Source organism: Carcharodon carcharias, chromosome 30, assembly GCF_017639515.1.
Source record: "Carcharodon carcharias isolate sCarCar2 chromosome 30, sCarCar2.pri, whole genome shotgun sequence".
Taxonomy (NCBI): domain Eukaryota; kingdom Metazoa; phylum Chordata; class Chondrichthyes; order Lamniformes; family Lamnidae; genus Carcharodon; species Carcharodon carcharias.
In genome coordinates this window covers 15,704,259-15,776,347 of record NC_054496.1, presented here as the reverse complement: position 1 = coordinate 15,776,347, position 72,089 = coordinate 15,704,259, and the positions used below count along the sequence as shown (strand labels likewise).

General features: G+C 45.9%; 1 long non-coding RNA gene across 1 annotated transcript; it reads right to left on the bottom strand.

Annotated features, from left to right (window-relative positions):
- Nucleotides 1-24,498: 24,498 nt before the first annotated feature.
- Nucleotides 24,499-66,580, bottom strand: LOC121271427. The gene is made up of 3 exons (XR_005941715.1): nt 66,491-66,580; nt 63,511-63,590; nt 24,499-24,596 (listed from the first exon to the last, which is right to left on the bottom strand). It is a non-coding gene; the product is annotated as an uncharacterized LOC121271427 (long non-coding RNA).
- Nucleotides 66,581-72,089: the final 5,509 nt, after the last annotated feature.

Sequence of the window (72,089 nt, the reverse complement as noted above, 5' to 3'; positions counted from 1 at the left end):
AAGCAAACCATTTTTACTGCGGTACTTTGTAGGAGCAGGCACCATAGAACTTTCTGGATTCTGATCGAGCTGATCCATTCAGATCATTGAACATGTCTAACTTAATAACGTCGCTACCTCTGTGCACTGGGAACGTGTTGGCTCTTTCTCCTTTGTGGTAACTCTTATATCTGTATCAGCTGGATCAGTCGGCGGTTAGGACACTCCAGTGCGGTACTGACAGAGTGCTGCACTGCCAAACATCTTTGTGACATGACCATCAAATGTGACGTGAGAAAAAACTTTTCCACACAGCCAGCGGGGCTGGAATACGCTGCCTGGAAGTGTGCTGGAGGCAGGTTCAATCGAGGCATTCAAGAGGGCATTGGATGATTATTTGAATAGAAACAATGCGCAGGGGTACAGGGAAGAGGCAGAGCAAGAGCACTAGGTCATGATGCTCATTTGGAGAGCTGGTGCAGACATGATGGGCCGAATGGCCTCCTTCTGTGCTGTTAAAATTCTGTGCTTTGGATGAGATCTTAAACAGATGCCTCAACTGCCCTCTCACGTGAGCATGAACGATTGCAAGATATTATTTCACAGAAGGACCAGGGAGCTCTTCCTCCAATCCTGACCAATAACTATCCCTAAAGCAGCATTAGTAAAACAGATGTGGCGGGCGAGTCACACTGAGTCCCGACTCCCAGCTCCGAGCATCAGTGCGGGGCTAATCGCAGGACCACATCTTCTGCAGGGCATTCCACATGGTGCTGAGGAACTGCTGGTCGGGCCTTTGAGGGGGTTGTGGGATTGGGAGGGGGGGTGGGTGGGGGAGTGGTGAGGGTGTTGGGGGGTTGGGTGCGTGGTGTCCATAGAGGGTGGGGACAGTCGCCCTGAACGTGGGGGGAAGGGAGGATGCGGTGGAGTCAGAAGCTACAAGGAGAGGAAGAGAGCGGCAGCGACAGGTGGAAGACACAGGAGCATTCAAATAGTGAGCTGCTGTACACCAGGAGCAACGGCCACAAAGCAAACAGCCCAAATCCTTTGTTGGTGCCTAGAGAACCAATGAGGGGAATGTGAGCAGGTATACAGCTGCTCGAGGACTGTCTGGACAGCACAGAGTGCCCCCGAGTCTGAGAAGCCCCAAGTTGAGGAAGATGCGCTTTGTGGTCTGGATAATCTGGCTTGTGTAGGCAAGAGGAAATGGCAATAGGAGAGCCTCGAACGCAGTGGCTCCCAACATTGTTTCTTTGCTGAAATCAAGAACTGTCGATTCTGCTGGACACAGAGAGAACCCCTGCTGGACACAGAGAGAGACCCTGCTGGACACAGAGAGAGACCCTGCTGGACGCAGAGAGAACCCCTGCTGGACACAGAGAGAGACCCTGCTGGACACAGAGAGAGCCCCTGCTGGATGCAGAGAGAGCTCCTACTGGACACAGAGAGAGACCCTGCTGGATGCAGAGAGAGACCCTGCTGGACACAGAGAGAGCCCCTGCTGGATGCAGAGAGAACCCCTGCTGGACACAGAGAGAGCTCCTGCTGGATGCAGAGAGAGCTCCTACTGGACACAGAGAGAACCCCTGCTGGACACAGAGAGAGCTCCTACTGGACACAGAGAGAGACCCTGCTGGATGCAGAGAGAGACCCTGCTGGACACAGAGAGAGCCCCTGCTGGACACAGAGAGAACCCCTGCTGGACACAGAGAGAACCCCTGCTGGATGCAGAGAGAGACCCTGCTGGACACAGAGAGAGACCCTGCTGGACACAGAGAGAGCTCCTACTGGACACAGAGAGAGCCCCTGCTGGACACAGAGAGAGACCCTGCTGGACACAGAGAGAGACCCTGCTGGACACAGAGAGAGACCCTGCTGGATGCAGAGAGAGACCCTGCTGGACACAGAGAGAGCCCCTGCTGGATGCAGAGAGAGCTCCTACTGGACACAGAGAGAGCTCCTGCTGGACACAGAGAGAGCTCCTACTGGACACAGAGAGAGCCCCTGCTGGACACAGAGAGAGCCCCTGCTGGACACAGAGAGAGCTCCTACTGGACACAGAGAGAGCCCCTGCTGGACACAGAGAGAGACCCTGCTGGACACAGAGAGAGACCCTGCTGGATGCAGAGAGAGACCCTGCTGGACACAGAGAGAGCCCCTGCTGGATGCAGAGAGAGCTCCTGCTGGACACAGAGAGAACCCCTGCTGGATGCAGAGAGAGCTCCTACTGGACACAGAGAGAGCCCCTGCTGGACACAGAGAGAGCTCCTACTGGACACAGAGAGAGCCCCTGCTGGACACAGAGAGAGCCCCTGCTGGACACAGAGAGAGCTCCTGCTGGACACAGAGAGAGACCCTGCTGGACACAGAGAGAGCCCCTGCTGGATGCAGAGAGAGCCCCTGCTGGATGCAGAGAGAGCTCCTACTGGACACAGAGAGAGACCCTGCTGGACACAGAGAGAGCTCCTACTGGACACAGAGAGAGCTCCTACTGGACACAGAGAGAGACCCTGCTGGACACAGAGAGAGCCCCTGCTGGATGCAGAGAGAGACCCTGCTGGACACAGAGAGAGACCCTGCTGGACACAGAGAGAGACCCTGCTGGACACAGAGAGAGACCCTGCTGGACACAGAGAGAACCCCTGCTGGATGCAGAGAGAGCTCCTGCTGGACACAGAGAGAGCCCCTGCTGGACACAGAGAGAGACCCTGCTGGACACAGAGAGAGCTCCTGCTGGACACAGAGAGAGCTCCTACTGGACACAGAGAGAACCCCTGCTGGACACAGAGAGAGCTCCTACTGGACACAGAGAGAGCTCCTACTGGACACAGAGAGAGCCCCTGCTGGATGCAGAGAGAGACCCTGCTGGACACAGAGAGAGACCCTGCTGGACACAGAGAGAGCCCCTGCTGGACACAGAGAGAGACCCTGCTGGACACAGAGAGAACCCCTGCTGGATGCAGAGAGAGCTCCTACTGGACACAGAGAGAGCCCCTGCTGGACACAGAGAGAGCTCCTACTGGACACAGAGAGAGCCCCTGCTGGACACAGAGAGAGCCCCTGCTGGACACAGAGAGAGCCCCTGCTGGACACAGAGAGAGCTCCTACTGGACACAGAGAGAACCCCTACTGGACACAGAGAGAGCCCCTGCTGGACACAGAGACCCTGCTGGACACAGAGAGAGCCCCTGCTGGACACAGAGAGAACCCCTGCTGGACACAGAGAGAGCCCCTGCTGGATGCAGAGAGAACCCCTGCTGGACACAGAGAGAGCCCCTGCTGGACACAGAGAGAGCCCCTGCTGGACACAGAGAGAGCTCCTACTGGACACAGAGAGAGCCCCTGCTGGACACAGAGAGAGACCCTACTGGACACAGAGAGAGCCCCTGCTGGATGCAGAGAGAGCCCCTGCTGGATGCAGAGAGAGCTCCTGCTGGACACAGAGAGAGCCCCTGCTGGACACAGAGAGAGCCCCTGCTGGACACAGAGAGAGACCCTGCTGGACACAGAGAGAGCCCCTGCTGGATGCAGAGAGAGCTCCTACTGGACACAGAGAGAGCCCCTGCTGGACACAGAGAGAGCCCCTGCTGGACACAAAGAGAGACCCTGCTGGACACAGAGAGAACCCCTGCTGGACACAGAGAGAGCTCCTACTGGACACAGAGAGAGCCCCTGCTGGACACAGAGAGAGCCCCTGCTGGACACAGAGAGAGACCCTGCTGGACACAGAGAGAGCCCCTGCTGGACACAGAGAGAGACCCTGCTGGACACAGAGAGAGCCCCTGCTGGATGCAGAGAGAGCTCCTACTGGACACAGAGAGAGACCCTGCTGGACACAGAGAGAGCTCCTGCTGGACACAGAGAGAGCCCCTGCTGGACACAGAGAGAGCCCCTGCTGGACACAGAGAGAGCTCCTACTGGACACAGAGAGAGCCCCTGCTGGACACAGAGAGAGCTCCTACTGGACACAGAGAGAGCTCCTGCTGGACACAGAGAGAACCCCTGCTGGATGCAGAGAGAGCTCCTACTGGACACAGAGAGAGACCCTGCTGGACACAGAGAGAGACCCTGCTGGATGCAGAGAGAGCCCCTGCTGGATGCAGAGAGAGCCCCTACTGGACACAGAGAGAGCCCCTGCTGGACACAGAGAGAGACCCTGCTGGACACAGAGAGAGCTCCTACTGGACACAGAGAGAGCCCCTGCTGGACACAGAGAGAGCTCCTACTGGACACAGAGAGAGACCCTGCTGGACACAGAGAGAGCCCCTGCTGGATGCAGAGAGAGCTCCTACTGGACACAGAGAGAGCCCCTGCTGGACACAGAGAGAGCTCCTACTGGACACAGAGAGAGACCCTGCTGGATGCAGAGAGAGCTCCTACTGGACACAGAGAGAGACCCTGCTGGACACAGAGAGAGCTCCTACTGGACACAGAGAGAGCCCCTGCTGGACACAGAGAGAGCCCCTGCTGGATGCAGAGAGAGCCCCTGCTGGACACAGAGAGAGCCCCTGCTGGATGCAGAGAGAGACCCTGCTGGACACAGAGAGAGCCCCTGCTGGACACAGAGAGAGACCCTACTGGACACAGAGAGAACCCCTGCTGGACACAGAGAGAACCCCTGCTGGACACAGAGAGAGCCCCTGCTGGATGCAGAGAGAGCCCCTACTGGACACAGAGAGAGCCCCTGCTGGACACAGAGAGAGACCCTGCTGGACACAGAGAGAGCTCCTACTGGACACAGAGAGAGCCCCTGCTGGATGCAGAGAGAGACCCTGCTGGACACAGAGAGAACACCTGCTGGATGCAGAGAGAGACCCTGCTGGACACAGAGAGAACCCCTGCTGGACACAGAGAGAGCTCCTACTGGACACAGAGAGAGACCCTGCTGGATGCAGAGAGAGACCCTGCTGGACACAGAGAGAGCTCCTACTGGACACAGAGAGAACACCTGCTGGACACAGAGAGAGCCCCTGCTGGACACAGAGAGAGACCCTGCTGGACACAGAGAGAGCCCCTGCTGGATGCAGAGAGAGACCCTGCTGGACACAGAGAGAGCTCCTACTGGACACAGAGAGAGCCCCTGCTGGACACAGAGAGAGCCCCTGCTGGATGCAGAGAGAGACCCTGCTGGACACAGAGAGAGCCCCTGCTGGACACAGAGAGAGCCCCTGCTGGACACAGAGAGAGCCCCTGCTGGATGCAGAGAGAGACCCTGCTGGACACAGAGAGAGCCCCTGCTGGATGCAGAGAGAGACCCTGCTGGACACAGAGAGAACCCCTGCTGGACACAGAGAGAGCTCCTACTGGACACAGAGAGAGACCCTGCTGGACACAGAGAGAGCCCCTGCTGGATGCAGAGAGAGACCCTGCTGGACACAGAGAGAGCCCCTGCTGGATGCAGAGAGAGACCCTGCTGGACACAGAGAGAGCCCCTGCTGGACACAGAGAGAGCTCCTACTGGACACAGAGAGAGCCCCTGCTGGATGCAGAGAGAGACCCTGCTGGATGCAGAGAGAGCTCCTGCTGGACACAGAGAGAGCTCCTACTGGACACAGAGAGAGCCCCTGCTGGACACAGAGAGAGCCCCTGCTGGACACAGAGAGAGACCCTGCTGGATGCAGAGAGAACCCCTGCTGGACACAGAGAGAGCCCCTGCTGGACACAGAGAGAGCTCCTACTGGACACAGAGAGAGCCCCTACTGGACACAGAGAGAACCCCTGCTGGACACAGAGAGAGCTCCTGCTGGACACAGAGAGAGCTCCTACTGGACACAGAGAGAGCCCCTGCTGGATGCAGAGAGAGACCCTGCTGGACACAGAGAGAGCCCCTGCTGGATGCAGAGAGAGACCCTGCTGGACACAGAGAGAGCTCCTGCTGGACACAGAGAGAGCTCCTACTGGACACAGAGAGAGCCCCTGCTGGACACAGAGAGAGCCCCTGCTGGACACAGAGAGAGCTCCTACTGGACACAGAGAGAGCCCCTGCTGGATGCAGAGAGAGACCCTGCTGGACACAGAGAGAGCCCCTGCTGGATGCAGAGAGAGACCCTGCTGGACACAGAGAGAGCCCCTGCTGGATGCAGAGAGAGCTCCTGCTGGACACAGAGAGAACCCCTGCTGGATGCAGAGAGAGCTCCTGCTGGACACAGAGAGAACCCCTGCTGGATGCAGAGAGAGCCCCTGCTGGACACAGAGAGAGCTCCTACTGGACACAGAGAGAACCCCTGCTGGACACAGAGAGAGCCCCTGCTGGATGCAGAGAGAGCTCCTGCTGGACACAGAGAGAACCCCTGCTGGATGCAGAGAGAGCTCCTGCTGGACACAGAGAGAACCCCTGCTGGATGCAGAGAGAGCCCCTGCTGGACACAGAGAGAGCTCCTACTGGACACAGAGAGAACCCCTGCTGGACACAGAGAGAGACCCTGCTGGACACAGAGACCCTGCTGGACGCAGGGAGAACCCCTGCTGGACACAGAGAGAGCTCCTACTGGACGCAGGGAGAGCCCCTGCTGGACGCAGAGAGAGCCCCTGCTGGACACAGAGAGAGCCCCTGCTGGACACAGAGAGAGACCCTGCTGGACACAGAGACAGCCCCTGCTGGATGGAGAGAGAGCCCCTGCTCCCACTGTTCTATAACTCTGTGTCTGGAAGTGTCAGGCATGGTCATCATTGTAAAAAGTTCATTTATTTAACCCATATGTACCCGTATGCTTGATGCTGGTGGAATAAAAGATCACTATGCTGGAACTTTCATGCATTGTGTGTGCTTGAACCCTGAATTACGCAGGTTATCAGCTCACCATCTCATTACTGTTTGTGGGAGTTTGCCGTATATGAAAGTGCAAATTGCATTTCATTTGGCAATGCTGAGCACTGTCATTATTTCATGGGTGTGAGTAATTATTTTCTCGCTCGCGTTTGCTGTTATTTCACAAGAACGCACACTGTAGTGGTCCAGCTGTGCCTCAGTTGGTAGCACTCTTGCCTCTGAGTTGCAAGGTCCTAGGTTCAGGTCCCATTCCATGGTTTGAGCAGAAAAATCAAGGCTGAGACTCCAGTGCAGTACTGAGGGACTACTGCATTGTCAGTAGTGTCATCTTTCAGATGAGATGTTAAACTGAGGCTCCATTGACCCCCATGCATTCCCTAACTGTAAATTGAGGTAGATATTGTTGCATGATGTTACATGTGCCTGCATTCCATTATAAAGTAAAGGTGCCTACCAGAATGAGGGTTAATGTGGGACTGAGGAATAGCATTGCCACAGTATCATGTATAGAGTCATGTGGCAATAGACTATGAGAGAATGCTCTTGGAGCAGCACCATGCATGATAGTAGCCTGAGGTCTGTAAATAATTAAAGATTACCGATAAAGGGCTCATGTTTAAATATACAAGTCTCTAGATCTCATCAATAAAAGCCACAACAACCGAATCCATATTATAACAGATATCCAATCACCTGAGTGCTGTTGAGGTGAATTATGCACAGTTTTTCTTTTTTATAAACACAAAAAAAGGTATGTCATAAAAAGGATGTAAATGATCCATTGTACTACTTTGAGGAAGAGTCGGGGGGGAGGGGGGTCTTCCCTGATGTCCTGGCCAATGCTTATCCCTCAATCAACATCACAAAAACAGATTATCTGACCATTATCACTTTGCTTTTTCTGTGGGAGCTTGCTGTGTGCACAGTTAGCTGCTGCATTTCCTATATTGCAACAGTAGCTACACTTCAAAAAGCATTTCATTGGCCGTAAAGCGCTTTTTGAGCTGTCCTGAGCTTGTGACAGGCGCCATATAAGTGCAAACGTTTCTTTATTCCTTTTCACGTGGAAAGATAACTCACTCTCCATAAATTGGAGTTTGATTCTTTGGATGTTTCTGGCTGGTGTGGTTCAGTCGCTCAATGGATACGCTGAATGAGCCAATGAAGGTGTCAGTCTAGGTTGTGGTAATCCTTCCCCACATCAGTAATTCCAGGCACTGCGATTCAGCGTGCACACAAATCCAGCCAGTCAGTTAGGGGGAGAGGCATCTCTCTGAGTCGTTGACAGCCTGAGGGTTGAAGAGGTCACTGAAGTATTTAAGTGCTGTCAGTGAGACAGGGGATCAGTTTCAAATGCTCAACACCTTATGAACATGAAACACTTGTAAAAGAAACAGCTGTGCAAGGAATGTGACAGCTTTGAAGCATGTTTGACTGTCATAAATTAAACGTGAGCACGCCAGCTTGTCAATGTCAGGGAACACCCCATTGCAGCATCGATCCAACTCAAAAGCTACCTTTACCTCCCTGACTCCAGCACTGGAAGGATGGGGCTTTGATGCGATTAGTGTCATGCATGAAATGGCATGGGATCAAACTGCCAGATTCCTTTACTCTGAGGTGTGGCGGCAAGTCCTGAACTGCGAGAGCCTTGAAAACACACTTGGATAAGACGTGTCCTGTCTCAGAGTGGGAGGGAGGGGAATTTCTTCTCTCAGAGGGTCGCTAGTCTTTGGAATTCTCTGCCTCAGAGAGCAGTGGAGGCTGGGTCACTGAATACTATTCAAGGCTGAGTTTGATTTTGGATTGACAAGGGAATCAAGGGTTATTGGGGGGGTGGTGGTGTAGGTGGGGGGGGTGGTGTTGGTGGGGGGTTGGGGGGGGTGGGGGGGGGGGTAGCGCAGTGGGGGGGGACGTGATGCAGGCAGGAGCGGAATTAAGGCCACAATCAGATCAGCCATGATCGAATTGACCATTGGAGCAAGCTCGAGGGGCCAAATGGCCCCTATTCCTGTTCCTATTTCTTAAGTTCTTACCGGGGCGTAATTTCCGAGCTCCGGGGCTATCTGGGGGATACCCCAAAGACGTGCTGGGTAACTCCCCACTTGCCCTGCACTGGGGGCCATCTGAAAACGAGATTTCAATTGCAAACATTGGATGGCTCCAACTGTGTTACTTCAGTAGTTACCCAGCAACAGTTAGAAGAATTAAACCGACTTCCAGCTCCTGGGGGTCCATCGTACAGGCCCACACAAACCCCCCCTCCCCCCACCGCCACTGCCGACCCACAAGACTCCTCCCCCACCACCTGAAATCCCCCCAGGGTAGTGCCCCACCCCCCTGACTACCTCCCCCAAGGGGCTTTCCCTCCCCACCCCCAACCCCTCGACTCACCCCAACTCCTCATGAGACCCTCCCCCAACCCTTGAACCCCACCCCCCCGACCCCTTGGTGGCATGCTGCACTGCACGGTTCTCGGCCAGCCTGAATCGGAAGGTGGGGGGGGCAAGATGGGGGTCAGGAGGATTTCCAGGTAAGAAAGTAGGGGCAGAGCGGCAAACCGATCCTGACTGCTGCTCCACTGAAGTTCGGGCCTGTTAGTTCCTTATGAACGTAGCAACACTGCAACTCCGCTGGGAGTCAGAAGGACGAACATGTGAAGCTCCCTCTATGCGTGTCCGGCCCGGACTGTAAGGACGTTGCTTATTCTTCAGAGGCCGTGCCTGCTGGAGCTGGCAGACACAAGTCATACCGCTGGCTGCGCACAGCTCCCTTGAGGTTGCCAACTGTGGTTGAACATATTCCTGGAGCTTTCAACACGTGACCTGGCGCGTGTCGCCTGGCAGATAGTGATTGCAATCCCCCCCCCCCCCTCAACCCCGCCCCCATCAGATGCAGATATCAAATACGCAGGTTTTTAAAAAATCTCTCCAATGGATTTTCTCCCTGGACTCCAGGACAATCTCGGAGGATTTGGCAGCTCCTTAAAAGGCCTCTAGCCCAGGGAGAGCAAGATCCAAAAGGTCAGTTGGGTTGTAATGTTGGCGATCAGGGAGGTGGGGGGGTCTGCTGGGCAGTTCCCCGCCAACGTTCAATGAAAGGACAGGCCGGCTTTTGACATTTGAGCCGGGATTTTACCAGGAGGTGGGGTGGGAGGCAGAGGGACTGGTGAAATGGTGGAGGAGGGCAGTGGAGGAGGGCGGTGGGGGGGGTGGGGGGGTGGGGGGCGGGTGGGGGGGGTGTTGAATTGGCTCCCCTGATGTGGTACAGCCCAGCGGGGCTTCTTATGGATAGCAAGGCCAGGCAGCAATCCCTCTCAAGGAGACAGAAGGCCAACCATCAGGACTAAAGGCCCAGTTAGGGGCCGTTTTACAAAGCTGCTGGCGTTTAACTGACAGCAGGCTGACCCGGAGTGACACAGCACACAAGGAGGCCGTTCAGCCCTACTTGAAAGCACTCACCAGTTCACCTCAGCCCCCTGTTCTTTCCCTTTAGCCCTGCAGTAAATACAAGCTCTTTCCTTCGACTGTAGGTTCAAGTGGAGAGCTTGTGATTGTGAGACGAAACTAAAATTGTCCTTTCTTTGACGATTGTTTGAGGGGAGCACAGGAATAAATTGTTGGGATGGGATTCAATATCTCTTATCAGCCTCACACACTGTATCACCAGAGGTAACTTGTAGCTGAGAAATTGGACAAATGAAGGCTGAGCAAAAGTCATTTCCTGTGCCCCTGGTATTTTGTTCCTTGGCTTCATACCCTGGGATTGACGTCAGATGAATGCCCTGGGATGGTTTCATGCCAAGACCAAGTGCCTGGTGCTCTAAATAAATCTCTGGAATCTAAAGCAGGAACACAGCACTTCCACCATCTCCTGGCTCAAACTAATTCCAGATATTAATTGCAGCAGCCATTCACTGCAAGTAAACAGGAAGAAAGAAAGAACTTGCACTTCTGTATTGCCATTCACAACCTCAGACTGAGACTAAGCACTTTACAGCCAATGACGTGCTTTTGAAGTCTCTTTGTTGGCATTGCCCAGCACTGAGGAGAGGGTGGTGTAGTGGGAACATCATCGCATGAAAGAGGAGAAATATTGACTGCTGCTTAACTACATGACAGGCCATTCAAGCACAGCATATGATAAATGAGCAGATAACAGTGGTTGGGGGGAATAAATATTGGCCAGGATACCAGTGAGAGCGGCCCTGTTCTCCCTCAAAGTAGCGTTGCAGACTGTTTTTGCCCACTTGAGAGGAAAGGCAGGACCTCGGTTTAATGTCTCATCTGATAAACAAAGTGCAGCCTGGAATTTGTGCTTAAGTCACTGGAGTGACTCTCTTCTGATTCAGCGGCATGAGTGCCAGCTTCTTACTGTGATTTTTAAGCCACGACCCTGAGCTTATTGATAGTATACCTTCCTTCTTGCTCCACATGCATCTAGCCCTCCAGTCATGGACGTGGTATGTCGACCAGTGCTGCTGTTTCAACATATACTACCCGTCCAAATAGGACAATTATGCTATTAAAATGCAATGGTTCCCCTGCAGGGAGTAAGAGAGTGCCATATTGAAATAAAATACAGCAAAGCCTGGCCTCCAATCATTTTGGAAGTCCCCTGACTTTGGACAAAGGCCCCGCTTTGTGGCCTGGTGCTCACTGTGCACTGTCCGCCGACCCCAGGCTGAACACACAGGCAATCTTCCACACATCAGTTTCAGAACCCATCGAACCAGAATGGAACAAGTCATCCTCGCTCCCAAGGCACCGCCTAAGAAGAAGATGAGATTGTGATCTAATTGGATCTCCCACTTTATTGATCACTGTAAATTGGTGGATACGCTTTTCTAACTGATGCATGGGTAGATGGTGGTGTACTGGTAATATTACTGGACTAGCGATGCAGCAACCCAGGCTAGTGTGCTGAGAACATGGGTTTAAATCCCACCATGATGACTGTGATAACTATCATCAATTGTTTATTAAAAATCTAGATGTGGGCCCTTTAGCAAAGGAAATCTGTCAACCTTATCTGGTCTGGCCTACATGTGACTCCAGACATCACAGCAATATGACTGACTCTTAGTTGCCCTAGCAAGGCACTCAGTTCAAGGGCAAATAGGGATGGGCAATAAATGCTGGCCTTGTCCGTGATTCCCATATCCCTTGAAAGAACAAACCAAAAAAATGTGACCTCCAATCTATTATTGGTGAGGGTCTGTCCCTTCAAGGTGACACTCATCTGACTATTGAACCATAATGAGGTGCATTAGGGACATCTTGAGTCTTAAAACCCTAGCAAGTCACTAACTTACAGTCAAACTTACTGGAGAGAGGAGACATGTCAATTTTTTTATCCATAGAATGCTAGGCTGCTGGCAGCGTTTGAGGAGGGACAGGTCATCAGTGAGAATGGTGAATAAAATCCAATCCCCGCCGATGGTGCAAGTTATAAAGTTGCTTGGTGGCACAGAACTTGAATATTTGCTAATGCCAACTTTCAAACGACTTATACGACACAAGAAAATGCTGCTGCTGTTCTCTTGTAGTATAAATTGTTGTGATTGTCTGAAATTTGGCATTCTTGCGTATGTCCGGATGAGTGAAAGATGAGAAGCTTTGGCAACCCTGTCTCTTTCTTCAGCAAGATTCAAATTGAAAAGTGTGAGGAAAACCTTGAAACGATGTACGTCAGCTCAAATATTCTGAAGGGAAGACAGGTTAAGCATTTGAGGCAAGGATAGTGGGAGGACAATGCAGTACCCCCTCAGTACTGCACTGGCACATCAGCCTTGATTATTATGCCCAAGCTCTGGGGTAGGGACCTGAATCCAGTGCCTCACGATGCAGACGCATGAGTGCTACCAACTAAGCCACAGCTAACACATTCGATGATTGACGGAAGGCTGTCCAGATTGGTGTAAATTCGCTCAATATGACTATGTTCTAACAACCATGAGGCCTGGATTTGGAAAAAGCCTAAATTTACCCATGGGGAATGGGAGAGGGAAGAGGAAAAGAGTTCAGTAAATGTATTTGAGTGCCCCTTTGGTAAAATCAGCTTCTGGTTCAGTCTGGACCCTGCTCAGAGTGCCGGCTGTTTGGGTCTCGTTGGCTGAAGCGTGAACGCTTCTGTTTAAACTGACTGGCCCAAAGCAAAAACAGCCAATTCTCATTCAGTCGCATCAGTGACTTTAAATAGAGTGAAATTAATCCGAAGAACGTTAAAAAAAATAGCAAGGGGGACAAAGATAAGAACATTTTAATTGATTTGTGAGTCAGACAGCTCAGGAAGTGTAGGCATGTTTTTTTGGTTTGTTGTGGTGACGCCCTGCTCTGTGTGTGTTGCCTGTTTGCTACACAGTAGAATGAAGGAATGGTGCCAGCCTGGGTTGGCACAGACTCAGAGATGAATCAACCAGGGAGATGTGCACAGGTTGATACTAGTGTGTCAGTCTGTGTTTGCAGAGTTAATGCAGCAGCAGGAATGGTGCGTAGGTAGAATAAAAACTCCTTCTTTGTTAGTTGTGGCTCAGTTAAATAGAACTCTTGCCCCGGAGTCTGGGTTCAAGTCCCACGACAGGACTTGAGCACAAGAGATCAAGGCTGACATTCCAGAATGAGTGCTGCGCAGCCAGAGGTGCTGTCTTTCAGACAAGATCTTAAATCAAGGCCCTATCTGGCTTCCCGGGTGTGTGTGTGTGTAAAAGATCCCATGGCACTATTATGGGAGGGGAGGTGTCCCTGGTGTCCTAGTCAATATTTATCCCTCGATCAACATCTCAAAAAAACAGGTTATCTGATTAACTCATTGTTGCTTGTGGGATCTTGTGTGTATATTGGCTGCTGTGTTCTCTATGTTACAGCAGTGGCTACACTTCAGTATTACTTCATTGGCTGCAAAGTGCTCTGAGACATTCGGTGGTTGTGAAAAGTGCTATATAAATACAGGTCTTTGTTTCTTTTGTGCTTTATCCAGGCTTTGGTTCACCTGTCCAAATATCTCTTTATGTGGCTCAGTGTCAAATTTTGTCTGATAACACTTCTTCGAAGCATCTTGGGATCGTTGACAACATTGAAGGCGCTATATAAATGCAGGTTGCTGTTGGGAAAGATAATCACCCGCATAATGATTGTTTTGCAGCTTCAGGGTACAGAGTTCGGAGGTCCTGACCCCCTTTGTGGGCTGCCCATGCTAGTGAGGTGCACAATTGAACTTTGAGTACCGCGCAGGATGGAAGTGGTGGGCGGGTGGGGGTTGTTGTGCGGTGGGGCAGAAGGTCAAAATTAAACCTGTGTCAGCTTACAGTGTGGCCAGGATGTCACATGACATTCTGGAGAGAGATCAGGACTTGAGTCTTGAATCGTGCTGGTTCTTCTTGCATTTGCTATGGAGGGGACAATTCTTTGTAGCAATACAACTGTGGGTAGATTCTCGTTCTGAATATTTGCATTGTTTTTCCCGTGCATTTCTCACTATTTAGGTCAATTTTTATGAGGTGGTAGTAGGGTAGTTATGTTATCAGACTACTGGTCTAGAGATCTGGACTGATATTCCAGAGATGTGAGTTCAAATCCTACTACAGCAGCTGGGAATTTAAGTTCAGATTATGAAGTAAATCTGGAGTATAAAGCTAGTCTCAGTAATGGTGACCATGAAACTACTGGATTGTCATGAAAACCCATCGGGTTCATTAATGTACTTTAGGGAAGGTATTCTGTCATCTTTACCCAGTCTCTTTTTTTCAATCTGTTCATGGGATGTGGGCATCACTGGCTAGGCCAGCATTAATTGCCCATCCCTAATTGCCCTTCAGAAGGTGGTGGTGAGCTGCCTTCTTGAACCGCTGCACTCCATGTGGTGTAGGTACACCCACAGTGCTGTTAGGGAGGGAGTTCCAGGATTTTGACCCAGCGACAGTGAAGGAACGGCCGATATATTTCCAAGTCAGGACGGTGAGGGGCTTGGAGGGGAACTTCCAGGAGGTGGTGTTCCCATCTATCTGCCGCCCTTGTCCTTCTAGTTGGTGGTGGTCATGGGTTTGGAAGGTGCTGCCTAAGGAGCCTTGGTGAATAGCTGCAGCGCATTTTGGTACACAATGCTGCTAATGTGTGTCGGTGGTAGGAGGAGTAAATGTTGAAGGTGGTGGATGGGGTGCCTCCACCAAGTGGGCTGCTTTGTCCTGGATGGTGTCAAGCTTCTTGAGTGTTGTTGGAGCTGCACTCATCCAGGCAAGTCTGGCCTACGTGTGCCAAGGTAATGTGATTGACTTTTAACTGCCCTTCAGCATGGCCGCTCAGTTGTATTCAAGAAGGCAGTTCACCACTACCCTCTGAAAGGCAATTAGGTACGGGCAATAAATGCTGGCCTAGCCAGTGATGCCCACATCTTGTTGGTGAATAAAAAAATTCCATTAGTGTCTTAATAATTTCAATGTTGCCAACACTTAATACTTACTGCATGTGGAAGAATAAACTAAACCCTCAATTATTCACCCAATTTTATTATTTACCAATGGGAATCATAATGTTATGGGGCTGCTGCATCTTGTAGATGGTACACACGCTGCCACTGTGTGTCAGTGGTGGAGGGAGTGAATGTTTGTGGATGGGGTGCCAATCAAGTGGGGCTGCTTTGTCCTGGACGGTGTCAAGCTTCTTGAGTGTTGTGGGAGCTGCACTCATCCAGGCAAGTGGGGAGTATTCCATCACAATCCTGACTTGTGCCTTGTAGATGGTGGACAGGCTTTGGGGAGTCAGGAGGTGAGTTACTCATTGCATGATTCCTAGCCTCTGACCTGCTCTTGTAGCCACAATATTTATATGGCTAGTCCAGTTCAGTTTTCTAATTCTGTCCTCTTGCACATTTCCTGATTTACTTATCTCTGCCGTTGACTGTGCCTTCAGCTGCCTGGGTCCTAAGCTCTGGAATTCCCTCCCTAAATCTCTTTGCTTACCTCCTCATTTAAGATGTTCCTTAAAACCTCGCTTAACCTAGACCAAGTCCCTGTCCGAATATCTTGTTATGTATCTTGGTGTCAGATTGTTTGAAAATATTATTCCGAGGTGCCTGGAGACGGATTGCAATTATAAAGGGGCTACATAGATACAAGTTGTTATATAACATAGGCATAAATAGAATTGAAAGTTTCAGAAAGACACAGACCTGCGAAGGAATAGATAGGTTAAGTATTCAGCCCTGTCCTTCGAACTTCAGGAGAACAAGGTTGCGGGGGATAAATTTTTGTGTAGTCACGCTATGGTATTTTTATTTCCCCACTGGGATTAAAACATCAACATGTCCTCCTGAACATGGTATTGACGTGTCACTGGTCGTGGGCAATGGTCGCGTGCGAGCAAACCATCAGAAGCTGGTAGGACGAGAGGAGATGTAGCGTAGCAGAAGGATTTAGAGAACAATGTGTGGAAATCATTAAAAGCCACTGGATAGGCAGAACAAATAATTTGAAAGGCTGAAGAGAATGTTGGCCTTCATCTGAAGGAGTAGGCTTCTTAGGCTGGCTGTCCAATCCTCTCTTATTTCACCCGCCCTTTTTCAATCTACCTTTATAACTCATTGAGGTTATATTTAACAAACTATTACAACAAGGATAAAGCAGGGTTAGGAATTGCCCACATTATGCTAATCTTCCCAGAATGCATTTGAATAGGCAACAGCATCCCCTAGTGGCCAAAGGAAAGATTGCAACTTAGCAAGTTGGATTTCAGATCCCCAACAGGGCTCAGTGCCACTGGGAAAGGACTGTGTTTGTGAGTGAATTGTTTGCATTCAATTCAATGTAAATTGAAGACAATCTCTTGACAATGACTATAAATGTTCTCTTTGACTTTCTTTGCATGGTTTGGAAGTAGGTTATGTTCATTGGAAGTGGCATATTTAAAGCAGCAGTGTTGACATAGTCCGGTATTGCTAACACCTGTGTTAGGAACTTAGGAACAGGAGGAGGCCATTCAGCCCCTTGATCCTGTTCTGCCATTCAATGAAATCTTGGCTGGTCTCTGACCTAACTCCATCTTTGCTTCGTATCCCTTAATACCTTTGATTAACAGAAATCTATCATTCTCAGATTTGAAGTGAGCAATTTGCAGAGCGGAGTTCCAAATTTTGATCATCCTTTGTGTGTGTTCACTCCTGAAAGGTCTAACTTTAATTTTTAGACTATGTCCCCTAGCCCTGGATTAGTTTCTCTCTAGCTACCCGATCAGTTCCCATGAGCAGCTTGAAAACTTTGATCAAATCACCCATTCACCTTCTGAATTCATGGGGATATACCAGCATAGCTTGTGTAATTGGGGTGGTGCAGTGGTTAGTGCTGTTGCCTCACAGCTGTAGGGACCTGGGTTCAATCCTGACCTCAGGTGTCTGTGTGTGTGGAGCTTGTATGTTCTCCCTGTGTCTGTGTGGGGAACTCTGGTTTCCTCCATACCCTCCATCAAAGATGTGCTGGTTAGGTGGATTGGCTACAGTAAATTGCCCCTTAGTGTGTGCCCTGTGATGGACTGGTGTCCCATCCTGGGTGTACATTGCCTGCCAAGATAGGCTCTGACTCTCTGTGATCCTGAATTAGATAAAGCAGCTCTGGAAAAGTGAGTTTGAGTAATCTCTTCTTGTAAGTTAACCTCTGTAAATTTATGTTGCACTCTCTCTCTAAGGCCAATATATCCTTCCTAAGGTGTGGAGCCCAGGACTGATCAAAGTGGTTCAAATGTTGTGCAAACTAGTGACTTCCATGGCAGTGAAAGGGAAGGAAGGGACTTGAATTTACAAAGCAAATTCCACATCCTCAGGATGTCCCACAGCACTTCACTGCAAATTAAGTCCTTTTGATGTGTCGTCACTGGTGTAACTGGGAATTCAGGGACCAATTTGTACAAAAACCTGTTCCAGTAAACAGCAATGGGACGCATGAGCAGATCAGCTATTTTGGTGGATTTTTATCAGGGATACATAATGGCCAGGAGGCAGAAAACAACCCTGCTCTTGAAGAGTGCCAAGGGGCCCAAGCAAAAGGCAAATGCAGATTGGAAAATGGCAACTGAGTTGCAGGACTTCCTGTCATGAAGTTTTCCTGAGACTGTTAAAGTCATTGTTTGGAATTATTGGTCACATAATAATTGGACATTTAAGAACTTGCCGTGCTACGCGTTTGATTTTGGTTCGTCTCATTAAACAGCTTCTAAACAGCGGACACTCATTCAAGAAGTGGGGCTTGAATAAGGTAAGATGTTTGGAGGCCCAAGTTTGAAATCTAATTCCTCCGGCCTTTCGGGTGGTGTCATGTAGCCCATCTGTCTCTGCCCAAATAATCAGGAGCGCTTCATGATCTTTGTTTTCATATCGTTTTGTGAGCTCTCTAGTCATTGAGATCGTACTGTGCTTAGAACACTTTGCTAGTCTCCATGCTATCAGTTAGTTGATCAAGAACAGCCTGTTTGTGCTTTTTTTTAGCAGCAGGGAAAAGAATTACATTGATTCGGAGGACAAAGATCATTGAAGAGAAAAATAAAGAACTTACATTTATATAGTCAATGGGCAGGATTTTATGTTTGGGACCTATGATTTCCAACCCTCCAGGATTGGCCTGGAGTCTTCAGGAATTGAAGATCAATCTCCAGGACGCTGTGTGCAACTCTGGAGAAAAATCATCGGGACATTAAAAAAGATTGTTTTGTTTGTCATTTTCTTTGAACATTTCTTTTTACCAGACGTAAAAATATTGAAAATGGGGGAGAGAAAGGGCTGTTTGGTTGATGGTTGAGTATCATCCAATTGGATAATGTGTCTTTCTGCCTTCCAATTGGCGTAGGAGGGCAGTGCCTCACAAGGATGGATGTGTTGGCTGACTAATGGCTGGAGCGTGGGGGCAAATCATGTGATGAAACCTCCAGGAACCCTAACTCTGAAGTTGGGGTCAAATGCAGGTCACAGCTTCACTCTGCGTTGGGAGCAGTCACCTGACATTGTCCTTTTTTTTTGCCGGGATTGGACAATTAGCGGCCAGAGGGCATGCTTGCTGTCTAATTAAGGGCGGTGGGTGGGCTCTTGAAGTTGAAGGGATGAGATAGGAAGCTCTCCCACATGGAAGGAGCAGCAAGATGCCATAATGGAGAGAGAAGGGGTGCCTGTGCCTTGAGATGCCCTCAGATGGCCACAGCTGCCAGACCAGCATTGTGGAGGGGACAAGGCAGCCTATGGTTACAGTTTTGACAAGGTAAGTGGGGGTAGGCTGAGGGTGGGAGGAGCCTCAAAGTCTTTCTGGAGTGCTGGCTCTCTGGTTACCGTCGGGTGGTCCATGTTGTGCTCCCGACACCATGGCGGGAGGGGGGGGGGCGGGTGGCGGGGGGAGGGAACGGTACACAGGCCGACTGGAAAATTCCAGTCATTGGCCTTAATTGGTTCTAATAGGTTTAGTAAGCCGGCCGCCACTTGAGGGTGGGTAGCTGTTCTGGGCGCAGTGGGATGGTGCCGGCAAAACGCTGGCTAGCGGTGTGAAATTCCATGTCTGCCCTCCTCAGTTCCCACCCCGGACTGGGGCCAAAGCTCTGCCCAGGGTATCCCAAAGTGCTTGACAGGCAACAGAAGTGCTCTTAAAGTGTAGTCAGTGTTGTAATGTGGGGAACGTGGCAGGCAATTTGCGCAAACCACAAACAGCGATGATAAAACGACCAGATATTCTGCTTTCGGCCTTGTCAGGTGGATGTTGAAAGATGTCAGGCATAATTCAGAGACCAGCAAGGAGCTTCTCCCTGGAGTCCTGGTTGATAATTACCCCACCATCATCACTGAAACAACTTGGCTGCTCATTAATCTCATTTGAGTCTTTTTATTCATTTACAGGATGTGGACTTTGTTGGCTAGGCCAGCATTTGTTGCTCACGCCTAATTGCCTTTGAGAATTGCCCTCGTGAACTGGCTTCCATTTTCCCTATGTTATAATTGACTACGTTTCAAAAGCAATTTATTAGTTGCAACGTGTAATTGGACATAGTGAGGTGGTGAAAGTCACTTCTGTGAATGAACGTCTCAGGATCTGGCCACGTTTGTAGTCATGCCAAAGATTGGCATATCTGTATCTGTGACGAGTCTGTGCCAATCTAGGCCTTGAGGTTATTAAAGAGCCGGCAATGCGAGTGACTCGTGAAGTTTAATATGAATCCAGGTGCTGCCCCAGTCCCCTCGCTAGCCTCTGAGCCAACCCAATGCACAAGCTGATGACTTACGATGTGGTGTGGGCCGCATTGGAGTGCTTGGCATGGCGTGGCTGGCATTCTGGGCTGACACTGTGTTGTGCCTGACACATATAATGCCGCAACTCACCCCTGCCTTGCTCAGTGACCCAATTGGGCAGGGGGGAGATAGCTCGCTGCCTTTCTTCGAGAACTGCACTGCAGGCGAAAGCGTTCACTGAGATTTTGTGGGCATGTTTTGCTTGGGCTGTGTGGTGGCTCACTGATCTGCCTCTGGAACATTCCACAGGGGTTGAGTCACCTCTTGAGTGGATGGGTGTGGTGCAAACTGTCGGACTCAACAGCGGCTGTCTGCTTTGGAGAGGATTAACCATCTCAAAACAACAGATTAGTTTGGTTTTCAATTCACCCTTTGCCACCCCACAAGCCCCCTCCCCCTTGGCATGAATCTGATGGGATCAAAATCAGGGATTACTAATCATTCAGGCACCATGTTAAAATACCTAGTTTCCTTTTAACTCATTTTGAACCACAATGATAGATCTCTGTTACACATAGTTTGCTCGTCTCCCATACCCTTGAGTTAAATATAGAGAAACGCTCAGCCTATTGCACAATTGCTGCATGTTCAGGAATGAGGTGCTAATGTAGCTAGAACAAAGCACAACCCAAGCTGCTGATTAACGTGAAAATGTTCCTAAAATTGTTTATCCAATACCCCATCCACTACCTTAAACATTAACTCCCTCCGCACAGTGGCAGCAGTGTGTACCATCTACAAGATGCACTGCAGGAACTCACCAAGACCTTCCAAACCCTCAACTTGGGCCATCTAGAAGGACAGAGGCAGCAGATACATGGGAACACCACCTGGAAGTTCCCCTCCAAGTCACTCACCATCCTGACTTGGAAATATATCGCCGTTCCTTCACTGTCGCTGGGTCTAAATCCTGGAACTCCCTCCCTAACAGCACGGTGCATGTACCTACTCCACATGGGCTGCAGCGGCTCAAGAAGGCAGCTCACCACCACCTTCTCAAGGACAACTAGGGATGGGCAACAAATGCTGGTCTAGCCAGCGATGGCTGCACCCATGAATGAAGAAATAATAAAAACTGTCCTGTGAAGTGCCATAGGTCATTTTAAAGTGTTAAAGGCACGATATAAATTTGAGTTGTTGTTGTTTTATACCTTTCGCTTCCCAATACAAAAAACACTTTCGAATGATGCACATGCTTCATTCAGATTTGAAGGTAGTTTAAAGTCAATTGACTTGCAATGCAAATAACAAGAAAAAAAGGAAGTCTCGCACTTATGTACCACTTTTCACAACCACCAGATGTCTCAAGCACTTTACAGCCAATGAAGTACTTTTGACAGGCAGTCACTGTTATGATGTAGGAAACACAGTAGCCAATTTGCACACAGCAATGTCCCACAAACAGCAATGTGTTAATGACCAAATCATCTGTTTTTTTAATGATGCTGATTGAGGGATAAATATTGGTCAGGACGCAGTGGGGATAACTCCCCTGCCCTTCTTTGAAATGGTGCCAAGGGATTTATTACATCCAGCCGAGCAGGCAGATGGAGCCTCGGTTTGATGTCTCACACAAAAGCTGGCACCTCCGGCAGTGCGGTGCTCCCTCAGTCCTGCACTGGAGTGTCAGGGTGGGTTTTTGTGCTTGGGTTGCGGAGAGCCCAAGAACAGAGAGCGCTACAAGCCGGGCGACAGTTGACAATGTCGATGTTAAAACCTGACACTTGATGAGTGTGTTTACTGATGCCAAGCTAGGAAAGAGGAGAATTGCTGATGGAGTGTTATGTAATCTGACATACATCTCTCCCATTTCCCTCGTACAGTCACGGAGAGAAGCAATTGAAAATATCGGAGATATCACTGGAGACCTTTTTTTTTTACAAGTTTCTAACGTTCATCTAAATTCTGTCCTGTGTAATGTAATAATTTTAAGGTTTCCTAGACCACAATGGCGATTATCCTTCAAAAATGCTTCATTGGCTGTAAAACTCTTTGCGACCTCCTGAAAGGTGTCCCCTGTGAATACATGTTCTTCCTTAAAAGCAAGCACCAATGTAAATTAGTGTGTTATATATAATATATAGGAAAGCATTATAACTTGAGAATTGTTGAAAAAAGGACACATGCTGTTGAAGCTTTTTGTCTTACACTCAACAAGACAATTTGCAAGAATCGTTTTAAAAAAAAATAGCGGACAGCTATTCCTTGGTTCATTCCCCAGGGCAATGCCTTGACCAATCAGAGTCAACCTGCCTAGTTTGAATTTGAACAAAGTTTGGCAGTTAACTGCCAGTTACCAATGAACTGGTATATTCTCCATGGCAACATATCAGAGTCACTTTGCCAACCATTCAGCACTCTCTTCTCATGCAGTATAAATTGTTGTTCTCTTTACAATTTGGTATTCTTGCGAATCGTCCTGCTGAGAGCAAGACAAAAAGTTTTGGATAGCGTGTGTCTTCTTTCAGCAATACTCAAGTTATTTATAATTCTTAAATAGATTCTACTAAGCTAAATATATAATGCCTTATACCTTTGTAAAACAGTGATAATGTGTTGTAATTGTCAGCTGATAAGACGCAACAGGATTTTAAAAATAAATATTTGGGTGTACTGCAATTTTAGGTGGCTCTATTCCAGAAAAAAAGGGTGTTTTATAGTCCAGGCAACACAGTAAATGTCCCAGAGAACTTTACAAAGGTTCAATCAGATCAATATTGACAGAGTCAAAGGGAACATTAGAGAAGGACAGACAAAAAGCTTGGTGAAAGAGATGAGTACTGAGGCGGTGGTGCCTGTAGGATAGAGGGAGATGAAAACTAGGATATTTAGGGAAGGAATTCCCGAGTGCTGGGTCTAGGCAATTGAAGACATGGTCAACAATTGCGGAATGAATTAGGGTTGAGATGCACAAGGGGCCAGAGTCAGAAGAATGGAGAGCCTGGAAACAGAGAGTAATTGGGTTATACAGGTAGGAAGAGAAGAGGTTTTAGAAATAGTACCACAGAATCTTTTATATGCGCCCAAGCAGACAGATGGGGCCTTGGTTTAAGATCCCATCCAAAAGACGGCACCTCTGATAGTGCAGTATTCCTTCAGTTGCGCACTGGAGTGTCAGGCTGGATTTTTGCATTTGGGCCCTGGAGAGGGACTCGAACCCAGAGCCGCGAGTGCTACCAACTGAGCCACAGTTGACAATATCCACAAGGGTGAGGATTTTAAATGGACGGTGTTAGGGGACCGGGAGCCACTGAAGATCAGAAAGGAAAGGGATGATATGTGAGGTTGGATTATTACAAGACGAGTCTTGGACCAGCTAGAGTTTACGGAGAATGCGAGGTTGGCCTGGAACATTGGAATAGTCGAGTCTGGATGAAACCTGGGGAGAATTTCAGTGCTGGGTGGGCTGAGTTAGATGATGTAATGGAAGTTGAAGTAGCTGGTTTATGCGATGGGTAGGGAATTGGTTTGAAAGTTCAGCTCAGGACTGCGAAGAGGACGCTGAGACACATGGTTCAGCCTGAGAGAAGCTGGGGAATTAATGACATGTGTACAGAGTTTGTGGCAGGGGTTATACAGGAACATGACACTTGCTTCTCCTGAAGCCTAATCTGTGAATCCAGAACATAAATAGTCACATCAAAACTCCTTTCAGTTCAATATATTAAAGCAAATAAGTCTTGTGAATACATCCATTTCCTTCCTTAAGAAAGTTCCTATTTTTGTAATGAATAATATTGTTCCACACTTTGTGAAATGACTCAGTGATATGTGACTATTCAATGACTTTTTTTTAGTTCCACCTTCTGGCATTTTCTCCCTAAATCTCTCCGTCACTCCCTCCTCTTCCAAGGCAGTCCTTAAATCACCTTCGTCCAGACTTTTGGACAGCTTTTATAAGAACATAAGAAATGGGAGCGCGATTAGGCCGTTTGGCCCCTCGAGCCTGCTCCTCTTTCCTGGGTTGGTATCAGTAAACGCCCTCACCAAGTGGCAGGTTTTAACATTGACATTGTCAACTGTGGTTCAGTCAGTAGCACTCTCAATTCTGGGTTCAAGTCCCACTCCAGGGCTCGATTGCAAAAATCCAGCCTGACACTCCAGTGCAGGACTGAGGGAGTGCTGCGCGGCCAGAGGTGCCGTCTTTAGCACGAGACATTAACCTGAGGCCCCATCTACCTCAACTCCACTTTCGCGACTGATCCCTATACTCTTAATGTCTCTTAACATGTGCCTTGGTGTTACATTCTGGTTCATGTGGTACGAGTCCCACTCGGATTTAATCGCAGATCCTATGCTAACACTTGTCTTCTGGATAAGACACCTTGTTCTCATGAAGGTAGAGCCCATGGCATCCCCCAAAGAAGGAACTATCCAGGCATTCCGGGCCAAAGTTCATCCCTTGACCGACTACACCTAAAAGGGATTGAGGCTCGTGGGATTGTACTGTGCGCAAATTTCCTGTCACCGTGTCGACAACAAATTCAAAAATAATTAATTACCTGTGAAGTGTTTTGGGGCTTCTGGAGAGCCTGCATGAATATAACTTACTTTTTTCTCCAAAGAGAATCAGAAAGCGAGCATTGCTAGGTGAATGTTACTGCAATAAATCAAAAGAGGAATTTTAAATAGTCAGCCGCTCGTAACCTACTGAAAATAGTTTGTGTTTCTCCATTGGGTTTTAAAGTGAGCTCTTTATTACCGAATACTGATGTATAACCCTCTGGCTGAACCTATCAGAGAAATTAATTTGTGGTCAGAGGGAAAACAGTCAAATTCCATATGGGTTACCAACACATGGGGAGCCAAAAATGTTTTAAATTTATCATTCAGAAATGGAGCAAGCTCTATTTATTACCAAACGTGCAGATATTAAAATGATCACAGATGGGTCTCTATGTCTGTTCACTCCCCTGTATGGTGAAGGAAATCTGGAGCGTTTAATTTTAACTTGCTCACACCTTAGGGTGTCCCGGAGCGTTTGACAGCCAATGAAGTACTTTTGAAGTGTTGTCACTGTTGTAAGGCGGGAAACATGGCAGCCAATTTGCACACAGCAAGCTCCCACAAACAGCAACCTGATAATGCCTTTAATGCTGGCATAAGAGAGGCACATGAGAACAAAAAAAGGGCGTGGTTGCTCCAGCGAAGGAGATGGATGTGTGATGGGCAGGAGAGGGGTGTCGAGGTGGGTTTTAAGGACAATCTTCCAGGAGGAGATGGACGTAAAGAGTCAGAAGTGTTTAGGGATGGGAGTCCGTGCAATGGAGCGGTTGAAGCCTTCGACCCCAACAGTGGGGAATGGAAAGCAGAGTCTAAGGATTGGAGAGTTTTGGGGGAAGTTGTAAGGCTTTGTTGATCTGGGGTTTCTCCAACTCTTCCACTGGGCACAGAGATGTCTGCCTGACACCCGCGAGGAGGGTCTGCAGTTAGGCTCATTAAGAGCCTCGTTAAAGGTAACTTTCGGAGCCACACCAGGATTTGCCCGTTTCCTGATACTTCAAGGGGGGGGCAGATCAACTGCTTGGCGGTGGATATGCAGCCAAAATCCATACTGTAGAGGGGTGCAATCCCTCCTCTCCTCCCCTCATCTTTTCCCCACCATCCTTCCCCCTACCCCCACCACTCCCACTCCCCCCCACACACACACGTATACGTACATACACACACATGTACACACACACACCCACATGTACACACCCACCCACATGTACACACACACACACACACATATATATACACACACATACATACACACAGTGATGGCCTGGTTGCTTTTTATGCTTTTTTAATTTGAGGATTTTGAAAAGCGGCACAAAGGCCACCTCCAAGATGAGGGTTGCTCCCATTTACTTACCCCGTACTGAGGGCTGCTGCGCTTCCTCAGACTAGAAGGCCTGTGATTGGCCCTCCAGCTTTGAGAGCCCACCCACTGCCCTCAATTGGACAGGGATCCTGCCTCTATGCCAATTAAGGGACCACCAATGTGAAAATCTGAACTTGAATCAGCTTCCCACAGGTTCGAGACCTGGGAAGTTAACCCAACTCCTGTGTGCTGCCCACCTGCAAAAATATCAGCCCCTGTGTTCATGCCTCTCTCTGAAAATAGCTACTCTCCTTTGCCCCTACCTCACCCGAATGTATAGTTCGGCACAAAAGAAGTTTAAGAAAAAATTGATTTTTGATAATCCCTTTCATTGCTTAGTGCATCCTTAAGGGAGGACAACCTCTTTTTAAAGAAAACAGTTTAGGTCTACAGAATATTCCCATCAACAGTAACCTTTCAACACTGATCTTAAAACGTTGCAAATCTCTCAATTACAGGTCTGCTAGAAATAATAACCATCATTGTACAGGTGGACGGTCCTTTATCTCAAACTCCTGGAACCCAGGGAATTTCGGCGTTTGGGTGTTTTTTTTTCGATATATGGTCGGGATGAATAAGTAGCGGCTTGCGGGAAGCTGGTTAGTGATGAGGAGTTGGAGAAGGGGTGTTTTTTGTGTCCCTCAGCGCTACGCTAAACAGTTTAAGCAGCAAAGAGGAAGCGGCCTCCAGCAGTCCGAAGTGGGCACTCAGACCTGTCCTTCCAAAGTCTTGCTGGTTCCATTTGGATGCCCGAGGGGCTGCTCTCTGAGCTTAGTCACCGTGACAGGTTTTGGGTTTTGGTTTTGGACCTGTTGGGTTTTCGGAAATACGGACGAAGGATACTGTCGTGTAGATTTAACACCCTCTTTTTTTTTTGGTGTGGGATCAGCTTGTAACTTTTCAAAGCCCATCAGTTTGAGTCTTGGGGCTGCCCAGTGGTCCCTCACAGCTCTGGGGAGACTTGTTAAGTGGGGTGCGAGGGAACTAAAAGTGCTCAGTTCTCAATTCATATCTGGTAACTCTTCCCACCTTCAAAAAGCTCCCTGACACACTAACAGGTGTGTCGCTCTTTGTACCGGTAATTCCCTATTGGAGAAATGATATTAAAAAAAAACACCTCTGCATAATGCGCTCGCCCTTCCAACACGTTTTTTTTTGTGTTATCCTGGGACCTATTGTGCTGTGACAGAACACTTTTTTTTTCACACTGTAAATATTTCATGGTTAAATATTAACATCCACTTAAATAAATCCACAATTCAAAACAACAAAGCTTTGGCAGCGATGTCAGTAGCAATCCAAACCACATGAAAAATTTATTTATGAATATTTCATTGTGTACTCTTGACACTCTTATACAATTTCCTACCAATGTTAAATATGCTACAGATTATTTTTCCAATGTTTTCCTCAAAGATATTCTGCTTTATGTCAATGCACTGGAGCTTTGGAAATGGCTCAGTCTATTCAGCCAAACACTATGTAAACAGGTGACTACAAAAGGTGTTGTTGAGGGTTGGGGGCAGACGGGTGGGGGTGTAGGTCAATGTTTTTCCTTAAGAACATGACCAATAATAGACACAGGCCTGGATTTGCGCTCCCGGGTCGGGAGTGCAGAGTTGGGACGTTTCCAGGCTCTTCAAACCCGGCCTAGGCGAAAGTGGCCCGGAAGGTCGGATTTTCGTTCCAGGGTGGCGGTACGAGTGTAGAGGTTGCCGGGTGCAGAGGCGAGCTGGGCGGGAGGCCGGTCTCTATGCTTAAGATTGTAAACAAAAAAGCAACGGAACAAGAAACAGCCCTCAAGCACTCACCCCTCATACCCTTTCCCTCCAACCGCTCCGCATGCAGCACCCATGCCAACCCATGCCATCTACCCACCCCACCCCACCCCCCCATGGCCCCTCATACCCTCTATGCCAGCCTGTGCACCTCTACCCATTCCCGTGACCCTTTATAACCCCGATGCCAACTTAGTGCCAACTCATACCCATGCCCCCACCCATCACTCTTTGCCTCTACACTCTCCATGTCAACTCAGACTGCAGGACCCATGCTGAGATTAAATAAAATAAAGTTCTAAGTATCTACTGCAGACTTTTTTTAAAAAAATCCTCTCATTCATAAAAACCCATTCAATATATTTACATTCATTCAACTACATCCTAAAAAAACAAACATTTCATTCAAGTGCCTAATCCCTTGTGAAAACAAACGTTGGATCGCTGAGGCAAGTCTTCCACCCAGCCCGCCTCTGCACCCAGCAGCCCCTGCGGTGCTTCATGCTGTGTCTGGGGTTGGCTGGCCCAACTCCCATTGTACCCCGCCTCCAATCCCAGGAACGAAAATTGGAACTTCCGGGGCTGTTCCTCAGGTGTCGGGCTCATGGAGCCAGGAATTCTCACAGCTGTGCTCCCGACCCCTGGAGCGAGAATTCAGGCCAAAGCCTGGTGCTGTGCCAAGAATGACCTACCAAGTGGTAGATTTTAAGGAACATCTTAGAGGAGGAAGGCGAGTTGCGGAGAGGTGTAGGGAGGGAATCCCAGAGTGTAGGACCCAGGCAGTTGAAGGCGCAGCCACCAGCGGTTGAGCGATGAGAATCAGGGATGCACAAGAGGCCAGAGTTAGGAGTTTGTACACAGAAAATATCCACAGATTAATGACCAGTTAACTTGGTGTTGGCTGAGGTAAAGGGCAGTTGCGCTGGGAAATATAATATATATTTTTAATCACTCCTGACTGTTACCTGGTGGATATAAGGTTGTGAGACAATAGGTGACCTTGACAACATGCAAAAGGAGATAACTGCTGATACGTGCAAGCAAAATACAAAAGCAGGGCCATTTCCTACAGTTTTATCAACTGTGCCTTTGTTACCTCGTTATTGGGAGGGGTGGGAGGGGGGGTGGGGGGGGGGGGTGGTGGTTGTTTAACTCTGCTAATGCTGACTGCATCTTGTGTTTGTTTCTGTGCTTGCAGTAAGCCATTTGTTGGATTTTTTATGCTTCTGCTCACTCAGAAAACTGTAAGGGCGAAGAAACCACGAGAGTAACAAAACAGCCGAGAGCCCGTCATTAAAATGGCTGCAGTTGGTGAGACTGTCTATAAAGCGGCTGCTGTTTTCAGTCTACAAATGGTTGCTGTTGGAGGCTATAAATGGCTGTTATTGGTGAAGCTATAAAATGGTCGCTGTCGGTGAGACTCTTTCTATAAAATGTCTGCTAATTGCGCCGCATCATTGCTATAAAATAGCTGCAATTGGTGAGACCCTTTTCGAAGCAGCTGTTGATTGTAAATCTCTCCTTCTTAAAAAAAATTCTGAATTTGCGGAGAAACTAAGGCTGAGAATGAAAAATAAAGGTATGCCTGAGGAGACACAGCAAAGGCCAATCATATCACAGGGGAGTGTGCAGTTAGTTTTAATAGCAGAATTGCTTGAAAGTCTGCCTCCTCAAAACAGACATGTTTCTTTCAATATTCGCTGATAGCACTAAAGGCATTTATTGAAACAGATAATTCACACTGGTACAGATCTTTCATGGTTTTTAGAATCATTAGTATGCAAGAAATGATACATTTCATGCCAATATGTTGTGAATCATCAAGCCTGTGTTTTTAAATGTTTACTTTCTCTGAACACCAAAAATAAATTGCTTAGAAAGACAACATGTCAATCTTAAAGAGAAACAGGTAAGACTTTGGCCAGGAATTTTAGCTGGTTTCCTGGTGCCCTGGAGTTTGGGGGAAGGGATGGTGGCAGCAGGACTACCCACCTGCAGGCACAGGTAGTGCAGCTGAGCCTGTTAAAGGCCCCTACGGCCTATTATTGCCAGAGGCTGACTGGAACTGAAGTCACCGCGATGTCCCCTCCCCATGTTAGGCCCAGCCACGCACAAAGGGAATCCCTTTTTTATTTTAAAGCTAAAACGTTTGGAGAGAGAGGGTACCTCCATCTTCACCGGGCACCCTCTCTCTCTCTCTCTCTCTCTCCCCCTCTCGCTTACGTGAAAGGGCAGCCTGCTCGCTCCTTCGGTGCTGAAGGGCCTTCAGTTGGGCTTCTGACCTTTTCCTCCTGACTTTGGAGTTCTGAAACCCACCGGGAAGCCCCTATGTCAGGATTTTGGATGCTGACTGGTTCAGTGGGTTTCCAGTGCTTCCAGTTCTTCAGAGCTCTAGCATTTTTCTCTTCATTCTTTTAATCTCAGTGTTGTTTGCCTTTTACTGGGTTACATGGTAAAAGACGGATTACTGGAGTGCAATTATTTTACTGCCGAATTTGGAAATCTGAAAGGCCCTGACTTGGGCCACAGGAACGTGTAAAATGAAAATCTAAATTGGACATGTTTACCCTGAAAACATTCAGCAGCCACTAATGACTGAAATAAAATTACCCCAATTAGTGTGGGCTGTATTTCGGGAGAAATCATGCCAATGATGAAGCAAGGGTTCGCTAACCAGGCTGCGCATAATCCAAAACCCTTCGCCTGATAAAACTAGTGAGCACACTGAATCAGACTGAGTCTGATAGTTGCTTTGTGGCTTCAATTTAAAAGATCGGACTAGAGGGGAACTGGGTAGCAGGGGGTGCGGGAGAAGGAGTAAAAACTCGCAATCTGGCTTTTCCCAAATCCTTGCCAAAACCGGTTCTCTTATATCCGAGTTTATTGAGTCTGTTCTGAATGGGGATGGAATCGGAAACCAAGGGCTAGGATATTTTGTTAACGTCTGTAAGAGTTGCCTGACGAGTCTTGAAATAAGCCATGCACTGGAACAAATTGAGAATGAATTGTGTTGAGTTATTTATGCATCTAATTCTATATGGCTGGAAATCCGTTTAATTAGAGGAACTGTAATAGCCCTACGGACAGAGCTCTCCAATTGCCACAATACGTTTTCCCATAAGCGTTTTTTTGTGTGTGTGTGTGTGTTTGTGAGAGTGGAAAGAAAAACAAGAAGGGGATTATAGGATGCTTTAAAGATATCCTGAGGCGCACAGGAAGTTTGTTCCACTTCTGTTACTGAGATCGTCAGGAAGAAAGTCATAAATGTCACAGGAATCTGAAAGTCCTGGAAAAATCTCTGTCAAATTAAGACACAGTAACGGGTCTCTTTCTTTCTCTCTCTCTCTCTCTCCCTAACTTGATTGAGCTTTGAAACAAATATGAGGGGCACCAGTGCACTGACTCTTTTTTTTCATTCATGAGGATGTGGGCGTTGCTGGCTAGGCCAGCATATGTTGCCCATCCCTAATTGCCCTTGAGAAGGTGGTGGTGAGCTGCCTTCTTGAACCGCTGCAGCCCATGTGGTGTAGGTACACCCACAGTGCTGTTAGGGAGGGAGTTCCAGGATTTTGACCCAGCAGGCTAAAATACCCACCTCCATTTAACGGGACATAAGCCCAGGTTTAATGATGAATGTCACGTCGGCAAGCCCTCACCCTCCTCACCTCAATGCCCGTCATGCCTCCTTCACTCTCTCTCATACCCCCATACCCTCTCATATCTCCCATGCCCTTCTAATGCTGCCTCTTAACTCCCATGCCCAGTCCTATCCCCATGCCCCCTCTATGCTGCTTCATATCTCCATGCGCCCTCATACTCCCATGTGCCCTCATCTCCCATGCCCTCCCCATGCCCCCTCAGAACTCCCATGCCCACTTATATCCCCATGCTCTCTCTATGATGCTTCATATTCCCCAGACCTCCTCATGTCCTCCAGGTCCCTTCCAAGCTCCCCATGTATCTTCCATAGCCACTCACCCAGCGTAGACCTAAGGATGTCTTTCAAATAGACAGTTAAAACAAATAAAAGCCAAAAAATCTAATCTTACTCAACCATACCATACTGAAAAATTCTCCTTCAAAAAAAGCCATTCTGAAAAAATTAAATCCCCTATTAAATCAATCTATTATAAAAACAAACATCTATTTCACTAACCACATCAAAGACAGCTAATCCTTTAATGGCCTCTTAAAACTGTCAATCAAAATGTCTATACATCTCCCTGCTGAGATAAGTAGTTCTAGACCTTTTGAAATTCAGCTAAGTATTCATAATGGTCACAATTGTTCTAACAAACCATTCTAGCTCACTGGAAATGAAGCTTATTGAAATTGCAAAAATAGATGTTGAAGGTTAATTTTAAGCTGCACCAGGTGTCCTGTCAATCACAGTAGTCCAGGAGTAGGTTTTTTTTTCTAACTGGCATCTGTTGAAGGTTTTGTTTTTCATTTTAGAAGTACTCTCAGCATTTAAATTACTTCAGATTATTATACTAGAAATCGCAATCACTGCAATAAAAATACTTCTAACCTACAATAAAGCATCTAACCATAGTTACTGTGAAAGAACACAATATTTTTTATATTTCAAAGCCTGCCAATGGAAGAATTCCAGGAGCAGGTGAGTGTTTTTCCCCCCACTTGGGATGGATTCATGACTTCTCTGAGAGAGCTTGAATCTCATCTACCTCCTGAGGGGTGCCTATTCCACTAAAATTATGGAGGGGTGGGGTGGGGGGCAGATGTGAAACTGCCCATCTGCCACGATGGAGCAGGCAAGGGTGCGAGAGCTGCACATAAGCTGAGTGGCTTCATCCTTATCCTGCACCAGGGAAAATTGCTGCAAACAGGAATGGGGCCGAAATTTAGCCATGCCCATCATTTTTAAAGGGCTACTGTGTCATCCTCACTTGGCGAAAATCCAGGCCTGTGGTTTGATATATCTCCTCAAAGATGCTGTAACACAAATAAAATAGACAGGCACAAAGTATTGCCAGTTCAAGTGTGAGTTTATTGCATCACTGTGCACTGTGCATGCTCTGATATTTCATTAGAATAATGCATGAATACATTACAGATGCAGAGTGAATCATGCCCCACTGTGGGCAGTTACCTGGGCCCCAGAATTCCCTCCCTAACCCTCTCCACCTCACTTCCATCCTTTCAGACATGCTTAAAACCCCCTCTCTGACCAAGCTTTTTGGTTAGGTGACCTAATATTTCCTTATGCTGCTCAATGCCAAATTTTGTTTGATCGTTACCCCCCATCAAATGGCTTTGAACATTTTACTGTGATAAGGGCAAGATTTTGCTTATTCGTTCATTGAACGCAGACACTGTTCACAAAGTCAGCATTTACTAAGAGCGTGATGATGATTCACCTTCCTGAATACAATTGAATGGCTCGGGTGACCATTTCGGAGGCTCAGTTACGAGACAGCCATATGACTGGAGTCACACGTAAGCCAGGCCGGGTCAGGATGACCTTCCTGCTGCTACCACCAATTGTGGCCCGTAAGTGGACAATTAATGGGAGGGGGTTCACCACACAGGGAGCATGACGAGCAAACTAGTGCAGGGTTGCAAACCCACTCCCAGCGATGGACCCTCATTCAAAGGCACTCAGTGACTGACTGAGGAACACCGGCATTGGGAAAGGAGCAGTAGTGGTGCCTCCGGAGAGCCACCCCCACCCTTGCTGCCTACGTCCCCTTCCTTCCACCTAGCCCGCTATCCCCCTCCCACCATCCCTCTCCTGTGGCTGGGGTTCCAGTGAGGATCTGAGGCCTCACGTGGATGTAGTACCAGCAGCAGCCACCACCTCCCCAGTGACGCTGCCGTTCGATAGGGTGGCCAGCAGCTCTCAGTGGGCAGGACTTCCACTGCTGTCCAGTTAAGATCCCAAATTTAAATTCCCCACTTGCCATGATGGGATTTGAACTCACATCCAGATCATTAGCCCAGGCCTAAGGATTCCTAGTCCAATATCATACCACTTTGCTACTGTATCTGTATGTTAATTACTGTGATGAACAGCACATTAGGCGGGTTGCTTTGCATTTTATCTTCTGCTGGTTGTGGGTGAACCATTCTCACTGCTTTAGATGTTGAGAAAGGGTAGGAATATACTAAATTGAGATCCAAACTCATAACAGCTCTACTCGCAATAATGAAACAGCTTTCTTTCATCTTCTTACCAAGATTTTTTCACTGTGGGTTTAAAACAGGGCAGGAGTTGGAGTGGGACCACCCAGACTTAGTTCACATTCAACCCCTTCAACAGATAAACAGAGGAGATAGTCATCTCGCAACACATTAAACTGGGTTTAATTCGCTTCCCATTCCCCAGTGTCTCGTCATTCAACCTAATAAAACTCAAACTGAATGAATGAATAGGGTCATACCAATTACTGTAAAATGCAGTATATTGGTTGCACCCATGCTTTTTACATTTGTTAGCAAAATATCCACCATTACTGGTATTTAAGTCATGTCATCAGGATTGTGGATCATAAAACTGAGTAAGGTAGTGAATGTTGATTGGTATTTGGCTACATCAACCTGTGCCAAGGAACTGAGCCACAGAGATCAGTGAATCCTGGAATCAATTTCTGAACAGAAAGATTCCCTCTCTCCTGTTTCTCTCTCCTTCTCTACTTTCTTTTTCTCTCTCATATACTCTTACCCAATCTCTTGCATCCACTCACTCTCACACTTTCTCTCACACATTCTCTCTCACAGTCTCTCACACACTCTCCCAATTGATTACAATCACTCTCTCGCTCACTTTCTCACACACCCTTACGCAATTTCACGCACTCACTCTCACACACTTACACAATCTCTTGTACACATTCTCATACACTGTCACACATTCTTACGCAATCTTCCACACACTTCCACATGCTCAAATGCTCTCTCACGTGCTTTTACACAATCTTCCGCACTCTCACACACTGTTACACAACTTCTTGCACTCACTCTCTCACAGTTTTACACAATCTCCCGCATGCTCTCTCTTGTGCTCATTCTTTTGCATGCTCTCGCTTTTGCACTTCCTCTCACACTCACTTGTTTGCACGCTTTTACACAATTTCTTTTGCTCTCTCTCTCTCTCTCTCACTCTCATACTCTCTTTCATCTGCTCCCTCTCTCTTGTGCGTGTCCGCATTCTCTCTCTCGTGCTCAACCATTCACGCACTGCGGGTGTTGGGGGGGGTGCGGGGTGGAAGGATTTTGGAATTTTAACATTGCGGCCCAGTAGTGTCTGGGTGCCCCTGTGTGATGTAGGGTTTTAGTCAGCGTGTGATGTCACAGACAGCTCCTCCCCGCGCACCCCCCCCCCACCCCGGAGGTCAGCCTGATTGACTTGGCTTCACTTCCAGTCAGATAAGGCACTCTGAAGTAGAGGCCACAGGAGCAGGTAGGCATGGGGAGGGAAGGGTGTCTGTAAAATGCTCTGGAACATCCTGAGGTCATGAAGGGTGCTATATAAATGCACTCTGGAAAGGTGGGGAAATGTATATTAAGAACAAAACTCACCTAAAAATAATAGCTGGTAATTTTGGGAAAATTCAATAACAGAGTTCAGGTTGTGCAAAAGCAACCACATTCAGCTTAAATGTTCAGTATTGTTTCAACTCATGCTCTGAATTATTTCTGGTCCCTCTCCAGCTTTCTTCTGTCTCTCCTGAAGCACTTGCTCTTTCCAGGGCCAGCTTCCACAGGGACTGGCTATCTTCCAGCACTTCACCAAATGAGTCATTTTCATGTCTGGATCAGGCCTAATGTCAGGGCAGCTATTTGGCTAGGGGCACTAACTAGCATTGACCCAGCTGACATCAATATGCACAGGGTCAAACATAAGGTGATTGAATTCAGATTTTTTTTTAATGTCGCTGAGTGATGTTTTCTGTCTATCTTCAAGACAATAATGTTTAGTTGAACAAATTCATGATTCCAAGAAAGTTTCATGGACAAATGCTGGGATAAACAATAGTGTAGATTTTTATTTTTCAGGTGAATACTTGAACACCTCAGTATCCATGGCGACAGGCCCGTGGTCTTGAAAACAAATGGAGATGATTCCTCTTCCTTTGCATGTTGCTCTGGCCCATTTGCACAGCGATACTCACCTAAATCTTCACACGTTTATAAAGTGGGAATGTTTAGTCAGCAACAAAACAAAAATAAGCAAAGTTGAGAGCTGTATTAGCCCCAGTTGAAGGCTGCCAACTCTCAATGGATTTAATCCAGGAGACTTCACCTCATGATCTCCCACTGTCAACCATCCTGCCCAGTTCTACTATTGTTTTCTCCCCTCATCTTCAATATTTGATAGGAAAAAATGTTCAAAGGAAAATGGAACAAAAACTCACACTATTCTTCTTTGCCCTATTCTCCATTCCTGGATATTTCCCTTTAATTCTGGGAGATTTCAGGACAACCGTGGAGGGATGGAAACTTCAAGGTGAAATGAGCCCATGTGAAACTCTTCTCTCTGATGAACTTTGCCAGAATGTTAGGAATCCCCATTGGGTTCGTGTCAATAGATTAAAACACTGGAAAGGAAATCTCCTGAACGTTTGATTGTGGGAGCATTTTTCGTTGGTTTTTCAGTGAACTGTTTTGGAGTCCTGTGCAATGCAATACGCTCCTGAATTGTCCCTTGTAGGTGGTGGACAGTCTTTGAGGAGTGAGTTACTTGCCGCAGAATTCTGAAGCATTCGGATGCTGTTCCTCCATTGCTGGGTCCAAATCTTGGAACTCCCGACCAAACAGCACAGTGGGGGTACCTACACCACATTGACTGCAATGGGTTCAAGAAAGTGGCTAGGTGGTATTGTCACTGGACTAGTAGTCCAGCCACCCAGGGTAATGCTCTGGGGGCCCAGGTTCAAGTCCCACCATGACAGAAGGTGAAATTTGAATTCAATATATTAACAAAATCTGTATTAAAAGTTTGATGATGACCATTTGATGAAACCATTGCTGATTATCGTAAAAACCTATTACCCTTTGGGGAAGGAAATCTGGTCTACATGTGACTCCACACTCACAGCAATGTGGTTGAGTCTTAAATGCCCTCTGAACAAGGGTAATTAGGGATGGGGAATGAATGCCAGCCTAGCCAGTGATGTCCACATCCCATGAACAAATAAAAAAAACTTCTCAAGGACTATTAAGGATGGACAATAAATGTTGGCCTAGCCAGCGATGCACAGATTCTGAGATTGATTTCAAGAAAAGACATGTTTGAGCTAAATCACCATCTAAATTCTTTTGCTAACACAATGTTCTATTTTTACAAGCTTTCTTTGCAATCCCAATATTTCTTTCAGGTTACTGTGTTTCTGTTTTTTTAAAACAAACACCTTTGGTGCAGAAACTGTTTGGCCAAGAACAGAGAATGAGTCACATGTGGCCACACCTGAAACACCCAGAATAACTGTCAAGTTTTGGTTTGACACTGAGCAGGATAGAGCAAGAACGTGTCCATTTCTAATCTAATCACCTTCTATAATTTTGATTTGTTACTGTAAACCAAGTTAATAGAGATCACACAGTGTAGTGGGTGAAGTCCCTATCTCTGGGTCAGAAGCACTGGGTTCAAGTCCCACTTCAGAACTTGATGGCCATGGAAGGTGCATTCATAATGTGACCAAATAGGTTGATTATCAGCCTGTAAATCCTTCCGATATGGCTGATGGCAGGTGGTAAGAGTGGGAGAGATTCCTGGTCAGCCAGACTGCAGATGCCAACGGCAAACCACTGCTGTACTTTGCCAAGCATAATCATGGACCAATCCAATGGAAGTCCCTGGTTGCCAACACCCTCTTAGGGCATGGTACCTGTAGGAGGAGGTAACTGAATCATCTCTGCATTTTTAGTACATATTGCACAAGCCTCAAAATTCAACTCATTGCAGTTAAAATTGGCCCAGAAGCCTGAGCTGAAAGCTGTGGGTTAAGATCAAGGTTGTGGTCTCAGAACAGAATGTCGGAGAGGGAAAGAATCATTTTTCACTCATCTGCCGATCCAAGACTTTATGGGGAATATTGGTTTTCTTAAAAAGAAAAGTGAATGATTGTTTGATTGGATTTAGGTTGGGAGGAGACATCTTGGTCTGGAACTTAGACAGGGCCTGTTTTCAGGCGTATGGTGTTAGGAGATCATGGGACCACGAGGCCTAACAATTGAAATTGCGCTTGGGCATTATCTCTGGCTCTGGTCAGGCCCCCACAGGCAGCTCACCTGAGTGAAGGGAGATTTGGCCTCCGACCTTGCCAAATGTAGCCCAGTGAGTTAGTGGAAAAGGGGGATTGGGGTAGGCTACAGGGCTGGAAGGAGGCCTGTGACTCCTGAGGAATCTGGGGGCACTCCTGCTTCTCCCGACTCTGTGGGTTGGGTTCTCCTACCATGTTGAGATGACCTTACCTGTCGCTGGCGTCGGGCCTGACACTTCAGTAGCTCCTATGAGCTCCAACACCTGCCTCACTCATTCCCAGCTCATTTGTCAATGGGGCAATCACCAACAGCCACACCTGCAGTGAGGAAGGGTATTCTCAATGTCAATTCCTTCCTTACCATTGAGGCACTGTGGAGTTTCTATGGGCTTTTGTTTTGTCTTTATTAAACTAGCTCTTCTGTTTAGTATTGCTGAGAAAAAGGGACATGTTTGCCCAAGCGTTTTGGACCAAGGTGCAAGTTCTTCTGTTTGGATTATTTCACAGTTGTCCATGTTTTGCTTGAGTTTCTATACACAATTTAATTCATAAAATAGCACCCGGTTGCGCAGTTCTGTTTAAAATGGCCCACGTGTCCAATTTAGAAATTAAATCCTAATCAAGATTTGAAGGATTACGGGTTTCTCCAGTTGGGGCAAGTATAACTGTGCACACCCTTTTTCAGGCAATGGTCAGGGTAGTGATTTCGGTGAAACTCCCTGTGCACGCATTTTGCCAGTCTAATATTTAGCTGCTTCGTTGTTGGGTTAAAATTCCTGGAGCTATCGCGAAAAGTGTCACTTTCTGAATGACTAACTAATTGCCTCCAGCGATGGTATGCTACTGAATCAAAAGTGCACATGTTGATTTATTTTTTTATTTAAAAAGGAACTGTGCTTTCTTCCTGCTAAATGTTGACTGAAATTTGGGAACAAAATCATATTACCGTCAGCAGATTCCAGATTTGTATCTGTCAGAGGTCAGAGGGCAATTTTAAAAAGGAAAGCCAAATGAGAATAGACTTGTTAGCAAAATTGAAGCCCATGGGATTCAGGGGGTAATGGTAGGGTGGATACAACATTGGCTGAGAGACAGAAGGCAGGGAATAGCAAAGAATGGTTGTTTTTCAGACTGGAGGGAGGTAGACAATGGTGTCCCCCAGGAGTCAGTGTTGGGACCACTGTTCTTTTTTTTAATGTACATTTTATAGGGCATAATTTCAATATTTGTGTATGGTTCAAAGCTTGCAAACACAGTCACCTGATAGTAAAGAATTTGAGTATTGCTGAAAAGAGAAACATGTTGCTGAAACTTTTCATCTTGTACTCATCAGGACAAACACAAGAATGCCAAATTTCAAACGATCACAACAATTTATACTGCAGGAGAAAATGGTACTGATTTGTTGGCAAGCTGACACTGATTGGCCAAGGCGTTGCCACGGAAAAAGCAACATGGAACTATAGGCTCCCCAAGCTTCCACATAATTCGAAAAAGGCGCAAGGCTGGATCATATTCCCATTTGTTTTCAGAGGATGGGGTCCCTGAGTATGAACGTATGTCATTTTTAGCTAGTGTAAATGAGCCAAGTTATAAGCGCGATAGATTTTCTTAAATTAGTTGTTAATGAAGTTATTAGCGCACTCAGGATTGCTCAGCAAGTGCTGTCCATCTGCGGAATCCCATCTGACTGTAGACGTTTTGTTTGGGGTTTTGCAAGTGCGGGCTGGTCGAGTATGATCTGTACTCTGCCTATTATGAGCGACCGAAGGAACATGCTGTTTGATTCGCTGGGATGTACAGGCTTGCAAATGTGGTTAACAATGAGGGGGATAGCAAAAGAAGGAGAACATAGATTGGTGAAATGGAAATGTAACTCAGGGATGTGATGACAGGTTTTGCGAGGCAATATGAATTAAATGGTGAAATGTTAAAGGAGTTTCAGGAAGAGCGAGATTGGGTGGGTGGCTTCACATCAGTGTTATTTTTCATTCTTTCAGGAGATGTGAGCATTGCTGGCAAGGCCAGAATTTGTTGCCCATCTCTAATTTGCCTTAAGAAAGTGGCGGCGAGATGGTCTAATTGTTCTTTATTTTAATTGGCTTGTTTATTGTTGCACCGCGTCGTGACTTTAAGACTGCTGAACAGTGACACAGTGCACTTCTTAAAGGGAACAGTGGTTGTGCGTAGCTTGCCCGTTGCACTCTGCAGTGTATTCCAGGTTGCTGCCTGGCTGAGTGGAAGAATTGGCTCATGTACACAAATCTTTAGGAGGTCATGTGGTGCAACTCTGGGTTCAAGTCCCACCCACAGGACTTGATGGCCAAGGAAGGTGTGTTCAAAAACCCAAACAAAACAGGTTGAGTATCAACCTGCAAATCCTTCCAACATGCACCAATGGCAGGCAGTAAGAGTGGGAGAGATTCCTAGCCAGCCATGTGATGGAAAGAACGTTGGAGCCTCTACCAGCACTATCCATAGCTCCGGACTGCAACATGCATGTAAAAGGCACATGTTGCCACAACTACCGAGTGAACCACCACACAAAATCTTTGAATGTGGCAAAGACAAGTTGAGAAGTCTGTTAATAAAGACACGGGCCATCATCAGCCTAGGTTCTGAGCGCAAACCTCAGGTGTGGAATTTAAACCCATTTAAACCCAGGATTCCAAGGTCCCGCTGAGCCACAGTGACAATAAAGCAGACTTGTCAGATCTCCTTTCAGCTTCTGACTGACCTGCTCTGTATTTCAAGCAACTTTTTTTGTTTGATTACAGATTCACAGCGTTTACAGTTCTAGCCGTACACTCAGAATTAAACAGCCTCTGTGCCACAATTGGCAATCACTCCCCTCTGTGCATACTGAAGAATCCTTTTCCCAAACCACTGCCTGTTTGAAAGGCAAACTTATTGAGGGAGTGTTGCTTTAACTTCAAACACAGATAAAAACCAAAACACTAATGTTAGACTGGGAACGTCTCATGTAGCAGGTTGAAGTTCACTTTGAAATCTTTAAACATTTTATCATTGGAAATGACACTCTGCAAATTTTGGCCAATGAGATCTTTATGTTTTTCATGTCAAAATTGTTTGTCTGGCATTTGGCCACTTAGTGCAAATGGATTAAAATAGTCGACAAAGGAATTCCACAGCAACAAGCTGAGCACCTGCATCTTGATGTTTACACAACAGAATTTCAAAGCTGTTAATCGTTATATAAAAAATGAGGTTTTTTAGGCTTTAGCAGAAACAGGTTTGCTTGCTGGAGCTCATTTAATTCCCTCTCGTTCCCTATCTCTGTAATCTCCTCCAGCCCTACAATCCCCCAAGACCTCTGCATTCCTCCAACGCTGTACCCCTGTGCATCCACTGCCTTCATCCCACCATTGGCGGCTGTGCCTTCAGCCATCTGGGCCCTACAATCTCCAATTGCTCTACAATCCCCTCCCTAAACCTTTCCTCTCATTCCTCCCTTAAAACGCTCCTTAAAGCCTACCTCTTTTGGCCAAGATTTTGATTGCCTGACCTAATATCTCCTTGATGGCTCCATGGCAAGTTTGGTTTGGCAATGCTCCTATGATGCACATTTGGATGTTTTACAATGCTGTTGGCGCTATATAAATGAACATTGTTGTTCATTTTCATGATACTAAATGGCCATCTATGCAACCCATCACCAGAAACTCATAGTGATCTCGACCAATCCCATTCCCTTCTGTTAATATGTGTATCAAATGTGTAACAACTGCCAGGTGCTAACTAATGTTTGCTTTGATTTTATTTTAAATTGCATTTTATGAATCACTCTCTTTATGTTTGGGGTTTGGACATTGTTTACTGCAGTAAGGGAGGGGTTCCTGTAGGAATAGGCTCTATCTCCTTTGTTTGAAAGAAGACGTAGAATTTCACAGCACAGGAGATGATTTGGCCCATTGGGTGAGCCAGCGCCTGGAAGAGCTGTCCACTTAGTCACAACCCCCTCATCTTTCCCGCTATTTCCTTTTCAAGCATTTCAACCACTTCTCTTTTGAAAGTTCCTATTGAACCTGGCTCCACCATCCTCTTTAATAACAATATTAATACAGTAACAAAAATTTTCTTAATTTTCCTTTTGGTTCTGTGGCCAATAATCTATAATCTGTGTCCTCCAAGCCTCCTGCCAGTAGGTTACCATTGACCAGAAACTGAACTGGAATAGCCATATAAATACTATGGCTGCAAGAGCAGGTCAGAGGCTAGGAATCCTGCAGCGAGTAACTCACCTCCTGATTCCCCAACGTCTGTCCACCATCTGCAAGGCACAAGTCAGGAGTATGATGGAATACTTCCCATTTGCCTGGATGAGTGCAGCTCCAACAACACTCAAGAAGCTTGACACCATCTAGGACAAAGCAGCCCGCTTGATTGGCACCACATCCACAAACATTCACTCCCTCCACCATGACACACAATGGCAGCAGTGTGTACCATCTACAAGATGCACTGCAGGAACTCACCAAGGCTCCATAGACAGCACCTTCCAAACCCACAACCACTACCATCTAGAAGGACAAGGGCAGCAGCTACATGGGAACATCACCATCTGCAAGTTCCCCTCCAAGCCACTCACCATCCTGACTTGGAAATATATCACCGTTCCTTCCCTGTCGCTGGGTCAAAATCCTGGAACTCCCTCCCTAATGGTGTACCTACACCACATGGAGTGCAGCGGTTCAAGAAGGCAGCTCACCACCAGCTTCTCAAGGGCAATTAAGGATGGGCAATAAATGCTGGCCCAGCCAGTGATGCCCACATCCCATGAATGAAATAAAAAGAAATATTTTCTCCTTATTTATTCTATCAACCACCCCCCCCCCTCCAATTTTGAATATCCCTTAATTGAAGGAAAGACAGATTTGCATTTATATAGCACTTTTCACAACCACCGAATGTCTCAAAGCATTTTACAGCCAATGAAGTACTTTTTGAAGTGTAGTCACTGTTGTGATGCCTTCCCCTTGAAGGGGCAAACATTGAGAAAGGTGGTATCTCTTTTCACTGTCCTTGAGCTGGCACTTGATGGCAACTCCAAAATATTTTTGTCTTCATAGTTAACATGCGTCATGATATTGAAAGTGTCCGTTGTGCGTAGCCTGCAGCAGCCCATGCCCAAGTTACATTGGCGGTTATGCACTGAGGGAAGTACTACACTGCATTCTGCACCCATGTGGTGGATTTTATAACCCCGAGTAGGGGTGTTTGTAGTGGGGGCGGGGCTCAAAAAACACAATGGGTGGCTGGTCCACCACCTTCCCACCCACACCCCCAAGCTGTCCCCCATAGCACAATAGGCAGGCATCAAAATCGGTAGCCCACCCCCATGTTTAAATGAATAATTAAGGATCAATTGAGCTTTGTAAAGGTGGAAAGGAAGGGGGCACATCATTTGGGGAGGGTGCCCTTTGTGCATCAGAGGGAAACACCCCCCCCCCCAGGATGCCACCCCTCCCCCACTCTGTTCCTCCCCATCTGGCCTCCAGTGTGGGCCTTCCCACAACCCCGCCCCCACTCATCTCTGGCCACCATCTCCCCACCCCCACCCCCACCCCCATTCCCCACTGGCCAGCAGCTCTTGAGGGCGGGACTTCCTCCCACTGCGGGCTGGGAGTCCGTACCCTCGGTGTGTCTAGCCCACTGGCAGCATGTTACGTCTGTGGGGTGGGCTTCCTTCCGATGTGTCGGTCACCGGCCAACTCTTGCAAGGATGGTGGAGGGGGCAGCCGGGGCCAGTGAGCGTACGGGGGTAGGGAACAAGCAACATTCTCCCCTGTGAGATCCAGCCCATGGAGATTGGATGACTGTCTGCTATATCTTCATATTGCAAATGACTGAACTTAACCTTTTTATCGATTTCCCCAACCCCCTGGACACTTTCAAAATGTGGTTTTTACAACAGACTGCACCTTGAACCTGAGAGAGAAAAGGCCTTTTAAGGAAAGGTGGAGAATTTGTATTTATGTAGCACCTTTCAGCATATTACAGCCAATGAAATGCTTTTGAGTTATAGTCATGGCTGTTGTAATGTGCGAAACAGAGCAGCTGATTTGACGGGAGCAAGATTCCACATTGAGATAATGAGCAGGCGATTATCAGATAATGATTACGATGTGCCCCAGTTTAATGTCTCATCATAAAGACGGCACTGCAGACAGTGCAGCACTCGCTCAGTACTGTGCTGGGAATGCCAGCCGGGATTATGGGCTTAAGTTTCATGAGTGGGGCTGGAACTCCCCTGACTCAGAGGTGAGAGTGCACCCAAGCCCCCTCCCCCCTCCCCCCCCCCCCGAGTCATGCTGACACCCTGACAAAGCGAACCAGCAGGCGAACCCTGCAGAAATTCACCTCACTGTTTCTTTCGTCGCGTCTCTGCATCCCACTAAAAACCCTCAGAGGTACGCGCCTACACACTTGTGTCTGTGGAACCATACGCCATGCGGCACCTCAGGATTCCACAGCAGAGAAGAAGGCCACTCGGCCCATTGCGTCTGTGCTGGGTCTTTACTAGAGCAATCAGGAAGTCATTCCACTGCGCTGCATCCAACATATGAATTAGGAGCAGGAGTAGGCCTCTCTCTCTCTCTCTCTCTCTTCCCCTACACTCCTGTATCTATATTTGCTTAGGGATTCATTCACTATTCCCTTCAATGCAATTGTCTGTGTCTGAGCCACGTTATCATTTCCAGAGAAGAGCAGGGACGTTTTCCCCGGCGTTCTGGCCAACATTTGTTTATTCCACAATCAGCACCACTTCAAAAAAAACCAGATTTAACCAGCCATTAACACATTGATGTTTATGGGATCTTGCTGTGCGCAATTGGCTGCTGTGTTTCCTACCTTACAACAGTGACCCATACTTCAAAAAGTACTTCATCGGCTGTAAAACATTTTGTGATATCATAAGATAAAGAAAGGCGCTATATAAATGCAAGTCTTTTTTGCTCTATTGTCTACAAATAAAATATCAGCCGAATGTAACTTTTAGTATATATATATATATACATACATATACATATATACACACACACACATATATATATATATATAGGGTGTATTTTTGGTGTTTCTTTTAGTTCAAGTGATTGTACCAAGAGCGAGCCTGTGTTGTTAGTCATTGCCAGGAATGTAAAATAATATTCTTTTGCCTGAAACTTAATGTTATAAAAACATCGCGATGGTGAACTTAACAGGCGGAACATTCCGCTCTTCAATAACACTCTTTGAAGCGGTTTCTCATGTTATCTCACTTCTCAGCGACTATTGTAAATTAATGACACCTTGTCACTGGCTGACCAAACCGAACGGAAACCTACTTTTCAGAATCTCTTCGTGACCTTTTCTTCGTCTTCACTGCAAATCAGCAAGTCCAGTCTTTAAGAGAAAGAGGAGGAAGGACTGGTAGTCAAAAATCACCCGGGGTAAATGAATGTAAACGGTGTGTGAGATTGATCGTCAGAACTCCTTGGGATAAATGAAGTCAGTACATGTTATTAGCAGTACAAATGGCGCATATTATAAAATACATAGTTTGAATAAGGCTCATTTCGGAACTAGTCCTGCTAACATGGAGCCGCTTCTCAAAGCACAAGAGAACCGTTTCTGTCTGTTGAGAGTGTAATGGAGATAGAAGGTTAGGTTATGCTTTTAAAACGGTGTTGCCGCTCTGCTTATTTCAGATGTGTCCATTATTAGGGGAAAATTGCACACGCATCCAGGAACCACTTCTAAATTGTCAATTCAGAGGATTCTGCAGTCACTAGCATTTCACCGTGCAAACGAGTCTCTCAGGACAGAGCCCAGATTCGAGACTAAATCCTCAATTGTGGAACCCTAGCGACACTTGGGCAAATACTTTGTTTTATTCGTTCATGGGACGTGGGCATCGCTGGTTGGGCCAACAGTTATTGGCCGTCCCTAATTGCCCTTGAGAACTGAGTGGCTTGTTAGGCCATTTCAGAGGGGCAGTTAAGAGTCAACCGCATTGCTGTGGGTCTGGAGTCACATGTGGGCCAGACCGGGTAAGGACGGCAGATTTCCTTCCCTAAAGGACATTAGTGAGCCAGATGGGTTTTTACAATAATCGACAATGGTTTCCTGGTCACCATTAGACTTTTAATTCCAGACCTTTGTTGAATTCACATGTCATCATCTGCTGTGGTGGGATTCAAACCCAGGTCCCAGAGCATTACCCTAGGTATTGGAGGAACAGCACCTCATCTTCCGACTAGGCACTTCACAGCCTCCCGGACTGAATATTGAGTTCAACAACTTTAGATCATGAACTCTCTCCTCCATCCCCACCCCCTTTCCAATCCCCCTTTTTTCCAATAATTTATATAGATTTTTCCCACCTATTTCCATTATTTTTAAACATATTTCCATCCTTTGTTTTATCTCTACCTTTCAGCCTATTTCGATCCCTTCCCCCCAACCCACCCCCGCTAGGGATATCTGTAACTCTTTCCAGTACAAACCCATTTCCATCTGTTTCAGATGAAGTTACATAGTTTGCCATTGTGAGATTTGAACTCTTGATCTTGGGGTTACAAACCCAGTACCATAACCACTTGGCTATTGAGGCCAAGCCTAGGATTATCTGTACCTTGCTAGTCCTGATTTCTACCCTTAATTAGCACATTCCTTAGATAATATCACCACCTTCAACACCTCTTTGTCCTTTTGTCTATGACATCTTTTGGCTATCTCCATTATCACTGGCTCTTTATCCAGCTCTACCTATCCACCCCCCCCCCCCCCCCACACCCCCCCGGCACACCCCCAACTTAAACCAGCTTATATTTCACCTCTTTTCTACTTTTCCTTAGTTCTGTTGAAGGGTCATTCGGACTTGAAATGTTAACTGTGTTCCTCTCAGCAGATGCTGCCAGACCTGCTGAGTTTTTCCAGGTATTTTTGTTTTTGTTTTGCATTACCCTAGGTATCTGGATTACTAGTCCAGTAACAATACCACTGCCTTGCCTTGATACTCCTGCACAACTTATGTGAAATTCCTGATTGAGGCTTTTAAAATGGGAACAGGTGGTTAATTTTATTTGGACATCAATTGTTCCCCTGCCTATGTTATTTTAAGTACAATGCAGGCTTGCAGTATTTATTATACACATCGCTGGCTAGTTTCTGAAGGCTACAAGCAGCCTGGGATCAATCCCTTCACCGACAAGATGAATAGAAACAGTCAGACACACATTTGCAAACAAAATGACACCATATGCACCTCAAAGCAGCCCCAGCTGTACGCAGTCGCCTCTCGTTCATGTGGAGCTGCCACATTTTCATTAGACTTCGCTCGCTAACCACAGATCAATTGCAGGGATGTGAATGAGAAGAGAGGGATCCCAGTCAATTTGCCCTAGGGAATGGGAAACTGGTGAGTGTGAGCTGAGGTTAACAAGCCCTGTGAATTTACTGGAGGCAGATTGGCTGCTGTCACTGCATTGGGAGAAAGGACAGAATTTGCTGGAGAAATAACAAGTTTAATGCTGCTCATTGCTATTAATGCATGAATAATCTAACAGCCAAATTTTAAAAAGACTTGCATTTATATAGCACTTTTCAACCCTTTGCAGCCAATGAAGTGCTTTTGAAATGTAGTCACTGTTGTATTTATTACTAAACATGCAGATATTAAAGGGATCACAGGTGGGTCTCTGTGGTCTGTTAACACCCCTGTACAGCACACCTAGAACACTGGGTTTAACTTTCTCACACTCATGATGTCCCAAAAGAGTTTTACAGCCAATTAAGTACTTTTGAATTGTAGTCACAATAGGAAACACAGCAACCAATTTGTGCACAGTAAAAATCCCACAAACAGCAATATGTTAATCAGACAATCTATTTTTGTGATGATGATTGAGAGGTAAATATTGGCCAGGACACTGGGGTGAACCCCATCCCATCCTTCTTCAAACTTGTGCCAGGGGATCTTTTACATCCATCCCACCAGGGAGGCTGGGTTTAATGTCTCATCTGAGAGATAGCACCTTCAACAGTGCAGCACTCCCTCAGTGCTGCACTGGAGTGTCAGCCTTGATTTTTGTGCCCAGGCCCTGGAGTGAGACTCAAACCCTGGAAGCTGGTGACTCAGAGACAAGAGCGCTACCAACTGAGCCACGGCTGAGCAAGGGCAAGATATGCTACGCCACAATTTGCTAGTCAATTTTGCACTCTGCCATCATTAGGTTTGTGAAAATGAGGTCGTAATGAATTTCAGGAAATTGCTAGGGTTGTGCTGTAAATATGCAATAAGCTTGCCAAAGAAAATTAGGGCTGGTATTTAATGACAGAAGGGCCCTATTAATGGTGAAATTAATCTTCCTGCAATACCACTCAATCTCTGGCCTGGAATGAAAACTTTTGAAACTGGAATCTCACTCCTACAAGTAGGAAATTGTTGCTAGAGATTTTTGAAATTTAGTGTTTTACATTATTTTGTATTTTTCTGATGTTTCCTTTCCCCTTATTTCTCTCTCTCGGACTAACCTTTCGTTCCCTCACCTTATCTACATCTTATCTCTACCTGTACCTAATTTGACTCTCACTCTATTTCCTTCTCTGTTATTTCATTGTTTCTGTCTCACTTCTTGGTTAAGGAGGCTCACTGATGGCACTGTCATTCACCAGGGTCCCAGATGCCCTATTACCCTCACCAGGACACTATCAGCTTACACTGCCGAGGGAGATGGTGGAACTGTTAGTATTGGTTCATGCAAATGCAATCCAACCAATTTCTCCCAGAAAGTGATGCTTTGGAAGACAATATTTTAGTCATTTGAGACATTAGGGAGCACAGATTTACGGTGTTGGGCCAGAGATGCAGTGGGGGGTGTGAGGAAGACCTTCTTGAACAGTGGTGAGGGCTGTTGCACGTACTGCCTTTAGTGTGAACCCAAGTCCTGTCAGCCCTTTCAAGTGGGCGTGAAAGATCCGACTGTTCAAACAGGAGCATGGAATTTCCCCAATGTTGTGGCCTACATTTAACCCTCCCAGAACTGATTGGTCCATTGTCAAGTATGGGAACTTGCTGGGCACAAATTGGCTGTCTCCATAAGACCATAAGACCTAGGAGCAGAAATTAGGCCATTCGGCCCATCGAGTCTGCTCTGCCATTCAATCATGGCTGATAAGTTTCTCAACCCCATTCTCCCGCCTTCTCCCCGTAACCTTTGATCCCCTTACCAATCAAGACCCTATCTATCTCAGTCTTAAATACACTCAATAACCTGGCCTCCACAGCCTTCTGTGGCAAGGTTCCAACAACAACAGAAACTAGCTTCAAAAGTACTTCATTGGCTGAGGCCCTTTAGGCTGTCCTAAGGCTGTGAGAGGCGCTATATAAATGCATCTGTTTCTTTGATTGTCTACAGATTGGATATTTAAATACATTTCATTCAACATTACTGAGGGTGGGTGGGTGGGAGGTGCTGCTGATGGGAGGCATTGATACCAGCTTGGGGTTAGGATTCTGCTCTTGGTTTCTATGGATGTGCTGGTCGGTGCCTGCATCAGGTCGAATCAAGAGGAGGCCATTCAGCCCCTCGAAACTGTACCACTGAGGTTAAAAAAAGGATTGCAGGGCTAGCAAAACAACTGATAAAGTAACGCAAGACTGAGTTTTAAAGGTGTTTTCTCTCTCTCTGGCGGGTGAGGTGGATAATTATTTATTATCAATAACTAAAACACAGCAGACCAGAAGTGAAACTTGTTTTGTGAATGGGGTGGGGGGGTGTGTGTGGAGGGGGATTAAAATCAGCAACGAGAAGCTGAAAGTTAAAAGTAAAGGTCTTAAAAACTCAAATCCGCTGCTTTGAAGTGCAGGGATTACAGTAGATCCGCGGGGCTCAAAGGCAAATCCTAAAGACCATTCTGCGTTTGGCTGAGACTGAACTTGCGGAGACCACCTTGAATGAGTGTCACATGAGGAGCCTGGTTTTAAAAACGCCCATTACACACCGTCTGAGGCAGGTAAGGAATCACTGGGAAGGAACTGGGGGCAGTTTGAAATACCCCCACAACTTAAACTCGGGGAGGAAAAATACACCGCAGAACGAGCTTTCCGTTCTAGGATTTATCTGCCGAGCATTTCACGCGTTTTCGTGTTTTTATTTCCGATTTCCAGCAATCGCAGTATATTGCTTTCGTAGATGTCAGTAGCTCCTCTTTCTACCAAAAGTTATTTGGGCCTTTCTTAAACTTCATGTCTAAGTGGGGTGGGAGTAACAGCTTGGAGTAAGCGCAGAGTGCTGATCCAAAAGTAACTCTAATAGTGATCCGCCGCTCCACAGCAGCGCCACATGGACTAGAAGTTGCTGAAGGCAGATCTTTGGAATCTTTCTCCCTTCCTTAAGGTGCCCCTTCTGATCAAAGCAGAAGTAAGCATGTCACCAAATTTGCGTGATCCAGCCACTTCGACAATCGGTCTCTGAAATATTCGATCAGATCCTGCCCATCCTATCAGCACTGCAAGATCTTTACTCAAAGTTAAACACTACCCTTCAAACTAATTTACTGTATATTTTCTTCTTGAAGACGGATCCAACTCTTAATTTTCTGTTTCTGCGCTGCCCCCCCCCCCCCAAATAAAATTCATCGACGTTTAGACAATTTAATTCGGTTGAATGAATAACTTGTACAAAACCCTGGGTCCTCTTTTAATCTCTCATCCCATCTCTCTAAAGTCGACACTTCAAAAGATCCCAGCTTGCTGTCACTTAGCCATCGTTAATCTTGCCCACGGTGCTGCTTTGTAGACTGCGCTGTTCCAATCTATCTGTGTACCATTTGCCTAACTCAGCACATCATTGCCCATGACTCAAATATCCAGAATGCCAGCGCGAATATTAAACTCAACCCCTTGCCTGCGTTTTCCAGTTTTTTTTATATATCAGTCATTGGCGATTCAGCACCTTGGGAGTGTGGGTGGCGCTACCAAAATGCAAATTTATCATTGCTGGCATTGTTGGGTTTGATAAAATCTGTAGATTATGGGAAGGGACAATGAGGTTGGTAAAAGGAAATTCAGAATAAAGGCAGCTGAGTGCCCCCCCCCACCCCAAGTCTTAATTCAGCGCAGGTTAAGAGGGGCGATCACACGTACACATTTTTCAGAGCAAATAATAGTTTGAAAAGCAAAATCTCAGGAGGTTCCCAAAAACGCTCTCCCTCCCTCTTTTCAGCTTACCTTTCTGTTTCTTTCTCGCGTATCTATTTTTTCTCTATCTCCTTTCTCTCCTACCCTTCGGCCTCTCTCTCTTTCTGCCCATAGCTGTTTTTTTTTCAGCAAGCAAAGCCTAATGCATTATGTCTGGGCACTTGGGGACATTCCCCTGCTCTGTAGCACCGACGACACTGTCGCAGCTCCAGCGACCTGCGCCCTCAAACACACCCCACACAGTGACCGCCCCTGAACTCTGTCCTTTTCCTGACTTCAATAAATATATATATATATATATATATAACTGGCATTCCCAGTAATCAAACTGACCAGACATAACGCATTCTGAATGGTTTTATAACACGCATTTAGCAAAATGTAGGTATTTAATTCAATTTTTATTTTATTTTTTTGCCCGTTGTTTTTAAAGTTGCAAATATTACAAATTAATATTGATGACATTATATAGAAGCTTAATGCATTTGTACACACTTCCCCAATGGATTCAGCTCCCTTAATTATTGGAGACAACTTTGGTTCAAACGAGGTCGATGCTCAAACAATGATAGTAAATGCTTAGAAATGGTGAAGGCAGGCCTTTAGAATTAAATTATAGTGTTACTGATAAGTAAATTATATTTAAGTTTAAACCATTAAACGTGCTTCGAGTCTCAGAAGACTGCGTGGAGTCAGCCAGTTATAGGACGGAGGTGACATGAATATCGAGTGGCCCTGGCCTTCAAGTGGATCTTCTGGTTCCGATGTGAAATCGCACACAAATTGAAGTCGGGGCAAAGCTCCTCAGAGCCTCACCCACCGCAGTATAACTCCAGTCGGTGCTGCGCAGTTTGTGTAAAGTTCCCTAATGCCACCCTCCACCCCCCCCCACCCCACTCCCCTCCCCATTAACCCACAATCTCTTCACCCTTTTACAAAGTTACCTCGAAACCGACCTTTCTGTAAACTCTTAAGATAAAAGCAAAATACTGCGGGTGCAGGGAAACCTGAAATAAAAACCGAAAATGCTGGGGAGAATCTCAGCAGGTCTGGCAGCATCTGTGGAGAGAGAAAAAGGAGTTGACGTTTCCAATCCGTATGACTCTTCTTCAGATTTGTGAACTCCCTTCTATAAACTGTTTTGCCATAAAAATACAACCAGTATTGGGTCACCATGTAACTCTTACAGCGCAGCTCAACCGACTAATCACCCCGGTACTGTAACCCTGTGCATGATTAATTTGGAAGATTAAGGGGTGATTTGAGAATTACAAGTTATTAAGGGGAACCGATAGAGTTGATGGAGAGACATTATTTCTGCTGCTTTGGGGGAGATTATGACGAGGGACAGAGTGTTTTAAAAAGAAAGAGGCAGGCCATACAAATTAGGAAACACTTCGTGTAATGAATGCTGGAAATTTGGAATTCTCATTCGCAGATGCTAATTAATGCTAGACCAGTTGTTGATTTTAAATCTGAGGCTCATAGATTTGTGTCAACCAAAGGTATTAAGGAACAAAGGAGGGTATGTGTAGTTAAGTCACAGATCAGCCATGATCTCATAGAATAGCAGAATAGGCCCCAGGGACCGAATGATCTCCTCCTCTTCCTATTTAGTGTTTCTAAATATGGGGAATAAGATAAAGAAATGGTGTTTAGATACATCTTTTCATTCCTTTTTTTATTCTTTCATGGGATGTGGACGTCGCTGGCAAGGTCAGCATTTGTTGCCCATCCCTAATTGCCCTTGAACTGAGTGACCATTGGCAGAGAGCAGTCACATGTAGCCAGGCCAGATAAGAACAGCCATTTCTTTCCAGTAAGGCAGGGACATAGGTGAACCAGCTGGGTTTAAGGATAATTTCATGGTCATCATTACTAAGGTTAGCTTCATATTCCAGATTTTTATGTATTTAAACTCCATCAGCTGCCTTGGGGGGATTTGAACCCTTGTCCCTAGACTATTAGCCTGGGCCTCTGGATTACTAGCGCAGTGACATTATCAATGAGTCATCATCACTAGGTGGATTGACTATGATTACTTACTCTTGATTATTTCTGAAACAATTACTTTTTTGACCAGTTATAAATCCCTGTTCAACAACAGTCATGTTTACACTGATCCCCCCCCCCCTCCCCACCTCCCAGGACCTTTGTGTGGTTATAGTAATCTTGGCTTTGCCTGCAATTTGGGGGGGGGGGGGGGGGGCTTATTTTTAAAGTGAAGACCTGAAAAATAATATGGACCCCCCAAAAAAGTTGTCAGATTAAGAGGTTATTTGAAAATTACAAGTTATTAAGGGGAATGGATAGGGTCGATAGAGAGAAATTCTGTGTTTCCGAGCTGGAGTGAGGTGTAGTCTCCGAATCTGTATTGATTTACAGCCCCATTATATATGTGTCAAAAGTGCTAACTCCCCATAGGGAGAAATACAGGTTAACATAAGAACACAAGATATAGGAACAGGAGTAGATCAGTCAGCCCCTCTAGCCTGCTCAGCCATTCAATAAGATAATGGCTGATTGTCCAGTGTTTCGATTTCCACATACCCATCTAACCTCGATAACCTCTGGTTCCCTTGCCTAACAAGAATCTACCTACCTCTCTGTCTTTAAAATAATCAATGACCCCCACCTCCACCACCTTCTGTGGCAGGGAGTTCCAAAGTTGCAACATCTTCTGAGAGAAAAAAAATTCTCCTCATCTCTGTCCTAAAAGGGCGACCCCTAATTTTAAAAACAGTGCCCCCCCCACCCCCCCACCCCCCCGCCACCCCTTAGCTCTGGACTCACCCACAAGAGGAAACATCCTTTCCACTTCCACCTTGTCAAGGCTGTTCAGGATCTTGTATATTTCAATCAAATCACCCCTCACTCTTCTAAACTCCAGTGGAAACAAGCTCAGTCTGTCCAACCTATCCTCATAAGACAGCCCACTCATTCCAGGTATCAATCCAGTAGTTTTTTTTTTTGCTTTTATCAATCTAGTAAACCTTTTTTTATATTTGCAACCCGTCTCTACCCTGCTAAGCATTTTTTCTAGCTCGCCTGTGCTTTCCCAATATTTCCTGTTTTTCTAACTGAAGATTAATGTTACTGTAGTTACATAAAATATTTCTTTCCCTCATTTATCTTCCCCTCTTCCTCGAAACAGAATTCCTCATGGCCGCGCCTCCCTGTATGATCGATGTCCTATCGGGAAAGCCGGCCAACCAACCTCCTGTCTCCCTGCAGTGCCAACAGCGGACACTGCCTCAAGCTGTTCCACAGGGGGACCGCTTGAATCCGGTTGGCTCGTGCTAGAATGACACAGGGCGGAGGGAGGCCATTCGGTCCATCGTGTCCCTGACAAAGCGCTATCCAATCAGCCCCACTCCCGTCCCTCTTTCCCCATTGCCTCTTCGGTTGTTGAAATGTTGGGAAACACACAGGCAGGCGTGAGTATCAAAGGTGTGCCAACATGACTCCGGTTTCCATCTTTAAAGATGCTGTCTGGATTTCTATGTAAAAGCCAGCATTATTTTTTTTTTCACTTATTGGCACCAGTCCGGCATTTGCCTCCTCGCCTCGCTGTCCCTTCGGGGTGTGTGTGGCGATAGCGGTGAGAGTCACTCATTAAGGGGGTAGTGGGGGGGGGGGGGGGAGCGGTTGTGGGAAATTCGGGAGGTCAGGGCTGTATTGCTCAGTCAGTCTTTAGGGTCCTGAGCTTATGCACTTGAAGTCACATGGGGTTTACTTTTGTTGGAGCACTAACGGTTGATCTGTTAGCCATAAACACAGGGAACACATAAGGCGGGGGTGGGGAGGAGGGGGGCAATGGAAATGTGTAATGTGTGTGGGACATTGCAAAACAAGTGGGTGGCGAAGTAACTGCGACATGTGAAGGTTTGACGTATTCATCTGAAGTTTATTCTTCTTTTAGTAGACACTTTGCTGATGTTTAAACAGGTTAGCAGCCCTGCAAGAGAGGATTTGTAGATGAATATGGTTAATGTGCTACCTGACAGCATTACTTCAAGGCCAAGGAGGCAAGCCAGGCAATCGTTGGAGACAGAAAGACACAGTTTGGATTATGTATTCCCCTGGCGCAACGTCTTGGTCAAATTTTCAGTGTACGCAATATGTTCAGTACAGGTACATGTGCCCAGTACATGCAGCAAATCCTAGCTGACCGCCAGTGTCATGAATCATGGTCAGTCAGAGATACAATGGTTTATAACAATAGGTATATTATTAACTGTCTAGTGTGTTTCCATGAACAATTAAGTCCATCAACAGGGACAACGATATGAAACTTGATACTTCCCTCCGCCTTATGCTACTTTCTCCTCCGGATCCGATTTTACAAACTGGGGCATCCCCCCCCCCCCCCCCACCCCCACCCCCAACTCTCCCCCGACCCACCCCCGCAGAGTGTCAGACATGCAGCACCAATATAGTGAGGACAATGCGGGAAAGCAGCTTCCGGTGACAGCACATTCATTGCATACAATATATACATCACACAAAGGCACATATAGAGCACAGGAGGCCATTCAGCCCATTGTGCCGTCTCTTTGAAAGAGCTGTCCAATTATTCCCGCTCTCCTGCTCAGTCCCCATATCTCCGCACATTTCCCCTTCAATTATGTATCCAATTACCTTTTGAAAGTTACTGAATCTGCTTCCTTTCAGCCAGTGCATTCCATTCAACAGCTCCTATAAAAAAAATTTAACCCAACCTCCCTTACAGTTCCATTACCAAATATTTTATATATCCCATTTAAAGAAACAATTCTATTTAGAGACGGGATTATACACACTCTCATACATGTATACACAGACACACGCACACATATACACACAGATATATATACACACATTTACACACACATACACACACATATATATACACATATACATACACACATATATCTACATGCACTCATATACGCACACATATATACACAGGCACACATATATATATACACATATACACATATTTATATACTCACAAATATACACACACATATATAGATATATACAAACTACACATATAAATGTATCTATGGTGTTTTATATATAATGCAGTGAAGTCCAACGAATGGTCCAGTTACAAAGGGTTAAACTATTGTAGATGTAGCTTAGCTTTTAGAAATATACCATCAAATGCAAACAAAGTGGAGAATCAAGCAGAAGCCATGTGGAAGAGGTTGCCAAAGGGAAAGGATCATGCGAAAAAGCGGGAACACAAGGGGGAAAAGAACGGGACTCCGAAATGAAAAGCAGAAAGTGGAAGAAGGGACGGAGAAGGGAAGTGCGGGGGAGGTGGGGAAGGGGGTCGGAGGGAGGGGGAGGGGGAAGGGGGTGGTAGATATAAGAGAAGGATGAACGAGGCAGGAGGGAGGCAAAATACTCTCTGTGAGTGGGGTGAGCCAGGTGCTGATGCTTTGGGGATGTGACTAGCTGGGCCTCTTAAAGGTCCGGACGGCTGAATGTTCCAAAACGACAGGCTAACAAACAAACAAAATCGCCCAGAATATTTTCTACTTTCAAGGAAGAAAAAAACCTGTTCCATCTGTGGCGCGAGAGGCAGGGACGCTCTGAAGCCACCCAAGAAACCTTGAAATTAAATTAAACATCCCTCTGATCTTAAATATGAAACAGAGCCGCTGGCTGCTGGAAATTGCGGGCCCTGTGCTATCATTTTACATTGAACCACGGTAGCAAGAACATCTTTCAAAGGTGGGCGTGGGGGGGGGGGGGGGGGGGCAGGAATTCAATTCGAGAACATTTAAAAAAAAACATTTGGCTGGTCCAGCTCGTCATTTATAATTTTTGGGCAGAATTATATTAATCTTTGGACCGTTTTGTTGGCGAATTCTTTGAGGTATTCAATTTCCAATTGCCAAATAATTCACAATTGTTGCCCCAATTGTGTTGCAAATGGGCTCAGGCACTTTCTGTTGCCTACAGCGTTCTTGTTACTTTAATATCTTCACAATCGTTTTAAATGAGCTCTGGTAAAACAGATACTTGCAGCCACCCTGATGGGAGATTCTTTCAAGGTTAAGGTTTTTTTTTTAAATAACTTTGCTGTTTCTTGACTCTTTATTTTGAGCTGCTCGTGTTGTGTGGTAGTCTGTTCGAATCATTATAACATAATCACTGTATTCGCTTTTGCTTTTCTCTCTCCCGCTGTTTCGGGAGTTTAAGGGTATTAGGACCGCAGCCCCATGAATTCTACGGTGCTGGGTAAAACATTGTAATCCATTAAATGTTGTTCGGTTAAAATCAGAATAATTGGTAATCATTAGATTTTTAAACATATCTTCAAACACATTATACATGTGTATAAAATATCTGTAAATATCTATTTTATACACATTTATAATTAATCTAACTACTCAAACAATTTCAATGAAATACATGTATAATTAATCTAATTTTAATAAAACAATTTAATAAAATACACTTTAGAATGGATAATATATCCAGCAATTTGGCTACTATATGTACGTAGTAAATGATATATTAATGTTTCTTTAATCTATGACCACAGATAATCTAAAATAATAGTTCCTTGCTCTCGATATGTTAAATCTTGGTTGTTTTCGTTTTTCAGGATTTCCCCCGTTTAATGGAGGTGGGAATGATTGGGGAAATTGAAGGCTCTATTTTCTTAATTGAACAGGGCTGGATTCGATGTTGATTCGTGTTGTGTGTGTGTGTGTGTTTTATCCTTTTTATTTCTCCGTGCTACGTTCTCACTAACAGCGACATTTTGGCTTGATTTTCTTTGGGCTAGGGAAATACAATATTCTAGAGCAGGGAGCAGGAAACTGGGCACACTCGATGAGAGTTTCCATTTTTCCTCTGCCGGCGGCAATCAGACCCACATCAGAGATTAAAATCGAATTCAAGACATTTGGGGGAAATTGGACGCCGCCCTGTTCAAATCAAAGGAATTAAGTAGCTTTAAATAAAAACTAATTGTCAATTCCTTTCATTTTTTCCAGGTCACTCAGAAAAATCAGAAAATAGCTGTAACATATCCTATATGATGCAAAGCAGTATATGTTTGCAATAAATTCATAACAATAAATAATACAGAAATGATACATTAAGTCGATATGTATGTAAAGATCCATTTTATACCCTTTATAATTAATCTAATTTAGTTAAACAATTTCAATAAATAAATTTAAAAATGGATAATATATCTAACAGTTTGGCTATTGTGTGGTAATATTCCATCTCTGTAAATATCCATTTTGTACACATTTATAATTAAACTAATTTTAAGCAAAGAACTTTAATGAAATACATTTAAAAATGGATAAAAATCTAACAGTTTGGCTATTGTGTGGTAATATGCCTGTCTCTGTAAAGATCCATTTTGTACACATTTATAATTAATCTAACTAATAGAACAATTTCAATAAAAATACATTTAATAACGGATAATATAGCCAACAATTTGGCTATTGTGTGGTAATATGCCCGTCTCTGTAAAGATCCATTTTATAGACATCATTAATCTAATTTTAATAAAACAATTTCAATAAAATACACTTTAAAATGGATAATAGATCCAGCAATTTAGCTACTGTATAGTAATATGCCTGTCCCTGTAAAGATCTATTTATACACATTAAATACCATAAGACATAGGAGAAGAAATTAAGTCATTCGACCCATCGAGTCTGCTCCGCCATTCAATCGTGGCTGATAAGTTTCTCAACCCCATTCTCCCGCCTTCTCCCCGTAACCTTTGAATTTATAATTAATCTAACTAATGAAACAATTTCAATAAAATACATTTAATAATGGATAATATATCCAACAATTTGGCTATTGTGTGGTAATATGCCCGTCCCTGTAAAGATCCATTTTATACACATAATTAATCTAATTTTAATAAAACAATTTCAATAAAATTCATTTTAAAATTGATAATATATCCAGCAGTTTGGCTACTATGTGGTAATGTGCCTATTTCTGTAATCTCCTCCAATCCCCACAAAGCTCCGAGATATCTGTTCTCCTCTAATTCTGGCCTCTTGATCATCCCTGATTTTAATCACTCCACAATTGCTGACTATGTCTGGCTCCATGGCTTGGAATCTCCTCCCTAAGCCTCTCCCTGTCTCTGCTGCGCTTTCCTCTATTAAGGCGCGCCTTGAAACCTGTCTCTTTGAGCAAGCTTTTCATCATCAGCACTAATACCTCCTAATGTGACCTGATGTAATATTTTGCTTTATAAAAACCCCCTAACCGCTCCCTCCACCAGTGCCTTGGGGCATTTTTATTACGTTAAAGGAGCAACTTGATGTTGTACAAAATTAGGACAAATATGTACAGAATATCCTGCGTACTACACATACGCTATAATGTACCTCAACTACACGAAATGTAATGCAAAATGTCCTATCTAATTTAATATGCAATTAAATACCGTGCTGTTCACATAAGGTAGATATTGTACGATACAATATATTAGAACCAGCAGAGAGTCCCACAAACATACCTGCTTTCACATTAATATCTTTGTTGCAACAGGATTTCTTTAAACACAGAATTTCTAACAACTCTTTCAAGGGTTTTAAAAGTCAAAACTTCTCTTGAAAAAGTTGCTTAAAGCGGTTCATGTGTAGGAATATAAATTTTGGTCCTGTGGCGTTTAAAACCAGAGAACTGCTTTCTTCTGAGATGAGGCAGGTTTACATCTGATAGTCTGAATATTATTCGAGGAATTAATGCTTTATTTCCTTAGTACCCTGGAATACAGCTGTCTCCAATAACTAACAGATTCAATAACATCCATAAGTACTTAAATAATTACGTTGCAGCTTTCTGAAATTAAATTTGGATTACACTCAGGGTACCAGAAATGAGAGGTTATAAATGTGAAATAAAATTTCAACAACTGGGATGTTTACAGCAGAACAGATCTGGTGAAAGGGAAGTCTAGTCTAAATCTAAACGTTTTGGGAAGAGAGAGGGGCGGCGGGGGTGGGGGGGAATAAGAACATACTGAGGTGGCTAGCAGGGAGAAGTAGCTTTTAAGCGGTGGTGGCAAAGTTGTGGGTTATCAAAGGAACCAAAATTGAAAACCGTTTCACACACAGGGTTGGTAGAATGTGGAACAAGTGCTTATGGAGGCTGGGATTAAATCGTATGGAAGGGAATTGAGTTGGAATTGTATAATGTAGTAGATAATAGAGAATAAGATTAATAATAGCGTCGCTTCTTCTATAAATGTTGGGCGAAATAATGCAACATTTTAAGCCAAGCAATATGTTTAAAATCAAACATCCACAATTTAAAAAAAAAAGGCTTACATTTATTTGGGTTAGTGAGGAGGATATTTTATGCATTTGGGATATCTGATTTAAGTGTTCACATCTGCAAGGAAGTCGGTAGTTTTATTTACCGTTTGCAAAATTGGAATATTTTGAAAGGGAAGAGCAGTAGAATTTAGAACTCACCAGACTGGTGCAAAATATTTGCCAGCAAGTCACGGGGGAGGATGGGGGCAGAGAAACAGAACTCAGCGATTAAAACGCTCTCCCTAGCATATGAACAGAAAGGTGATTTCACTCTGGGAGCTTGTTAGCTGCTCCCAACAACTTCAGCGAATCACCCTTGCGAGTGGTAAAATTAAGCTGCAGTCGTTGCTACAGTAGCACGTGAGAGTCGTTTGTACGAATCGTTCAGTTTATACGAACGTTTACACGAATCGTCCGCGAGGCTAGTCACAATAGCGGGTATATTCAAAGCGAACCACGCCTCGGCAATTGCCCGCAAAAGTGTGCTTCACTGAGCGACTCCCTCCACCTACTCCCCCCACCCCCCCCTCCCCGGGCATCTACATTGACTCTGGGGAGAAAGTGGCCGGTCAGCATCCCCCCCATCAGGACGCCTCTGTTCCGAGCAAGCGTCCTAGTCTTGCAGAATGGTCCTCGCGAAATTCCTAAGCACCCTTCTGAAGCTGTGAAATAAACTTGTTTCTTTTTTTAAAAAAAGAAATCCAGCCTTTTTTTAAAAAACAAAACTGAACTGTGGGGGCAAGTAGGGGAATATTAAGACTGAGATTCTTACAGTTTGATGATAAAAATGACAGGTAAAATCAGAGAACAGCTTCCACTTTATTCTGCTGCTGTTTTCTGTCGAACTCAAGACGCTTATTTTGATGTTAATTATTAACCTTTCCTTCTTTTCGCATTATTTCGCTCCAGAGGCTGTTTGCCATCCTAAAATGCGAGTACAAAGTTGTTCTATCTGGGTGATTATTCTGCCTCCCCTTTGCACTGTCCCTTTCCTACACACGGTTTAAATGTTACATTCCTGGCGTGTTTTCCATAACGGCAAGTCTACAGCTGGTACTGAAGAGTCTTAGACTAGTTTATGTTGGGTTGAGGACAAAAAAAAAATGTCTGGGGGAGTTGCATTACTCCCTGGGATGGGCGAGAAAAGCTCATGGGGGTGGGGGTAATGACGGCAAGCCACGTTATTTGCTCTTGTTGCTAATTTTGCCCCATTCCCGTCTTCCATATTCCAGCACACGCGGTATCAGGACACCGGGAAACTGCAGGGAACGACGGCGCCTGAAGACCCAGCGACTGCCTTTGAGTGGGTCTCGGATCGCAGTTATACCGCCGTTTCTGCAGCCATCAAAGGGAGGAAGGAGCTTTCATTTATGTAGCGCCTTTCACGGCCCCAGGGTCTCCCACGGCGCCTCACACCCACTGAGGCTCTTTTGGGAGTGCCCAGCCGCTGGCGCAATGCAGGAAACAGCGGGAGTCCATTTGCGCATAGCGGGATCCCGCAAACAGCAGTGAGGTAATGAGCATATATGCTGGGTTGAGTCTCCAAGGCAGTGCTGAGGGAGTGCTGCAATGTAAGACATGCTGCTTAACCAATACTTCACCTGCCCCACCTTCTCAACATGCAGCCTGGAGCCAGGTTATGTTGCTATGGCGGTTTGGGGTGGGGGTAAAATGGTGATAACTTCACTTGAAATCCAGAGGTCCAGATTAATGGTCTGGGGGCAAGGGTTCAAATCCCACAACAGCAGCCAGTGGAATTTAAATGTAATGAACAAAATCTGGAATTGAAAAGCTAGTCTCAGTAATGGTGACCTTAACAACCATCATCCATTGTCATAAAAGCCCATCTGGTTTACTAAGGAAGGAAATTGCCTGGGCAGCAATGTGGTTGACTCTTAACTGCCCTCTGAAGTGGTGTGGCAAGCCACTCAGTTCAAGGAGATGTGATGGCATAGTGGTATCATCACTGGACTACTATTCTAGAGACTCAGGTCTACCATAGTAAATGGTGAAATTTGAGTCCAATAAAAAAATCTGCAATTAAAAGTCCGTGAAAAGTGAAAAAAACACTATCATCAATTGTTGTAAAAATCCACCTGGTTCACAAATGTCCTTTAGGGGAGGAAATCTGCTGTCCTTACCTGGTCTGGCCTACACGTGACTCCAGACCCACAGCAATGTGGCCGACTCTTAAATGCCCTCTGTACAAGGGCAATAAATGCTGACCTAGCCAGCGATGCCCACATCCCCATGAAAGCATAAAGAAGGAAAAAAGATAGCTTCTCTGAAGGATGATAGTCTGCAATCCCAGAACTGTTTGGACTGCTGTGGATCTTGGGGGAAATGGTGTTTGCTGTTGCCAGTGATGCAAAAACAGAACCAAAAATCCTGAAAATTGTGATGGTAAAGCTAAATGCAGAAAACAATTTCCCAAGTTCTCAATCACAGCTGGGCATAACCGCCCCTCTAGCCAGAGTGAGCCAGGTATCGAATAGGAGGATTAAGTCAGAAAATTCTTTGAGTAGTAATTACATAGAATTTACAGCTCGGAAACAGGTCATCTGATCCATGCTGGTGCACAAAACTCCTTCCAGTCTATTCAATATGTCTCCTATCCCAGTCTCCCTCCTAGCTTCCCTGAGAATGCCTCTATGTTATGGTGGTAGCAAGTTCAACCCCTCAGAGGTGTGTCAATGACTATCTTAACTCTTAAAACCAGAAGCAAAATACTGCGCGTGCCGGGAATCCGAAATAAAAAACTCTGAATGCTGGGAACACCCAACATGCCTGACAGGATCTGCGAAGAGAGAAAGAGGGTTACTGTTTCAGGAGACGGTGAAAAGGTCACAGGCCTGATACGTTAACTCTGTTTCTCTCCACAGATGTTGCCAGAGCTGCAGTGTATTTCCAGAATTTTCTGTGTTTTTCTCAACTCTTAAAGGTACTTTTCTCCCCTCACATCTATATTTAGGTAGCCTGCCATATCATAAGACTTTATAATCAGACTCTAAAAATAGAAATAAGTATGACACATCACGTTATATGTCAATAGTAACAGTGAGCTCATAGCTCATAAGTGAGTTATATAGGTAATGTTCACTATATAAATGGATAATTCACACTTACCCATTATATGCAGCAAGGTTAGCCAGAAATCAAACAGGGTTCCTTGCCTGTGGATAGATACCCTAACATGGTGTATTGCCCTGAGGAAATGAAGAGAAGTTATTGTGAAGAAAGAGATAAGTATTCTTCAAAGACAAAAAGTTTCAAAGCACAGCAGTGAAGTAGTAAAGAAAAGGGAGAAAATAAAAGCAAAATACCGTGGATGTTGGAAATCTGAAATAAAAACAGAGAAATGCTAATAAGACTCAGCACCTGTGGAGAGAGAAACAGAGTTAATGTTTCGAATCTTCTTCAGAACTGGTCAGAGTCATATTGGACTCGAAACGTTAACTCTGTCTCTCTCTCCACTGATGCTGCCAGACCTGCTGAGCTTTTCCAGCATTTTCTGTTTCTATTATTGTAAAGAAAGGAACTTGGTTTTTTTTTTACTGAAATGATCAATCTATTCATTTGTACAGAGGGTTCAACAAAGCATGGAGATGGACAGATACTCAGCAACAATTGCTGCAAAGGTTTCAGTCTGTGCCACTGAACTGCAGGATTGAAGATTGAATGGTTTATATAAATCCACTGATTTTGAATGCTGCTTGTACCGTTGTTTTTGCTCCTGATTTTCTACACTCGTCTTCTGAGTATGTCAGTTCAGGCTGACCTTTGATCCCATGGGCACAGAGTGCTCATTGGCCCTCAGCCAATGGCCATTCATTGTGCATATCATTAAGACCGCTATAAGGTTACCCACCTTCACTCCCTTCCCGCTGCCAGCTCTTCTTCTGCTGAAACTCCCATCTAGGTCTTTGTTACTCTAGACTTGACTATTTTAAAGGAATCCTGACTTGTTTCCCATGTTCAGCCCTCTGTAAGCTAGTGGCCAGCCACAATTCTGCCGGCTTTGGCCCAGACTCACACCAAGTCCTGTTCACCCATCACCCCTGTGCTTGCTGACCATTGGCTCCAGGTTAAGCAACACCTCAATTTTTAAAGTTGTCGCCCTTGTTTTCAAATCTCTTCCTGGCCTCACTCCCTCTCTCACTCAGTAAGCTCCTCCAGCCCTACAATTCTCTGAGATCTCTGCTCTCCTCTAACTCTGGCCTCTAGAGCATTCCCAATGCGCCACCATCAGCTTCCTGGGCCCTAAATCCTGGAAACCCCTCTCTAAAACTCTTCACATCTCCACCTCTTTTTTCTTCTTCAAAATGCTCCTTAAAACACAACTTGTTGACCAAGCTTTTGATCATCTCCTGATATCTCTATATGCGGCTCAGTGTCAAAGTTAGTTTTATAGTGCTCCTGTGAAGTTTCTTGGGACTTGTATTACTGCTAAATTAAAGGTTCTATATATAAATGCAAATTGCTGCTGTTGTTGCTCTGTGCGTCCCTAGTGAGAATCTGCAGCTTATTTGGCATGCGAGGGTTTCACAGACCAATATTCATTTCACTGGCACTTTCTAGTGAGTGTCACTGGGTGGTGATTAGTAAGCAGGAATATTATCTAATTGTTTGTCCCTCTCTTCCTTAGCCTTCCTTTGCTTTTGTAATTGTCACACCATTATTACTGCCCCAGATGATATTAAGCCAACAGTCTAAACCTTCTACCTCTCTCCAGTTCTGGAGAAGAGTCACAGAATCACAGAATCACACAGCGTAGAAGAGGCCCTTCGGCCCATCGAGTCTGCACCGACACATGAGAAACACCTGACTTGCCTACCTAATCCCATTTACCAGCACTTGGCCCATAGCCTTGAATGTTATGACGTGCCAAGTGCTCAGCCAGGTACTTTTTAAAGGATGTGAGGCAACCCGCCTCCACCACCCTCCCAGGCAATGCATTCCAGACTGTTACCACCCTCGAGACATGCAGACTCAAAATGTTAGCTTTTTTTCTCTCTCCACAGATGCTGCCAGACCTGCTGAGTTTTTCCAGCACTTTTTGTTTCTATTTCAGATTTCCAGCATCTGTGGTATTTTACTTTTATTTTAGTCGAAATCTTCTGGTCTGTGTGATTCAGGTGCACATTCGGGAGTTCAGAGGACTTTGGCCATTGATCTTATTGCTGTTTGTGGGAGCCTGCTGTGCACAAATTGGCTGCTGCGTATGCCCCTATGAGAGCAGGGACACTGCCTCAGAATAATTCATTGGCTGAAGAGTGCTTCAGGAGGTCTTGAAGTGCTCGGTAAATGCCAGTCCTTTCTTTCATTTGGAAATTGCCAGCTGAGCCATTGGGCTGGTGCTGGAGCTGGATCTGTTTAATTGATGGTTTATAACATTCATCAGGCTTGTTCCACTGGCAGCAGCTAGTGATACCTGAAAACCAATGGACTCAGCTCGGTTGATGTATCACTGTGAAACCAGCCTCTGACTTCACCATAGAATCATAGAAAGCTGACAACACAGAAAGAGGCCACTCGGCCCATCATGTCTGCACCGGCCAAGAAACAAGCCACCCGGCCTAATCCCACTTTCCAGCATTTGGTCCAGCATTAGCCCTGCAGGTTACAGCACTTGAGGCGATCCAGCCACCTTCTAAATGAGTTGAGGGCTTCTGCCTCTCCTACCCTTTGAGGCAGTGAGTTCCAGACCCCCACACTCCTCTGGGTGAAAAACGATTTCCTCATCTCCCCTCTAATCTTGAGGTGAGGTGCCGAAGGATCGGATGTCTGCTTAAGTTGTACCTTCATTTGAAAAGGGAGTGATGGATGGGCCAAATAATTACAGGCCAGCCAGTCTGACCTATTGGGCAATACTATTGGAATCAATTCTGAGAAAGACAGTCACTTAGAAAGTCATGGATTAATCAAGGACAGTCGGCATGGATTTGTTAAGGCAATTTATCAACACAGGATTCGTGCTTGCTGATAGTGAGAAATAAAACCTATAAGGTAAGAATGTTATATAAACCTGTATCATACCTATATGTAGATAAACATACCTAAAACATATATAATAAGAGAATAATAAGACTTGATAGATTGGTCTTACCGTGAAACATCATTCATTGAGGAACCATCAGGTTAGTCTTAATAAGCAGGGAAATAATACTGCCATGTGTCACCGGATGTCCTGTCATTTCCAACAGAGTGCCGGTCAATTACCCAAGGCATCACTGATCCCATATGTCCCTGCCCACATCCACATTGACTGTACAGTGACTGTGGGAAGAGATCAAAGTGCAACTTTCCCAACGGTGTGATCTATTGAACAACAGAAAAGGATGGTTTCTGAATCTTCCCCACCTCACAGCTTGCAATTGAGAGTGGCAGCTTAAGGCTCTATTGTGATATTTCTCCTTAGGCTGGGCTGCCTCTTTGGTAATGACTCACTTGCCAGGATGCCGTGTGAGAAACGTGAAAAATATTTGGCTTCATGCGAGCATGTTCCTGTGCAATGATTCATTGCCCTGTGGGCAAGTTACTTAGAGTCTCCATCGCAGGGAATTGAACTGAATACGAAAAGCTTGCAGTGTTGTGGATTTGGGTGGGGTAAGGGGAGAAGGTGAAAAATGAAAGTTTTTATTGTAGCCTTGAAGCTATGAGTCAGCAATGAACTAAATGTCGAGGATTTTGATCAAACACAGTGGACCTTCCATTACCTATGTTTTTGCAACTGTCCACAAGTGTATCCAACAGCAACATTGTGCATTTATTTAATGTCTCTAACATAATAAAACATCCCAGGTCACTTCATTGGAGTGCTACCCAAAAGAATTTAGTACCGAGCCAACATTAGGAGATGTTAACTTGGAAACATAGAAACTAGGAGCAGGAGTAGGCCATTCGGCCCTTCGAGCCTGCTCTGCCATTCACTATGATCATGGCCGATCATCCAACTCAATAGCCTGCACCCGCTTTCTCCCCATGCCCTTTGATCCCTTTCGCCCCAAGAGCTATATCTAACTCCTTCTTGAAAACACACAATGTTTTGGTCTCAACTACTTTCTGTGGTAATGAATTCCACAAGCTCACCACTCTCTGGGTGAAGAAATTTCTCCTCATCTCAGTCCTAAATGGTCTACCCCGTATCCTCAGACTGTGACCCCAGGTTCTGGACTCCCCCACCATCGGGAACGTCCTTCCTGCATCCATCCTGTCTAGTCCTGTTGGAATTTTATAGGTTTCTATGAGATCGCCCTCATTCTTCTGAACTCCAGTGAATATAATCCTAATCGACTCAATTGCTCCTCATATGTCAGACCCGCCATCCCAGTAATCAGTCGGGTAAACCTTCGCTCTCTGCACTCCCTCTATAGCAAGAACATCCTTCCTCAGATAAGGAGATCAAAACGGCACACAATATTCCAGGTGTAGTCTCACCAAAGCCCTGTACAATTGCAGCAAGACATCCATGCTCCTGTACTCGAATCCTCTGGCTATGAAGGCCAACATACCATTTGCCTTCTTTACTGCCTGCTGCACCTGCATGCTTACCTTCAACGACTTGTCTACGAGGACACCCAGGTCTCGTTGCACATTCCCCTCTCTCAATTTATAGCCATTCAGATAATAATCTGCCTTCCTGTTTTTGCTACCAAAGTGGATAACCTCACATTTATCCGGCATTATACTGCAACTGCCATGCATTTGCCCACTCACTCAGCTTGTCCAAATCACACTGAAGCATCTCTGCATCCTCCTCACAGCTCACCCTCCCACCCAGCTTTGTGACATCTGCAAATTTGGAGATATTACATTTAATTCCCTCTTCTAAATCATTAATATATATTGTGAATAACTGGGGTCCCAGCACCGATCCCTGCGGTACCCCACTAGTCACTGCCTGCCATTCGAAAAAAGACCCATTTATTCCTACTCTTTGTTTCCTGTCTGCCAACCAGTTTTCTATCCATCTCAATACACTACCTCCCAATCCCATGGGCTTTAATTTTACACGCCAATTTCTTATGTGGGACTTTGTCGAAAGCCTTCTGAAAGTCCAAATAAACCACATCCACTGGGCTCCCCCCCACCCTCCGTCAACTCTACTAGTTACATCCTCGAAAAATTCCAGTAGATTTGTCAAGCATGATTTCCCTTTCGTAAATCCATGCTGACTCTGTCTTGTTCTGCCACTGTTTTCCACCTGCTCAGCTATTAAATTTTATATAATGGACTCTAGAATTTTCCCCACTACTGATGTCAGGCTGACTGGTCTATAATTCCCTGTTTTCTCTCTGCCTCCCTTTTTAACTAGTGGGGTTACATTAGCTAGGTGAAGTAGAAGTAGAGAGGCAGAGAGGATTAGGGAGTGAATTCCAGAGCTCCGGGCTTTAGCAGCTGAAGGCACATTTGCCAATGGTGGAATGATAGAAATTGGGGATACACTAGAGGCCAGGATTGGAGGAGGGCAGAGATCTTGGAGAATGGTAGGGCTGGAGGAGTCAGCAACATCTTCTAGTACCATTCTGAAATGTAAGTTGACCTTCCAGCCCATGAAAGATCGTTAAATTTATGTTAATTGTTTTGTACTTATCACAATCCCCACCTGGAGGGCATTTCCCAGTTTCCACCAGGTGTCCCTCTTTATACCAGCAGAGAATGGCAGTTCCTCTGTTACCTCTTAATGTTATTAACTCTAATTGCCCTGAGAGGGAGAGGGGCAGAGAGTGAATGGGAAGGAGGGGGAAGGGTGTGGGTATGTTAGGAATAAAAACAAATGACATTGCAAACTCAGTGTGGGATCTACTGGCATCTAAAAGAGATCAGGTTAACATTTGGGTGGATCTTTCTCATCCTTTTCCTGTAAATTGTTATCTGAAAAGGAAGAATGTGCAGGGCTACGGTGAGAAGGTGGGGGAGGGGCACTAAAGGATTTGCTCAGTCAGAGAGCCGGGGCCGACATGATGGGCTGAATGGCCTCCTACTGTGCTGTAACAATTCTGTGCTATCATTCGCTACACAAAGTGTTAACCTCCTCGCCACTCACCTCAAATGGAGCCTTCACACCTGCTATTCAAACTATCCCTGAGAAGCTTTATTTTCTGTTTCACTCTGGACACCTGCCTTTCTTTCAACACCTCCGAGGCCTGTGGCAAGCACAAAGCAGACCACCTACCCGCTGGCCTTCCATTCAGCTTCACCTGCTCCAACCCCCACCACCCCTCCACCCCCCAAGCTTAAACAGTATAAATTTCATCACATTTCGACTTCTCTTCAGCTCTGGAGAAGGGCCATACAGACTCAAAACATCAACACTGTTTCTCTCTCCACAGATGCTGTCAGACCTGCTGAGTTTTTCCAGCATTTTCTGTTTTTATTTCCAATATTTAAATTCTTCTACCACACCAGGGGAGGTTGGTCTACTGCCTCATGCACTCCTGGGCATCGCTCTTGTATCTAATAGACAACCCCACTTTCTCCCCTCTCTCTCTGTCTCTCTCCTTACGCCTCAATCATTCCTGTCTTATTCAATTTGTTGGTGCCCTGGGAATTTCCCTCTCCTGATCCTTTGAAGCTGCAGTCCTCCTGTACGGTTGCTCCTACATCCCCAATTCCATGGAAAGAAAGATTGGCCCCTTGAGCCAGATTTTATTTTATTCATTCACGGGATGTGGGCTTCGCTGGCTGGGTCAGCATTTATTGCCCATCCCTAGTTGCCCTTGAGAAGGTGGTGGTGAGCTGCCTTCTTGAACCGCTGCAGTCCATGTGGTGTAGGTACACCCACAGTGCTGTTAGGGACGGAGTTCCAGGATTTTGACCCAGCGACAGGGAAGGAACGGCGATATATTTCCAAGTCAGAATGGTGAGTGGCTTGGGGGGGAAACTTACAGGTGGTGGTGTTCCCATGTGTCTGCTGCCCTTGTCTTTCTAGGTGGTAGCAGTTGTGGGTTTGGAAGGTGCTGTCGAAGAAGCCTTGGTGAGTTGCTGCAGTGCATCATATAAATGGTACACACCACTGCTACTGTGCGACGATGCTGGAGGGATTGAATGTTTGTGGGAATCAAGTGGGCTGCTTTGTCCTGGATGGTGTCAAGCTTCTTGAGTGTTGTTGGAGCTGCACCCATCCAGCAAGTGGGGAGCACTCCATCACACCCTTGATGCCTTGTAGCTGGTGGACAGGCTTTGGGGAGTCAGGAGGTGAGTTACACATCACAAGATTCCTAGTCCCTGAACTGCTCTTGTAGCCACAGTATTTATATGGCTGGTCCAGTTCAGTTTCGGGTCAATGGTAACCCCCAGGATGTTGATAGTGGGGGATTCAGTGATGGTAATGCCATTGAACATCAAGGGGCGATGGTAGGATTCTCTCTTGTTGGAGATGGTTATTGCCTGACAATTGTGTGGCTCGAATGTTACTTGCAACTCGTCAGCCCAAGCGTGGATGTTGTCCAGGTCTTGCTGCATTTGAACATGGATTTGCTCCTACCAGAAAGCTTCACACCTACTGCCCCTGATCGGAAGCCTGCAGCTCAGCTGTGGTTATGCAAATTCCCGATCGTCACCAACTGATAAGTTGCCCACTGAATTGTCAAGTCTCTCCGCAGGCCTCTAACTCCCTTTACCCCGGCTTCACACTCTTAGAGCTGGTTGACAGGTGGGATCTTAAGAACATAAATGTTTTAGGTCAAGGTTCGTTTTGAAATTAATAAGAGAGCCTTTTAAGTCCGCGTGCCAGCTGTGCTTCAGGTGGTAGCACTCTTTCCCACCATGAGGCTCTGGGTTCCCAGTCCCACTCCAGGGGCAGAACTTTCCTCTCGTCGGCCGGGCGCGCACCTGACCCGAACGAGGGTAAAATGACGCGAGATGGTGTCGGACGAGTGTCCCAATGTCATCGCGCACCCGGGCGATATCTCGGTCGGTGGGTGGAGGCGGGAGTTGGGAGTTGGCAGCGGGCCCGCTGACATTGAAACGGCCTATTAAGGCCCTTAATCAATTAATCCGTTGGAATTTTTCGCTGCCCGTCTGACAGTTTGGTTGGCGGGCGGGCAGATAGGCCAAGTGGCCTTTGCCCTTTTGGCGTAATCTCATCCATGGGTGGGATGAGGTTTCAACCAGCGATTTAAAAAAAAAAAAATTTTTGATACTTAACATGTCCCTATTCATGTGACAGAGCCACATGAGGGTACACGTTTTCATTATTTTTAATATCTTTTTATTTTAAAAATCTTCAGCTGCCCAAGGCAGCTCTGTGCCTCAGGGAGCTTTTACTGTGCACACCCTCGTGCCCATGAGTGAACTTCAGCACTCGCGCTCCTTCTGTCCCCACCCTGAGCGCTGCAGTGCGTGATTCATGCTGGCTGCCCGTTAATTGGTGGGTGTGAAAGATCCCATGGCTCTATCTTGAAGAAGAGCAGGGGAGTTACCCTGGTGTCCTGGCCAAAATTCATCCCTCAATCAACTTCACTAAAATCTGATTATCCAGTCATTATCACTTTGCCGTTTGTGGGAGCTTGCTGTGCACAAAATTGCCTGTGCATTTCCTACATTACAACACTTCAAGAGTACTCCATTAGCTGTGAAGCATGTTGAGTTGTCCAATGCTTGTGTGACATGTGTTACATAAATGCAATTATTTCTTTTCTTTTACTTATCATTATTTCCTGTTAAAGCCCATCTTCCCTCCGATTGTTTGACAGCCTCAATGA